Source organism: Phasianus colchicus, chromosome 2 (assembly GCF_987193195.1).
Source record: "Phasianus colchicus chromosome 2, bPhaCol1.hap1.1, whole genome shotgun sequence".
Taxonomy (NCBI): Eukaryota; Metazoa; Chordata; class Aves; order Galliformes; family Phasianidae; genus Phasianus; species Phasianus colchicus.
The window spans coordinates 2,282,196-2,354,284 of record NC_143437.1 but is presented as its reverse complement, the minus strand read 5'-3'; positions in this window follow the sequence as shown (position 1 = coordinate 2,354,284).

Here is a 72,089-nt window from a genome sequence, read left to right as displayed (position 1 = left end):
CAAGCCCAATGGTTTTGTTTAGTCTCTTTCAATTCAATTACAAAAATGAGTGAGCTATTTTCTGAGATTTTACCAAATTCCTCATGTTAGAAAATACTTTGAAATAGTGCGATATAAAAGCCAAGTCTAATGGTATCCCAAACAAAACACTGGCAGTTGTTGTTTATGAGGCAAATTGGAGCTAGATGATCTTGAAGCTTCCTTCCTACTCAAGCCATTCTACAATTTACGAAACTTAAATCCCCTCCCTCACCAGGTCATGTGGGACAGCGTAACATTGGATAGAGGGGAATTCAGGAGGAGAATGACAGGATAATGGAAGCACAGGGTTGGCAGAACTCTTTTTGCTCCTTGCCTGGCATCTCTACCCTGCAGCTGTGGTACCTAGGTGAAAAGGAATGAATCACTACTGAGCTTCAATACAGCTATATTCATCCTGTCTGAGTGCAAAAATTAGTGCGAGTACTTCAGTGTTATTTCAGTGTCATTTGGAAGGTCTGTGCTCAAACTCAGGCTGATAGTGGTCTCTCCTCGACAGAAGGATGAAGAATGGGTCTCTGATTTAGCTTCTCTGTTGGTAATTGCATTTTAAATATGAACGATGTGGAAGTACAGCCCTTGAAAGCATGCTCTCCTTACTGCTCGAGAGAAGGCAACAATAAACGCTTCAGACTCTACCCAAAGTAATTACTTTTGCTACAATTTGCTTAAAAAGATGCTACCTAAGGATTCTGAAAATTGCTTACCAGCTGAGAGACAGTCCAAATTAAGCTTTTGTTTAAGACAGCACAAATATGGCCACGTGAATGAGTACAAGGAAGAGAAGTCATATTTTGAAGTTGAACTGATTTCTTTAGGGGCTGGTTTTGCTCATCCTTATCCTGACATGGAAAGCCTGAATACTGCGCATTCAGTAGCTGCTATATTTAGGCAGAACCCTGCCTGTATATCTCTGCCAGTTATTAATGCTGTCAGGCATGATAAAGCGCTGTATTAGATTTGTCTCTGTTTGTTGTTCTCCTGATTTAAGCTATTTCAGCTGAAAATTCTCATGTGAAGTTTCTACCTCAAGTTCCATCAGTTAGAAATATTTAGGTGAGAGGGAAGCAGCTGTTGCCAATGTAAGAACTCAGTAGCTATGAGCTGCTTCCAAACCTTGCTCCCAGCTTCTCTCTCAAAATAAACTTCAGAATTGTCCCTGGCTTCTCTTACACCTATTCTGGTGAAAGAACTTCAAATTTAGCACTGAAGATCAGTGCATAACCAGGATACTACAAAAGCATCCCAATTTTTGAAAGCATCCCAATTGAAGAGAAAGCATCCCAATTTTGGCTTTTTTATTTTTAATTGATTTCGCAAGCAAAAGGACAACTTTAACTTCAAAGTGTGAGTTCCATTACCTTGATCTAAATATTGCAGATATCAAGAGAAAATTCAGTCCATCTCAATGGGAGAAGACTCCTGAGTTTCATCAATATCATCCTCCATTCAAAATAATCTTTCAGTAGAAATATTTTGCTGCAAAAGGGTTACCATCACAGGTATTCCATACCAAGGACAAGGGAATCTTCTTGCTTTCCTTTCAATGATTTTTTAAAAATATGAAATAATAATAAAAACCAAGCCAGGATTGCCCTGTGAGAAATAAGGATCAGAATTTTTACAAGATTTAGAATAGATAAAAACCTACTGACAGTGCCTTTAATGACAGTAGCTGAAATTGCAATAATCTACCCAACACTTACATTGCTGCTTCTCAGGACAGCTCGCTCTTGTGGAAAGGGCTTTGTATTCAGAAACCCCAGACTCATGGCATGTTCATTGCATGTGTAAAATTTCTCTCATCTGCTGCAACTCTTTGTTTTAATCACTTTTAGTTTTAGTTTTCTTGTGTTTGCCAGCATGAGCCCAGCTGCATCAGCACAACTCTGTGTTTCTTCCCTGATGGCTCCAGTAGTTCAATGGTAGACAAGGTTGAATATTAAATACGATTAGCTGTTCTGCATAGAGATTAATACCAGCTATCTTTAATTTAGCAGAGATACCTCACATTTAAAAGCAGTTTTAAAGCACTTTGAATGCAGAAGTTTGCATCTTGGTCTAAAAATCACCCATATCATTGAGGGGACAAATACTAGTTCAAATCTAGTACTGTGAACAAACTGGACATCAGGATTGCAAAAGCAATTCACAAAACAAACGGAATAAATGTTATCACTAAGAAAAAAAAACACCAACCTAACAACTTGTTTTAATCAGCTGTTTGGAGAAGGAAGCCACAAGTTCTTTGGGTTTAGAGACAAGCAGATCACTGCTAGAGTCAGTTACAGTTTTTACAATCCATTTAATTTTTTTTTCCCCATGATTTAAGCAACGTTCTAATTTATTAATTCTTTTTGTTAGAGAAAGCAAGCAACCAGCCCTTGGAAGCTTGAGGTTTCTAGCTCAGCAAGAATCTGCTTTGCATTAACAAGATTTTTACTGAAAGCTATTTTTGAACCTCCCTACCACCCACCTCATCACTAAATTATGGCTGTAGACTTTGTGCTACTCGAGCAGACTATACAGAATTGTTTGGTTCAGATTTTTTTTCTCTATCAACGTATATAAGATCTGGGGACTAATTTATGGCATTGCTCAGTCATCAGGGTTGTGAGTTCCTGGCATGATGTCACTCTGTATCGTTTACTGTACATGGCTGATTGATTTTTCTTCCCCTATGCATTCTTCTCTTAACTTCAGTTAATGGATTTTTATGAATAACACTTGTGTTCCTAAAACATTTCCCTGCTCAAAGCAAAACAGACTTATTTATATATAGACAAGTGATAACTGCCTAGTAAAAATACTTATATATATATAAAAGCTTATATAAACCCTTAAGCAAATGCAAATTTACCTGCTTTCCATGAGATGCTGGTGGGATGGGTAGGCAGCCTGCCTGATTAGGTGTCATATGGTCCTATGCCCTCTGTGGGACACACTGCTGTCCCAGGAGGGGGGAGGCCCACATGCACAAGTGGGCAAAGGGCAGTGCCATTGTGCTGATTTTGCTGTTCATTACTGTGCATTCAGAGGGAATATTAGGACAGAGTGAGCAATACAGGTGACTGTGACAGTGCTGCTATAATGCAGTGCCAAAGATCTTTTTCTTTTACATTCATGAGAGCTGCTCTTGCTAGTGCTCTTAGTGCTGAATGGAGCTGTCACACATTCCTTGAAAAGCCTGATATTTTCTACAGTGTTGAGGGAAAATAAACCACCGCAGCATTTTGATTTAGGATTTAAATGTGACAGCCTGTCAGACAAACTTGACATGTGATTGAACATCTAGTTGGTCTTCATGTGGTTCAAAGTGGTGGCGTAGGGTAAGAACTTATCTTTCCAGATCATGTTCTGCCACACTGTGTCATGCAATTCTCAACAGAGAAATAGCTCAAAAAGGAAGGCATCACTCCAAAGGAAAATGAGCTTGGATCTTTTTGACATGAACCCACCTACTGCTTCTTTTGGTGCAGCCCAGGATATGGTTGGCTCTCTGGGCTGTGAGGGCACATTGCTGGCTAATGTCCCTTCCCCCAGTACCCCCAGGTCTTTTTTGGCAGGGCTGCACTCAATCTTTTCATCCCCGAGTTTGTAATGGTAATGGGGCTTGCCTTGAGCCAGATGCAAGATATTGCATTTGGATTTGTTGAACGTCATGAGGTTCACCTAGGCAACATGTTCTAGCTGTGATGTCCCTGTTCATTGCATGGGAGTTGGACTGGATGGCCTTCAGAGGTCCCTTCCAACTCTACAGAGTCTACAATTCTATGATACTGAGCTGGATGTTCAGAATCTGCATGAGGAAAAAGTAAGAGAAATATGGGTTTAGGAGAAAAAGAAAAGAGAATGGTGTGGACAATACTGCTTAATATATATAACATATACTTGAATATTTTCTCCTGCATTTGCTTTAATGTTAAATGGATGAAGAAATTGTCTTTTGAACAACTTTATAGTGATCAGTGTACATTTTCCTCCCAAAAGTTAATCTTTTCCCCCTCCACAACCTAAAGTTACAGAACTGTAGAGCTCCTTCAAGTGAAGTTATTTAATTGCAGCTTCTTTATTGCCAAAGTTAGGCGCTTCATTCAATCAAAGAGAGGAAAAGGCAAATCCTGTGGCCCCAAGCTTTAAGGGGATTCATTACTGTGCAAAACAGCTGATGAAGCAAGTCTCAAAAATTGCTTTCACTCCCAATATTGCCTCATTAGTAGCACAAACTGTCATGCTAGAAAACTCAAATGAATTCAAGCCAACCGACCCTCTTAATGGTGCCAGCCATAGTTTTTCTTTTTAAAGTGTATATTTTCCACAGCCACAGCAGCAGAACATCTCACCTACTTTCAAGCTTTTATAGAAATCACAGTATTTGCATAATCCCCTTTATATCAAAGAATGTTTTTATAATATCAGCTGGAGGAAAGGGGTTGCTCTCATTACTGATAGTTTCCACTAGCACATTGGATATAGTCTGATTCTACATTAACCTAGCACTGTAACTCTTCTGGTAATATACATCTCCAAATATGACAAAAGACATTCAACAAACTCCATGCACACTCATGTATCATTCTGAAGAGAATTATTTGAAACTGCTTGATCTCCATAAGCATAATTTAACACATTTTTATCTTGAAAACAATCTTAGGTTATTGCAAATACCTAGTCTTCCTCGAACAAGTAGTCCAAGAGTTTTAATAGTTCTCTATCTTTTGTCCTAGCTCTGATAATTTCAATTACACATCTTGTCCATTTAGCATCGGTGAATTTCTTTTTTCTCCATGTCATTTTGAAGCTAGTGAAGTTAGCCTATATCTGGCAAAAGCACTTGCTTATCATTATCAATCATCTACTCTCAATGAATATCACTTTTACTGTCCAAATTCTCAAAAGAGAAACTTTTCCAGTGTCATATAGCTGTCACATGCTTCTTATTCGTCTTCTATCTATGGGAAAATTCAGTTTTTTCGGTGTCTTTATACTTTTTTAATCATCAAGTCCCAAAATTAACCTTAATGAAACTCTTGTTTTGTAGTATCTTCTTAGTAGGAAGGTGAATGGGATGACATTCTATATTCACGACAAGTTCATAGCAACACATAGATTGCAGCTCGAGCATACTTTCCATTTTGATCTCTGACAACAGGCAGAAAGCAGTTGGGGAAAGTTGAATTCAGATGAGTTCTTTGTTATCGTGGAAATTCTTATAGGAATCTGATAAAGTTACAAACAATTTTGAGAGACTCAGATGCAGCCTACGAAGGGAATGTCACCTGGTTCTGAGCGTACAATGACTCCAACTTCATGTAATGTACAGATAAGGAGGTTACAGACCCCAGGGAAAGGAAGGAGAAACACTCCCCCAAGGGGGGAGAACCAGAAAAGGAAACAAGATCATTACAAATAAAATGTAAAATGTTTTTTGAGAATCAGTTATGATTCTTATCAAACCAAAAGAAACGACTTCAAGCACAGCCTAGAAATGACTATGTACACACAGTAACTAATAGAGGAATATTCTGTAAACATACGAAGTCATGCTCTGGTCTTTGGAGAGAAGAGGAACGAAACTGAAAACCTGCTCTCTTGCTATTTACCACATGCTAAACTCGTTTTTATTTCGGTCATCTTATCCATCTAAGATAATTCGATGGCTCATCAAACAGAACACCCTATCCACTTATTACTAGAAACAGAAGAAAAGAATGAAAGCAGTTTCAATGAAGTAGTGGAACAGAACACTTACACAGACATGGAACCTTCCGTGTGACACTGTGTCTGGATACTGAGGTACAGAATAGAGCATGGGAACTGGAGGTCGAGTTTTTGCTTTGGTAGAAGTTTTAACCAAGCAACCCAGTTCTGTCTTCTGGGCTGCAAAAGCAAACTGATGGGGTAGATTTACAGAGGTTCTGATTTAAAGCTGGTTTTCAGCAAGTCTTCTGCTCTCACAAAGTTTTCTTCATACTTAAGATTGTATCTGCTCTTACTTGGTGGGAAACAGGACAGGAGTAAAATATCTGTAGCACACAAATGCAATGCAAATTTCAACACAATAGCAATGCTGGTCTATTAAGAAAACAATCCTTATTCCTCATGCTGAAGTGTTTAATTCTTAATTTGGAGATTTCAGAAATTAGACTTTTTAATAATTCCTATACTATTATATCTGAAAGTTTGTATCACGAGCAGTTGAAAAGTGTCAGATGGCTGCAGTCTTGAAGCCTTTTAGCTGCAGGCTCAGAGCACAGAGAAAAGAAGCAATCCATACAAAGGACTTGTGATGCCAGTTTTGCTCTGTCAGGTGACAAGAAAGTCCTTAGAAAGCCTAAGACTGCTGTTGTTAATAATGGTGTGATTCTGTGCAAGCCCCAAGACATCTACTTTGTTTTGGTGACATCTATTAAATCCCAAGGATAAACTCAAATTGGCAGAGCTCTTTCATTTATAAAGGTAACCTGCACTGCATGCACGATTCTTGCTCCTAGGATAGGAGACAGTGCAGCTGCTGTTAATAGCTTTCAGCCTATGAGGTAACACCTCAACATGTTCAGATGACCTGAATGACTTCCCACACAGGGAAAAGTAAAGGCTGGATCAATCAACTGTCCCCATCATGAGCAGAGAGGTGTTGGGGTGAAAAGGTGATACAAGTTACCCTGTTCTTGCCTCTGCCTTTTTTTTTTTTTTTTTTTTCAGTGCATGTACCATCATTCCAGGAGGGATGGCTTCTGGTCAGAACGCCTGCTCCTCCTGCCTCAGAACTGGGAGGTTCTGTTCAGGCAGCCAGTCCCCCATTCCTACATGTGGGGCTGCATTTACTACTGCATGGATGAGTGCTAAATTCATGTAAAAGAACTGCAAGTATACCTCTTCACGTTTGTCCTGCCTCTGTCAATCCTGGACAAGGCAGGCCAGTTGCTTTTTCAGTTGTACGTTGTGCCAAGGAGGATATCTCTGAGTACTCATGGGATTTTAACATGTTCCTTGCTTCAAACACGTGAAACATCTATCAAGTGATCACTAAAGCACCTTGGTATCAGCAAGACTGAAGCCACGCAACCCTCTGTGAATGTACCATCGCACCAAGTACAAACCCAAGAGAAGATGGGGCATGCAGATAGCAGGAGACACCGTGGGCATTCCTATACAGCAGCTTCCAGATTCTAGAAAGACCTTTGAAGACCTGTATTACCCAATTACTTCACTTTTCCACTTAGAACTCTTAAGGTTTAACTAAAAGCTTCGACAAAATAAACCTGCAGTAGGCTAGGATGCAGTTATGGATCCAAGAAGAAATGCTGCTATTGCTGACAAGTTGTTAGCTCTATTCAGTTATTTGCATAAAAAGCAGTGAAATACAGATGGTTTTACAGAATGTAAAGGATTGAAGTCTAAATCTAACTAAAAAAAATAAGCCATGAGAATGGGCAATGATGATCCAGATAGGAAAGCCACTAATCAGAGTGTAATTCCTCCAAGCTACAGTCCCCATTACATGAAGCAGAGACGAGTTCCAAAGGCCAGGGATTTACAAGCTGCATGTAGTTCATTAATCCACTAACTGCACACTTGAAATTATATCAGCCGAACAGCTGAAAATCTGAGCTAATGATTCTGTAATTGTTCTTCTCTTCAAGCCACAATCATATTAGGATCAAAAAGCTTTTTCTATCATGTCACAAAAGTGGAGATTCTCCCAGTTCCACACAACAGCTGGCTTTAGCAGCTTTGATGCAGAAATTTCTCTTGTGATTTATTCTGTCCATCTGATAATCATTTCCGAAGGAGAGCAGAAATATTGGCCTTCTGTCAAAGAGAGCTAACATGCAAGTGTAGCTTCTAATCTACACAGCCTTTCTGAAATCATTACTGCAAGCTCAGGTCTCAAATCAGCAGTGCAGTTGATGCTGAGGGGGCCCTGCTGCCTGCATCTGGACATATAACAGGGAAACTGCCATTTCAGAGAGCAGAAAGGCTGATCTAGAGGCTGTGGGCTCAAAATTACTATCCTGTTTTGGGTTGCAAGTAAAGAACTTCAGTACAACCAAGTGGCTGTGCTCAAAAGTGACTGCCCCAGATCAACACAATTAGATAACTGGGCCAGTTAGGGTTCACTTAAGCTGGAAGAGATTGGCAGCCAGCTGAAGTCATTAGCCAGGATTTAAAAAAAAAAAAGCATCCCAGAATTAATTTGAGAGAAAGCCTAGAGAGGGCTAAACTTCAGCTCACAGATCTAGTGAGAACATTCTCCTTCTTGCTTTAACACAGCACAATGAAGAGTAGATAAAAACACCTGAGATCAAATGCCAGTTGCTCTTTAACTGACGAAAGGGAGGTTCAAACCCAAGGCTGAGCCAAGCTCCTGCAGAACAGAATATTGGGTGTCAAGTTCTTGAGCATGGAGTGGGGGAAACAGTAGTGAAATCCAGGTGAGCTGAGAACCAAACTCCAATCTGGAAAGTGCTGAGCTTCACTGCCATCATTATCTGGGGGTACTGAAGAAAACTTACTCTCTTTTAATCTTGGACCTCTACGTAATGAGAAACACCAAACTATACCTTGATCCAGCAGAGATCAAGTATTTAATTTGATAGTCACTGAAAGTCACTACTTACCACTTGCATAAGTTCTTGAGGAATTAAAAAAGATATCTACATTATCATCTCAATATTAACAAATTATGTCTTCTATATCTGTAAGTATATAGCTGATAGATAGGATTTATTGTGGAAGTAAAGGACACTGAGTTTAGTAAGTCATGAAATATTGTGGAAAGGAACTGCAGAGCCCTCTGGCACATTTGACTCGGGGACAGGTACGACATTTGCAAGTAAAATCAGTTTAAGGTATTATATAATTTGGATGAATAGTCAAGAAAAGCTCATTAAAGCATCAAGGGGTGCTGATACAGCAAAATGCTTTCCCCTGACCTTCGTTGTTTTGCACTGTCCATTTTCACTAACTGCTTCTTGTCTCCTGCCAAACAGAATAAACTCTGTATTTCAAACTTTCCATCAGCAAGCACTCCCCATCCTTCCAGCTATTCTCACCATCCAGTTCTGCATTCTTTTACCCTTCTTTAGTGGTGCCTACACACTGATGAGATCTTGCAAGTTAACCCCATGAGACTCACTGTCTTAACAGGTCATCAAAACAAAGAAGAAACTAATTCATTAGCAATTATGTATAGGCAAGGAAGAAACATGCCATTAGCTCTCTTTCTCACCTATATCACGCACGTCAACTTGACAGTTGCCTGTGATTTTTAGGCCCAAGATAAGTGACCCAGCTTGTCCCTCTTGTGTATGCACAGCCCCTACAAGGCACGCTCCCTGCACCAGGTTCCTCCTGGTGCTGCTGTAGGGAGGACTGGGGATGTCCTAAAGCCTGTCCTAAAGCTTAAACAGAGAGGGCTGGCTTGTTTACATGCTGGCATGTCACTAATAGCCAAAGCGAAGCATTACCACAGATTAACGAGTTTTAGCCAGAAGCTAAAATATTTGGTGCCCTGCTAACAAAATAACTAAACATCTGCTAGCATCTACATGCACTCTGTTCCTTTACGTTCTCTAAATTGATGTTCTACCATAGGAATAATTAAAACACAGCCAAAGCTCTGTCAACCGCCTCTTGTTCCCACCTCCCCAAACACAAAAAGCCATTTACAACATACCACAGCAAAAGGAATAAGCACCACTGAAGGCAGAATTTGAGCAGTGATGTCTGGGATAACAGCCCTGGAAATCCCTGATATGAACAGCACTGGCTTTTACCTCTTTTTGTTGTATATTGATTTTTCCCTATTGCTTCTATTCTGCCTCTCTAGGTGCCTGGAGGAAGAGTTTAGGAATGGATGGTTTGGTATGGGGCACTTACCCATCAAAGACTGTTGTTACGAATGCTTTCTCAAAGCATCAGAAGACTTGACTGTACACTGTTCTACACCATAGAATCACAAGGTTGGAAAGGACCTACAAGATCATTTAGTCCAATCATCTAGTCCAAAACTGACCACCATCTTCATGGTCAGTTGACCACCAAGAAACTGAATTGCTGTGGCCAGGGTTAAACACATCTGATATTTGGTTACATTAACAACATAAGTGAGTACATGTAACAGCTCTTATCCTGTTATTTGTGATTTCAGTTAGCAGGCATAAAATATCATTAATTGTGATAGCTGTGGGATTTTTAAATATTTCTTCTATGAAACACAGTTTTAATGAGATACTGAGACTTATTTGTAATTCTGTATCAGTTTGGCTTTTGACTCAGGAAGAAAAAAAATAAAGGTGATAGATATTTATGTTGAGAAAAATGACGAAGTGAAGCTCTACAATAGTTCTGAACAGAAAAGAAATAATAGGAAACATAGCCACAGATCTTGAACCAGCATAATGTGCTAGGTGTATATTTGTAACTCTGACCTTTGTTTCTTTTTGCAGATTATTTTTGAAAACACTGGTAGCTTAGATTTATAGCATAGCAGGAGAGGGAAGAGCTCTTGTAATGAAAATATTTCTGATCACATCCTTCTTATAAAGGAACCTCAGTTTATTATGAAGACATTTGATAGGTTAACTACTGAAGTTTAAAACTCATGTATTCCCTAGCCATGCACCTTACCATTCCCTTTTATGTAATTTCCAACAGATATCTTAAATAAGCTTAATACAAACCAGTATTAGCATATTAGGTTCTGTACAAAAGCTTTTCAGCTGTTCTTATCCAGACTCTCGCAAACCACTAGACATCTATTTTGTTCATTCTAAGAGCTTCACTAAAGACCTTATTAATTTTTGGACCAGTGAAGTGATTTTCAGATTGAAAATGATTCAAAACAGAAACTAGTAACAGTCAATTTCATAAACAATGGATACAGAGGAAGAAAACATTAACAAATGCTTGTCTGTAGTTACTATTTATTTACAAGCAACATATGGTAAATGTTTTAAGAAGATTAATAAATTTGGCAAGGAATGCCATTAACATATTTCAAAAGCTTGCTCTAGAGACCCACCCACCACCATACTTAGCCCAGCTCCAAAATCTTAAATTGCTACTGGCTGTAGTTTTGTGAAACACAGCACACAAGCAGTGCAAAATGCAAATTCCATGCCTTCACAGCATGTTAGGCTGCTGTGAATTCCATTTAGGGCTACTATTCAGGATCAAGAATTTAAAACGTATTGCCGAAACCCAAGAATATTAAGACCAACCAATAATTGGGTTTTGAGCTACAGTGCTTCCATACTCACTAATTTAGACAACAAAGACCTTTCTACCCAAAGCACAGCTAATTTACATTATCAGCATTTGAGAAAAAAAGAAAGATCAGTCCTTCTCAATGGAACTCAGGAAGCAAGCAAGCAAAATTTTCACATAAGCCATTCATTGAGACACTCTGATTTGAATTTAAGACATTGTCATTGCATCTCAGCTAAAACCAGTCTTCCTTCAACTGCTCCAAAGAGATCTTAAACATTTTAACAGAGAAAACAACTGCAAGCCTGATAGCGTAAGCATAACCACTAGCACACCTAAACAGCACAGCACATGAAGCAAGGCTGCATGAAGCATCAATACGTAGCAAAGTTAGCTCTTCTCAGTGACAGCATCCTCCTGCCTCAGCTGCAAGCACAACAGCTCCTGCCCTGGCAGAGAAGCACTCATGAGCCTGCAGACAGGGCACTTTTCTCCCTTAGCAGAGGAGAGCATTTCTGGTCACAGAGGGACAGATGTAACCAGAAGGAGATGAGACAGTGAGGCAGCCCCAGCAATGGGCAGGAGCAGCTTCATCAACAGGATAGCAAGGCACACCTGCGTGATTCCCTGGGAGACATCTTAGCAGAGCTGTTACTGGTTTAGCTGGATCTGAGGCTATTTACTTGATTGGAAAGGCTAGGTAGTGATTAGGAAAAACATTGGTCCCTTGTTCACCTGGTCTCTGCCCTCAGTGTTATGAAGTCTTGATACCACTTTCCATTTGTGAGGTCTAGACTGTGATGAAGTCTGTAACACTGAATGTTTCATACGCATTTGGTGGAGGTAATACTCTGTTTTCTACTGTATAAGCTTTGTACCAAATGTCAGAGGAGGTACGTTATATTAGTAAGCAGGAATGAAGGATTGCTTTATTCCCAATTTCCATTTCAATTTGCTTTGGCCTGGACTAAAACTGGTTCTCACAATGCACTCACTACAGCCTCCTCTTTGACTCAATAGAGACTTCTAAAGTGTTACTTGACTTTCCCATCATTTCCCAAGATTAACCAATTGACCAGCAAATACAGGACAAAATCCTTTGTCTGCAGATGAAATGCAGGCTGATGCAGGTACCTGTGAGAAGCAAAGAACCCAGGAAAAAGAGAATGCTCCCAATGCTGCTCTATCCATTTACTCATATTTACAAGACTCATCAGAATTTTAAAGGCTCTTCCAATGGCCAGTGTTCAGTTATCCATATCTAAGGACTGGCACCATGTACATTAACAGAAGTAATCACATAAAAATGGAAGAATATGAATGAGGCACACCAAGAGTTTATGGAGACCTTCATTCCTACATCCAAAATGGACTGGACAGGACTATGACAAAGTGAGACAGCTAAGCATATATATATATATATATATATATATATATATATATATATATATATATATATATATATATATATATATATATATATATATATATATATATATATATATTTAATTCACAAGGAGATACGTGCAAAATAACCATGAAACCATGCAAAGTAATTTGTTGGATTTTTTTTTTCATGCCTTCTCTGCATTATTATTTCTGATAGAAAGCCATGCAAAGCAAAATCCACGGGGTTCTTCTATTGTTTCAAGAAACCGTTTTCTGCATAGGTCATTTTTCCCTTTCATCATTCAGTACTGAGGGCTCATTCAGTATACACCTGGTATTAGAAATACTGATTGAAAATATTTCACTGACCGGATCCAGAAATGGCACAGACCTTAGGCCTTGATTTACTCTCATTAAGTTCTCGGGAGGTTTTTCAGCTCAGAAAAATAAACCTCCTCTCTCTGAGTCATCACAGATGGGTTTGTTTTGCCCTTACTCACTAGTAGTGTTATTGTTGGTGTACTCACAGTGATATGGGAGGAAACCCTCATGAAAATACTGCTCAGTGAAAATAAAAATGGGGTGGGGTTTTGGGGTTGAAATATCAAGCGTAAGTGCTGACTTCTATACTGTGTTCTTTTAAATTCTCTCTAAGGGGAGAAAAGTCCATTCAGAGCTACACCTATAAATAAGGATCCTAATCTAAACATGAGAAATTTCTGTGCAAAGATTTGAACTCGTGATTCAGCAAAGAAAAAAGGAAAACAAAAAAATACCATGAAAACCAAATGAGTTAAAAATACGTTCCCTAGGTCAACATTTATTACAAATAGGTCTTTTCAATCATAATCAGTGCAAAGAAGGCAAATGACCCACAGAACCCAGCTTTCAGGCAGAAAAGATGCACTCATGTTTGTCCTTTGGAATGATCTCTTACTGGTTTCTATCAATAACGCCCCTTTCTTTCTAGATTCAGAGAAGTCAATATAAGGTGAGTAGAGCTGGGCACGTTTCCTAATTTGGCTCAATTTCTACCGTTCTAAGCAGTTTGTTCGCCTGAATGACATAACAAACTGAGAGAAACACTGGAAATATTAAAAAAAATAAGCAGTCTTTGTGATATAATCTGCCGGATTGAAAAAGGTATGAAAACTGCCTGTCTCACTAACATCCTTATCCCATGTAAACCTGTGTTAAATAAAAAAATCCTTTTGTCTCATAATAAATAATGATTACCTTATGAAATGTATTCATCTTTTTCCTATATTTGAAACAGATTTTTCTCTCTAATGTTATGCTGATGTCATGTAAGACATGAATTTGACTTGAATCATATCAGAAAGTCGAGGACAGTTTTAGGGCTTGCTCTATAAACTAAATTTATCTGGAATCAGCAATTCTTGATGGTACAATCTAAGAACAGTTTCGTTGCTCTCATGCTTACAGGCTAGAAAAGCCACCCAGCAAATTGATGTAATAAGAATAACAACAACAAATGAAAAGTTAGTGCTCACCTAAAACATTATAGGATCACTCTCATCGGGATATGCAAGGGTGTATAATCAATGAAAATTATATAAAGGAACGCCTGAACCTTATCTATGACAGTACTGGGTAGTACTTTGGTCTTTCCTGACCAAACCACCCCCAGGAATTTTATGGACAGGCCTGACCTTGCACCTTTTGGGGATTTATAGCCCATCCCCTCTGTTGTAAATAGGCAGTTAATGAATCTGCCGCCTGCCCTACTGCCTCCAGTGAGTTGGATGTCAGCAGCAGATCATCAATATAATGATACAGGTTAACATCATCAGGTTTTTTCCAATCAGCCAGGTCACACGCTACTAGATTGCAACAATACGTTGGTGAATGCACGTACCCCTGTGGCAGGACCTGAAAGGTTCACTGCCTGCCTCCCCACGTAAATGCAAATTGATCTTGCGATTCCTCAGCAATTGGGATACTGAAGAACGCATTTGCTAAATCTAGGACACAATGATAGGTTTTTATCTCCCTACTCAGTGTGTCCATTAGGGAGGCAATATTGGGTACGGCCGCATGAATAGGCGGCATGACCTTATTTAATTCTCTGTAATCTACTGTCATTCTCCACGTGCCATCCGACTTCTGCACTGGTCATATGGAGGAATTACATGGGCTGTGTGCAGCTCTTATAATGCCCACTTTTTCTAATTCCTGCACCGTTCTTGATATTTCATCTTGCCCACCTGGGAATCTATACTGTCTTACATTAGTAATCCGGCACGGTTTCAGCAGGCAAATAGGCCCATGTTTACATGGCCTCTTAATATTGCCTGCACGACCCAGATACTGATACATCTCTGTCGAAGTCTGAACTCTCCCACAGTTGTCTGGAGAGTTAGATCCCATAGAATATCTATGCCCAAGATGTACTCCTGGACTGGGGCAATAGATACCTTATACTATATATATATATAGTGTATATATATATATATATAAAATATATACCCAGGGTGGGAGACGCCCAACCCCCAGTTTCAACCATGTTTGGGTGACAGGAATAGTCTGTCCCCCAAAGCCACCAATCATCACTCCGTCTCCATCAAATTTGGTCGAATCTCCGTAAATAACCGATGTTTCTGCTCCAGCATCCACTAATGCCATAACTCTTTGAATGTTTCTTCGGGGCCAATAGATCATTAATTCTACATAGGGCCTCCGGTCCTGACAAGGCCCTAGGGCGACTAACATCCCTCGTCATGCCATGAATTGAGCTATGGTCAATTCTTTTGCTTCCGGTGGCTCAGCATTGCTAGGCGATATGGGGAAACATTTCCCACAACACGTAGGGCACCCCATTTTTCAATGATAATTGTCAATTCATAATAAGGAGATCCCACAAATCCTGGGATCTGCCCTGGAATTATTTTATCTAGGGGGGTAGTGTTCTCCCCCTTAAACCGTTTACAGAAATTGCAAAGAAAGGACATAGTGTAAGTTTTAGCATACTCGGCTTGCCTGCCTGGCTCGCCAAGTGTATAATCAATGAAAATTATATAAAGGAATATTATATAACATTAAGAAGTTATAATAATGAAATAAGCAAGAGAGTTAGGCACAGTGAGACAAAGAGAATAAATAGGATGCTTACCCTTGTTGTGGGCTCACTCAGGAAACTCCAGTGGAGTGGATCTTCCAAAGAGAGAGAGAGATCCTTCCCCACTCAGTCAGCTCTTAAACGGGTCTAGGAGAGGTGCAGCCAGGCTCCACCCCTTCCTGCAGCACAGGTGAATTGCTTTCACCTGTGCTCCCAGGGCTGACTCATTGCTCGCCTCAGGTGATTAATCAGAGGTTCAGGCCGTGACTCAGCAGTTCCCATACAAAGGATGACCTGTAGAGGTCTGCTCTGATTTCCATCTCAATTGATTGTGGTGGGATGTTTCACTTATGCTTACCTGGCTGTACGCTCAGTGTAAGTTACATAAACTAATAATTGCTGTGTTGTTTCTTATTAACGGAGACCAGTTTTTGTCAGTAGACTTACTAATCAATGTTTCAGAAGTTGTCTGTTTGCAGGGGTGACAATCCAAAACATTTATTTAATACCATCAAAAGAAAGGTTGGACATAAAAACAGGAAACTCACCCAAAATACCAGCAGGCTCCTACATTTTATCCAGTTTAATTTTGTATGTACAAGCATTACTGCAGAACTAAGGATTTATACACAGGCTACTTGCTTTGAATGAATTACTGAAAAAAGTTCAATTCTGCTTAGAAAGTCAATGAAATTCACAACCGTGATACTGATGCTCTGCAATCAAAAAATGAAAGCATTGCATTTGTGTATCAAGCCTTATTTGACAAAAATTCCATGCTCAAAGTCCAAGGCTGAATTCATCGGTTTAGAGAGTCTATGAAGGTTCCTCTGTTTAGAAGTGCAATCACACGATGCATATTAGGATGTCCTTAGAAACCCTTGGAGGTTCAGAAGCTCTGGTGGGCCATGGGGTTGGCTGCACTTCATGGGGAGGAGAATCATGGCTGCTTCCACTGAGTTCCTTTTGATATTCTCCACAGTTCTCCTGGCATAAAAGCAGCAAACTAGCATGTCAGGCACTTACAGGACAACCAAAGTAGAAGAACTGCATGTGAATATGTTTGAGCAAAATCCCAGCTATGGAGCTGTTAAGGCAACACCTTTGAAAATTAAGATGATTTCATCCCATCCTTAGCAGCTGTTCAACGTAGCCACTGTCTTTAATGACCTTGAGTTCAGCCTCTGAAGTGCTGTTCTTTCAGATACATGCTATATATCTGACCCTGAAGCCAAGTACAGGAAGTGGAGTGCGAAGATAATAGTGATTCAGAACCTCATTCTGCCATTCAGGGGATTGTCCACCGAGTCACTTCAGTGATGCAGAGGCTCTGGTATCCTCCTCAAGCACAGGCACAAAAGCGGTCTGAAGACAGACAGCTGGTCCTTCTTGATCAACCTCATCTCCATCAGGTGACTGGCCTGGTGGATTAGGGAAAGGCTATTGACATAGTCTACCTAAACCTCAGCAAAGCCTTTGACACTGTCTCCCACGTTATTCTCCTGGGGAAGCTGGCAGCCAGTGGCTTGGAGACGTATGCTCTTTGCTGGAGAGAAGTGGCTGGAGGACTGAGCCCAAAGGGTGGAGGTGAATGGAGTTAAATCTGGATGCAGCCTGTCATGAGTGGTGTTCCCCAGGGGTTGATAGTGGAGCCCATCCTATTTAATATCTTTACTGATGACCTGATGGGTGATGACCCTCAGAAAGTTTGCAGGTGACATCAAACAGTCAGGAAGTGTTGATCTGCTTGGAAGCAAGAAGGCCCTACAGAGGGATCTGGACAGGCTGAATCACTGGGCTGAGGCCAAGGGGATGAAGTTCAATGAGATCAAGTGCCAGGTCTTGCACTTTGGTCACAACAACCCCAGGCAACGCTACATTGGGGAAATGGATCTGGGTGCGTTGGTTGACAGCTGGCTGAACAAGAGCCAGCAGTGTCCCCAGGTGGCCAAGAAGGCCAACAGCATCCTGGCTTGCATCAGAAAGAGCGCAGCCAGCAGGAGCAGGGAGGTGATTGTCCCCTTGTACTCAGCACTGGTGAAGCTGCACCTCCACACCTCATGGAGGTGTGTTCAGTGTTGGGCTCCCCACTACAAGAAAGACATCGAGGCCCTGGAGCGTGTCCAGAGAAGGGCAGTAAAGCTGTTGAGGTGACTGGAGCACAGATATGATGAGGAGCAGCCGAGGAAACTGAGATTGTTTTGTCTGGAGAAGAGGAGGCTCAGGGAAGGGGAGACCTTACTGCACTCTACAATGACCTGAAGGGAGGTTGTGGTGAGGTAGGAGTCGTCCCCTTCTCCTGGACAGCTAGTGATAGGACTAGAGGAAATGGCATCAAGTTGAGCCAGGGGACGTTCAGATCAGATATTGTGTGAAACTTCTCTGAAAGAGTCATCAGGCACTGGAATGGAGGTGGTAGAGTCACCGTCCCTGGAGGATTTCAAGAAACGTGTAAATGTGGTAGTAAAGAACATGGTTCAGTAGGCACTGTTTGTGGCAGGTGGACAGTTGGACTAGATGACCTTAGAGGTTTCTTCCAACCTTGGTGATTCTATGATTTAATGATTCTATTTTTCACCGCACCAAATCATGGTAGTGTTTTTAGCCTCCACAAATACACCATTTCAGCATGCAATCTATTTCAGTGTGCTTCCATTTGGTGCTGGAATCCGCTGGCAGGATTTCTGTACCTTAACTGCCAATATTTCACTCTGGAGACAGAACTAGCTTGAGAAATTCTTAGATGCGGGACAATTATCCCTCAGCTTCATTGATTTATTTACATGCCCCACTTTATTAAAAGTACATCTTCTTCTTAGTTTAAGTACTTCACAGCGCTGCAGTCCTTTCATTTTTTTTTGGCACAACATACCAAAAGACACACAGAAACACCATATTTTTTAGCGTAATGTTTAAGCTGCTGTTTAATGAGAGAAGAGAGCTGGGAGCAGTAATGCATCCCACAAATTAAAAAAACAAATTGTTCATTACCAAGTAAAAGATACTGTTTTTACTGGTCACTGACAAAGTGCTGAAGTCTTGAGAACAAACAAATATGATCATACTGCACCTTATCTTGCTAGCTGCAAAATCACATGAAATCAAGGAGACTACAGCCCTAGGTACTCATTAAGGCAGGTACTTTGGTTACTTTTTCAGCTCCATTTCTAATAGCAAACCTTTCTTCTGTTCACAGCTACCAAAGCCACAAAGCCAACAGATGAAATCTGAAAATTTTCCTTCTTATTTCTGTGTGTCAGAAGTTTTAAAACAGAGTGCTGACCATGTATTAAGCATAAGTATTTGCATAATTTATATGAAGGAAGATACACTGTGTACTAAACTGAACTGTGAATTGAAAACAAAAACAGAGGTCCGGCTGCCAAGTATATGCATATTTCAGTGAAAGAAAATAAAAAAAAAAATAAGAAGCTTTTAAGTTGAGAAATGCAGTCTCATGTGCAGTTAACCCTTCATCTACTATCGTTTCTACTTATATGCTTAATTTTATAAGATTTGATTGAACATAGAATTTGACAGATATATACTACTTCATTCAGAAAACAGTTCAGTCATTACTTTGTGGGTTATTAATTTTTTTTTTCATCGCAGTTATCTAAAATGGACATTTGAAGGCAAACTCAACTCGCTTGAATGCATTGATTTATATGCCTTAAATTCAAGTGGCCTGTGAATTCTTTTCTATGTCTAACTCTTCCTGTATTGTTTTCAATCTGCACCAAGTTTCATCCTAGCTTGGAGACCATATCTGTTGCATTAAAATACACAATGAGACCTGGACCACTTCTTGAAAAGAACAGGAAACATCTCTATCATTGCTATATTATTTATTTCCAATAAGCATTTATTGGAAATAAAGCATTTATTCTTCTTTATTTTGAGAAGGACATAATGTCCACTTTGTTGTGTATCAAAAAGGAAAGGTGACAACGACCTAACCACTGCAGAAAATGGTCAGTATTCACACTGCCATTTACAGCTGTGGAGATTTTCTTGGGAGAAAGGGTAATTGAGCTGAGCAGTGGGAAGGAATGAAAGGACTCTTCAAGGAAGAGAGGCAACTGTAATTTTGATGCAAACTACCAGAAACTGTACCACTGCTTAAAAAAGATAACCTATGTTTGGAATGATAAAAAGTCATTAAAAGAGGCTGGACAGATTGAACAGGAAGAGATAGATTAATGGATCTCCACGTGAGCATAATTGATTTTGGGCATGTACTCCATGAACTCTTGAGTAATGATTTATCTTAATTTGGTGGGTATAATACTGAGTTCAATCAGATCGTAAGAGAACCATCCATCAAATTCATCATCAGCAAAGAGAAGAGCTGCCTTCTCTTTCTACCTTTCCTTTTTCTTTCAGATATGACTAACAAACAAAGCAAGAGACCATTTTTCTTGTAGAAATAAACAAATCACTGCAGGTGAATGAAGTATTTCCAGGCCAGGTAACCCACCAATATACATAAGAATTGACTTTTTTCCTGAACCACGAATTCTCCCTTAGTTCACAACAACATACCAGCCTAGAAAAGCATGAGGAAAGGAATGGTTCAGGAGCAGAATTATGAATAATTTCACTCCTTTTGCCCGTACACACAGCTCACCAACCTGCACACTGCATACAGAAAACCATCAGGCGTTTCCAGCATTTCCCTCCTGCTGGTCAGTGATGAGACCCAGCACACACACGCACTCAGCTCTTCAGGTCTAAGCCATCTGCAAAGCTGATAGTGCATCTCCCACCCGCTGCAATTCTGGCTCTGCTCAGCTTTGCACACTGTGAAGGGAGAGCTAACGCTGTATTTAAACTGCTGATGATAAAGCTTAAACAATCTTTTCTGCTGTAGCTATTTTTGCGCGAGGAACGTTTTCTTTGAGGATTTATTCCCGGTGCTTTAACGGGGCTCATCATTCTTGTAATGAACAAAATAGAAGAGACAGCTTCTAGAAGAGACAGTTAATAAGAGGAGAATGCCTGAGTGCCTCCAGCATGCTCCATCTGCCTTCAAGCACAAGTGCTGTGGGAAGCAGGCCTAGCCTGGGCCAGCTTCATTTTCCTTCAGGAGAAACTGCTGCGGAAGGGCCTAAAGAGCAGCTTCTGTAAGGAGTCCCTGGCAGACATTTCACCCAGAATTACCAGCACAGCAGCAGGCCTTGAGCCCAGGGCTACAGCCTTCTGCCTCCAGTTTGGCCCTGCCTGAAACAGCACCAACACGCTTAGCTGCCTATTGCAAGTGTGGGCCTACATCTTCCCTCTAGCAGCGCCTTGCTTCTTGCCTAGGATTGATTTGCTCAGGGAGAGGGAAATTACTGACACTGCTTTCTCTCAGGCTGCACTGTAAGACTTCAACAGGGTATGGAAAAGATGGGGGGAATTAATGCATGGAATGCAAAGATTTAGAATGGAAACGTTACTGAGATGCAGCCAGGGCTGAACTGACATCAAACGTTAAATGATAACAAAGGAGAATGGAATAAAACCATAACAGTCAGGAATGAATTTGAAAGATAAATATCAAGCTACATCCCAGCCACCCTCTTTTTTTGAATGTCCACTTTTTCAGTACTTACTTCATTGCAGAGTCTGAGGAACAGCAATTCAGTTCTTACAAATCTTATTTAAAAAAAGAACGGACATGCTTTCACATGTGTAAGTTCCTAGGAATAGGCACCTCTTATATTTATGGTATTCTTATCTTTTCCGGTGACATTTAAGTAATATTGAACTCCATTAGGGCAGATCCCTACTGAAGCAAGAATCTTGGGAGCGTTTTCTCAAATTCTTTCCATGTTTTTCATCATTTTTAACTAATCGAGCCAGGATACAAGTAATACATATGTTAAACATGGATGGGACAACCACAGTCCCCACATCCCCACACCTTCTTCCTGATGGTGTTTTCATGGACTCATGACAGGCCAAAGTGGGAAGGCATGTCTGGAGATGATCCAAACTGCCTGCTCGGGGCAAGGTTAATCAAAGCAGGCTGCTCAAACCATGTCCAGATGGGTTCAGAATATCTCCAGCTCCACATCTCTGGGCAGCCTGTTCCAGTGTTTGCTCATCCCTTAATTAGAATACCCTGAAAATCCATTTATGTTCAATATCACTCTACTTGTCAAGTTTTTGCAATCAGAGCAACAAAGGAAAGCAGGAAAGGAAAACCTCCTCCTCTTTTTCTTCTCTCAGGACAATTTTATTTTAGCAACTCTTAGCTGCAGGTATATCTGTCAGTGAAGCTAGAAGCCATACTGCCAATCCTTGTGCTTAATCTACAAAACTGTAATGCAGTGTGATCAGTTAAAATGAAATACAGTCCCCAAGTAATTGAGACGGATTCAGATTTAATTCATCTTTCACAAAAGAGCTGGAGAAGTTGATAGAAAAAAATGTAATTTTTCACATGCAAAACAGCTCCCAGCAACGAATTCCCCTTTTTTTTTTTTTTTTTTTTTTTTTCTGGAAAAAAATAAAAAATAAAAATCTAAACTGAAAGGAAATACCTCACTGCAAAGAGATAGCTGTTCCTTTATGAATATGTGAGCAGTCTAGGAATTAAATTAGTGCATTATTTTCAGCTTCTTTAAGACTAAGAATTAGGAATCTTCCTGTGATATTCTCACTGAAAATTTAAACAGTCTAGTGAAGGGCAAGGTTTTCTGGAAGTTTAACTAAGGCATCCTAGGTGAAACAATAGAATGCAGGTGACTAACCAACTCACATGCTTTATTTCTTAGATTCGACCAGTTACCTGAAATGTGTTCAGAATAACAAAATAAACAACATGTCTTTGAGTGTCACTGATAACACAGAAACATCTGCGGAGGAGAATTTCCTGTCATACAGTGGGTACCTTCCTTTACCAATTTTCTTAGAAGGACGTGATTGATTGTCCAAATTCTGTGATTGTTATATACACAGGCATAGATTTTGGTGCTATGGTGGGATTGCAGTACTTTTATGTTCATCTGTTAGGCTTAAAAGCAAAGGTGCGTTTAATTTTCAACACAAGTTATTTTGGATGGAAGTAGGCACCAGTCTGATTTCTAAACTAGATGTTCTTCTATTTATGATCATCCAAAGAGATCTTTCACAGAATCACAGAATCACAGAATCACTAAGGTTGGAAAAGACCTATAAGATCATCCAGTCCAACCATCCACCTATCACCAATGGTTCTCGCTAAACCATATCCCTCAACACAACATCCAAACGTTCCCTGAACACCTCCAGGGAAGGGGACTCCACCACCTCCCTGGGCAGCCCATTCCAGTGCCTGACCACCCTTTCAGAGAAGTAGTATTTCCTAATATCCAGCCTGAATCTTCCCTGGCGCAGCTTGAAACCATTCCCTCTAGTCCTATCTTTGCAGTAACTATGCTATATGAAAGGTTATATGACTGAGATGACCAAATGGTTTCCTTTAGTGGAGATAATCCATAGAAAATAACTGCCTTATTAATCTGCAGTTTTGTACAGACCAATTCATTTAACAATTTCAAAAGGCCAGATATCACTATCAAAAACTGCAATCTATTAAAATTCAAAAAAACCATATACTCATCCATTTCCTCAGTACAGTAACCACGAGCTGCTCACCTAACTCTCTCCCATACATGTGATGGCTCCCAGCTACATAGTGCCCTGAGAGTATGCTGTGCAGAAGCAGTAAAATATCACTTTTATTCACCATGTAAAATTTTCTATTAAAAATAATGGTTCCTGCCTTCTGTTTTATGAATATTTAAAAACTTTAAGCGTATTTTTTATGTTCCTCATTGTTAGATATTACAGTCCTTTCAGTGCTCAATGTGCTGATTTATCCCCACTGAAACAAATAATAGATAATAGAAGAGGTCCCACAGCATTTTTAATTACCACAGATGTTAATTAGGTGTTACACGTGGGAATAAGACAGATGGCAAGGCAAACAGTGGTAAGGCAGACAGGTACAGCAGAGAACGTCACAGTGCACTAGAAACTTAGATGATGCACGGGTATTCATGTGAACTGATAAGGAATGACCTTTGTCATAGAAGACACTCTGTGGTAAGAAACATTAATTAAGAGACAAGTGTCTGAAGCTAAAAGTACGGTAAAATGTAAAAACAAAGAAACAAGCAAATATTTCTGCAGCTAAATGGTGACGGTTAATTGAAATAAATGAAACATACCAACTGAAGAAAGGAGTGGCATCTGCAGACTGTGACAAAGATTGCCATTTTGAAAGACAGCCAGCTGGCTTCCCACAGCTCTTGTTCAATTTTACTAATTGTCTCCCAGCAGTAAAGAACGATAACATGTCAAAGGTTTCTCATGCCCCCCAACTTTTAATTGCTATTTTACTTTAAAATATTGGTTAGATGCAGAGCCTTGTTATGCATTTAACATCAACCAGTCAACAAAGAAAACCCCAAATACCTTAGGGCATACCTTTCCATCCCAGCTGCTATCCAACCAGGCAGGCTGCAGGACCAACCTGCAACTCATTCAGCTGCCAGCCCTGTGCTTGTGGCAGGATGGCCCCACTTGGCAGCCTGCTGCTACAGTGTGCTCCTTCCAACAAGGTGCATCCAAAGGATCCAAATTTTCAGTAATTCTTCTTAGGATTTGACCTAGTCCAAAAGAAACCAAGGAAGGAAACTATAACAATAAAAAAAATACTTTTTCTGAAGGTGTGTGGAGAGAAGACAAGCTAGGTCATGCTGTATTTTAGAAGTTCATCGCCCACATCTCACCTCTCACCAGATTTCTCTCTGAAAAGATTCCTCTTCTAATTTCTTTTTTATTATAAGACAGTAACATGTCATTAAAATTTCTCTTTGCTGTAAGTACTCATGTCCTCTGGTTCATTACTCATTCTGGCTACACCTATATTATCTGAGGTTTCCTGCATCCCTAAATTTAAGTGGTGGAAAGGAAGTTATCAAGGAAACTATTCTCAAGTGAAAAATTCTTCACTGGGAAATTAGTTTTAGTTCATATTTGATCAATGTTCTGTTTTTCATCAGATGTCATCATGACAACATTAATGGGGACACTTAATCATCTTCAGTTGATTGCAAGAATCATTATCAGTCTGCACAGTCTTATTTTGCAACGTGAAAAACAAAGAAGTTCAGAGCACTTCTGTTATAGTCAGGCTCACCCTAAACAATGATCACAGTGTTATCACATCTGAGATTTCATCAATGCAGAGGAGCAATTCAGCTGTTGGTTTTTTTATAAGATTTGTTTTAAACTCCAGACATCAGTAGGAAATATCAACACGAAAAAGAAACATCCATTTCAACATCAGATATCTTGAATGTTGGGGATGAGGCTGTCAAGTTGGGTGAGATGGAGAAAAAGTGTTAAAATGTTCCACTCAAACAAAGAGACTAACAAACAGAATGAAAGTCTGAATATGAAATAGCATTATTTAATAGAAATATGAATCCAGATTATTTTTTACAACTGTTGATTGTATTTTGTGGAGTGATGTATATATTAGTGATAAAAAAGTCTTGGTCTTCAAAACATCTTTTCAAAGGTTTTCATTGTTCAGTTAAGCAGGCAGCTCATAAAAGCATGTAACTCATAAAAAAGGCAATTTAAGACAATTTCCCTCGATGGAGATTTAAAAAATCTTGCTAATTATGGAAATCATTATAAAATCCTCATGAAAATTTACACTGAATCTGAAATTTTACACTTAATCTGAGTTTGTAACTGAGAGAGACACTGTAAGTTTCAACTAAAGTGCAATGAGGCAATTCCACAGGGTCACCAGGGGGAATTTGCAAAGGAGATGACGGCATGCTACCTGGAAAAGCTGTGTCAAACTTGAATGAGATCACAGGAAGGTGAACATGCTGTGATGTGAGTTAGGTGAAAAATACTTTGAATGAGAAAGGCAAGTATTTTGCTTCTATGTGGAATTGCACACTTGGGTTTGCAGAAATAAAATGAAAATTTAATGGAGTTCCAGAACGTCGTAAAAATATTCAACAGCTATTCATAAATAACAATAATAGTAAAAAACCTTGAATCTGGTGTGGTTAGATTGTATGGCCATGTGAATATGCAGACATCCCAGATTTTGCTCTTATCTATCCTATAATCTCTTCTGCAGTCACATGACATTTTAGAAGAAAGCATATTGATACAGGAGAGCTGCGCTAACCCAAATCCAATTAATCTGCACTAATTGGACAAGTGCTGTGCTTCAGCTTCTTCTGATCTTCCATTTTTGCAAGATTTTGCCCTGAGTGCATGCACTGAGGTGTTTTTTATGCTTTTACTCAGAGACCACAGTAGAGTAACATGGCTTATGACACAAGGTGTAAATTGAAACACATCTAACCAACGCTTCATGGGACAGCATAAATCCCCAAAGCAACTCTTGGATGATAGTATTGCAATATATAGCAGGAAAACCTTTTTCATTTTTCCCTGCTGCTTTCATTCAGGCATACCTACTTGCAGTCCTCTCACTAACAAATAGAGAGAAAAGTGGTTTGCACTGCCAAGCCGCTACAAGAGCATTCTTATTTCCTATGGAAATAAGTTGAAGTCTTTCAGAGTGCTCCTCCCTCCTGGCCATCCAATTACCACATCCTCAGTCCCTGCTAGTAAATAGAAAGAAAACAGGAAGAGCAAAGGAAATCTAATTTCCTCGGACTCGTTGCAATAAAATACATCTCCTAACCGTAAAAACAGGAATTTCTTTGTCTTTTATTCACATGGTACAGCAGACAAAACTCAATTGATAATTACATCCAAGAAAAAATGTTGCACCCTTCTAACATGAAGGGAAGTGGATTGATGTGTTGGATGGTTACAGCAGCACTGTGCAGTGTGCATGCCATAAGACATGCTGTGCAAGAGGTGGGGACAGACTAGCTCTCATAGTGCCTGTCTTCCATCCATACTCTTTTACTGCTCAGGTAAGTGTGATTTAGCTTGCTGGGTTTGGTGATTGTATGTTTACAAGAAACATGCATCCTTCCCTCATTTATCACCTGAACTTGAAATCCTAAATTTAAAACTGGTACAAACCATTTGTGTCAGAGACTAAGTTACAGACAGAGCTTGTGTTTTTGTCTCTGCATTCTGCAATGAAGGAAAGGCCTGTGCACACTCTGCACCATCTCCAGTTCCTACCTGCAGCACTGCATCCACGAAGGGGTGACTCCATGCTCACAGAGGGGCTGCATTATACCTCATTGTGGCAATCAGTTTTTAGATTGCTATCACAGGCCAAAGAAATCTTGTGGTGGACTGTCCTACCTTCCAATAAGGCCAACAACAGCCTATCTGAGACATGTCCCAGCCCTCAGCCAGCATGCAGCCTGGACAGTGAACAAAGAAAAACATGCGGCTGTGCTTTCCATTTTGAGATTCTAAATGAAATTCTAAAAGAATTTGATAATAGGTGTCAAGATTGCCAAATAATGATCAATCTTTTTATTTGTTACTCCATTTTCAGTCTACATAAATGCATTACTTGTGAATTTTCAAAGGGTATGTATTGAGTTGCAACCAAAAATTTCATCACGTCTCTTTACCAGACTTTTACAAGACCTCTTTTACCAGAGAGAAATATCCTTTGCTGCACAGTCTGCCTCATTCATGTCATTGCTTTTTGCCAGTAAGTACATTAGTGAACAACTGTTTTCAAGTAAGTACAGGAAGAGTAAAAATTAGAAATAGCCGACGAACACCAGAGAGATCTGGGAATTGCAACCACTTTCCAACAAACCTGATGGATGCATTAGTTTCACAAAAGCAAGGTCACATTTCCCACTGGTTTTATGGTTTTTTGCACATTTTTGTGCACGTTTTATTAAACAAAAACAAAAACAACAAACAAACAAGTTTTGTTACTTAAATTCATTAACTCTATTATATGCTTTGTGAGGGCTGCTCCAAAAGTAATGTCCCCTGTTATATTGTTGGCCCACAGTGTCAGAAGCGGGTGTTAGTGGCAGGGCAGTAGAGGTTGAATTTTCCCACCAATATGCATTTACATTTTGTTGTTGTGACAGATGGCAGCAGAGGGGAAGTCTGACAGAATGACATCTGACATAAAAGTGCATAGGAGGCAAAGAAAGGTGTGGAATCGAATTCCTCCACGTGGCAAACAATGGCACCACTGGCATTCATCAGTGCTTGCTGAACATTTATGGAGACCCAATAGTGGATGTGAGCACAGTGAGGGGTGGGTAGTGCATTTAAGCAGTGGTAATAGCTTCAGTGGGTCACCTCCACTGGTGCAGATTGTTCCAAGTGCAGCGCGCAGGCTCTCTTTCATTGCTGGTGTAAATGCACAGCTAATGGTGGTGACTGTTGAAAATGAGTGTTTTGTAGCTCAGAATTTCCTCTATTAAATAGTGTTATTGTGCTCTTTGTATTGGTTGTAGGTTCCACTGAAATAGGAGGCATTACTTTCGGAGAAACCTTTGTAGATACGGCCCTAGACAATTTCTCTTCAGTCACTGCTGCTCAGGCAAGCCAAAAGTTTGGACACCAATGGCCTATCTCTATTTGTGTGTCCATTTGTGCTCTGCTTGTGGTTGTTGGAGCATGTCACAAATGCCTAATTTTGGCCTCAGCTGAAAAAATACCATGTCAACTGGGTGTTAAAGCAAGCAGCTTACTCACTGCAGGGATTTTATTGTTTCAGTGACATTCTGCTTTGTGGATTTGTGTACATTCATTGTGATCAGACTATTTCTATGACAACAATACCAACAAATGCTTTTGTGTTGCTGTACAAAGCGTTCATCCTTGATAAAACTATTATGCTGATTCCCACCAATTATTTTTGGAATGAAAACTTACCCATCATGATGCTTCACTAGGAAGAGGGACGTGCACTGACAGGGGTAAAAATAACTAATATCTGGGATTTCTGTGTAGAGAAACAAATGCTTCAGATCATGGTGATGTTAGAGTTTTTCTCTCTTTCCCCCTTCTGGGTGACAGACGGCTTTTGTGAGGAGAGTGGGTCCTAAAATGGATCATTCTGAGGAGCTGGATGGTAGCAGTGAGAGCACGGATCTGGGGCACAATCCTTCCTGGCCTTCTGGATAAGCCCAGCTACATTAGCCAAGAGTTGAGCTGGAGCACAAACAACTGAGACTCAGAAGAACCCATTCTCTGGATGTTTCTCAGTGCGTTTGAGCTATTAAGAAACCAACAAACACTACAACAAGCAACTTACATTCAGATACTCCAGCACAATACTGATCCCCACGCTTGGGGTTGTTACAGCTTAACATTGTTAAAATGATCAGTTCTGCAGGAGTGCAACTAATCAGAGCTTATTGAAATGTTTTCCCGCATCTGTTTCATCTCCTGTAAAAGATCATTAGGCATTGGCAGTTTGGGGCTAAGATATGCAGCTCTAGGAAGCCCAGGCTGCATCTGAAGCTTCCATCATAGAGGTATTACCAAGGTTGACTTAGGGACTAAAAGTCTCCTTATAGCATCTGGCTACACAAACAACCACATCATTTAACGAAGGCTAACACTGCTGCAAGGTTCAATGGAGAAGTTGAAGGACGTATGTAACACTCATAATGTCTGCATTATTCCCTGCCACTAATAGGTACAGTTTTCCTATTTGCCAGCATTGTCAAATAGGCTACGAAACAGGACTAAATGTGTCACAAGATGCATTAACCTCCTCAGTTTGTTCATAGAGTGTGAATGGGAAGAGAATACACAAATGTCTGCTGCCAGTAGAGAAGCACAAGTAGGTGTGAAACCTCTAAGCATTTCTGATTTCATATTTGTCCACTTATTTACCATTAGCAAGAACAGTGCCATTGGATAGCTATTATATTTTTTCTTTCACGAGTCTGAAAGCTCTTTGGAGGTGTCAGTCTGTATTTACAATATCACTTTGAAATATATTTTAAATATCCCTGCTAAAATAAGGAAGGAACGGGAAGGAACCCCGGAGGAGTGGCTGCAATAAAGTCTGAAGGCTCTGAGCAGTAACCTCTGCACGGTGCAGGTTGCAGACAATGAGTGATGTGCCCTGTGAGCTGCAGCCATGCCCATGGCAGCTGAACTGTGGGGAAGCTGGAGTGGAGAAAAAATCAGGCTGAGCACCACTGCCATAAGTAACTTTCTGCCAAATGGGGAATTTAAGTCAGATTTCTAGAACTCCAGTGCAATGCTCTAACCACAAGAGCATTCTCTAACAAGATTAGCACTTTGTTTAAAAATGCCCTCTTCTGCTTGGTACTTAACTCTCACAAAAATGAAGAAAGAGGACTGGCAGACTTCTGCCTCTTGCAGACACCAGTCGGTCCTGTGCCCCCCTCAATCCCTCTGTCATGTCATGGTGACAGCCACTGGCACTGCCAAAAGATGGGGGCAAAACCCTTTAAACAAATCATCCCACAAAAGCCTTTTTTTTTCCTTTTTTTTTTCCTTTTTTTTTTCCTTTTTTTTTTTTTTTCTGAAATAAAAATGAGTTTAAAGCAGCCTCCCCTGTTTGCAGCGATGCCTGTTTCCATGGCACCCAGAGCAGCAGCCGAAGGCCTTGTTATCACAAGAACTCTAATAAATTTCAGTAGATTGCTGGGAATTGCTTTTTCTTTTCCTGTTTATTTTTATTTTTTTTTATGCAGTTGCCCTTGCAGTCCTGGAACTTACACGATGGCCAAAAGCCTATAGCAAAGTTCCATTTTTCACAGTGTGGATAAACTGGATGATTTTTTAATCAATCAATGAAACACAACATGCGAGAAGGGGGGGGAGGAAGGAAAGAGAAACTACCCACTTTTCCTACGTATCATGGACCTGACAGAGCTCTACATGTGACCATGTGGTTAATCCTACCTGAGCAGCATCAGCCTCGCACCCACCAAACAACAAGGTGGTGAAAGAACATCATCTCCCTGTAGCTGTGCTCCCAACAAGGTGATACACTGACATGCTGCCCTGTGAATTTTTGAAAAGAGATTAATGACAATGGGCATTTTGCACTCAAATATACTTTTCATCACTCTGATAGTCTTTTCTGTAAAAAACTCATGAATACGTAGAAGTGTCTTTTCCTTCTATTTCGGATCTTTGGCAGGGGGGTTGGACTCGATGATCTCTGGAGGTCCCTTCCAACCCCTACGATTCTGTGATTCTGTGATTTTAGACACCTTTTGTTTCTGAAGTACTGATTGATTTTGTGATTAACACTTTGATTTTACATATACTTGCATCTGATTGAATGCTGCTTATGAAACTGTGAAAAGCAATCGCTTGCTTCTAGGAAAAAAACTTCCTTCTCACAAATTCCAAGGTAACCTAAAAATCTGTGCATTATCCTTGTATTGTGTTAATAATTCGAGTGTCGGCCTGTATTATGCTGGCATGTGCATTAATGCCTGTGGTAACAATCAGATTTCCAAAAGAAGGAGAAAACAGAAAGTGATATTCAAATGCCTGTAAGAAAAACCCACGGGAAACAGTTCTAACTGCTACATGTGAGAATTTGCTACTGCTGTGAGATTCTGCATTAAGATTTAAGTACATTTTTGTCAGAGGTGTCCTTAATCTCGAGCATTACCAAGTTACTGCACTGAAGGGAATCAATAAACATTGGATCCAAACTGGTATATATTCAGATCGCTATTGAACGTGCAGCATTACAGGGAGGAACTATACAACAAAGCTGCTGCCAAATTTACTTCCTTTGCTGTGGCAGAGGAAACTGTTTCCCCACAGTCTGTTCTCAGATTAATACCTGTTGCAGCATCTGCTCTGCTCTCTGTGCCCCCAGCACCTTACAGATGTGACTTGGGACTCAAACTTGGCAAGTAACTGCTCCTCGGGTCTCATTTAGTTGGTGTGTCATGGAATTGGTTTGACTTTCTAAGTCATCATTTCCCTGTAATGAACAATTTGGTTGCTTTCAAGGAGACTCCATGCACGAACCTTTCATTTCATCAACCTCCATCCCTTCCCTATCTGGCTTAAACTTGGTGATGACCAAAGTTAAGTTTATTGCAAGGACACCCCAGATCCTCCTTCATGGGCTTGGGATGCTGTGCAATCACAGGACAAAACACAGGTCTTACCTAAAGAGCATATGATTCCAGTTCTTCCCCACGTTTAGATAGTAACATTTCTGTACGGAAAGTAATTGATGGAAGTGACTAATGTTAATCAAAGAGAAAACATAAAGAAGCAAATACATGAGCTTAACCAAAGCATCAAACTTCACCTTGGAGGGAGCAGCCTTTCCTTTGGGAAGGAACCAGGTGACATGCAAGAAAATATACGTTGATAGGGAATAAACATTGCAAAATGAGACCACTATTCTTTGACAACAATAACTGAATCAGTAGAGGTACTGACAGATCATTTTAATAAGGAAAAAAAAAAAAACAACCCATCAAATAAATTCTGTGGAAGATCATCCCAGTGTTGTGGGAGATATCTGTTCATTGCTAGAAGGTTCAAAATTCACTGTGGCATCCCAGCATACACTGCATGGTTTGCATCCCCATTCCTTGAGGAGCTGCACACACATCCTGAAGAGGCACAAGTGTAGATTCACAGAAAACACAGCACCAGCAGCCTCCATTGCATTCCCAAAGTGCTAAATAAAATGACTGAGGTGCTTCCTGTTTAAGCACGTCACTGTAATTCATTTCACAGCCATAGTATTCTCAGGTTCAGATATTAAAAGGACAAAAAAGATGCTTAGGGGTTATTCTCTCCAGCTGGTAAGCACAATGCAATTCACCAAACATACTTCAACTTCTGTGGAACCACCAGCAATATTCATAAACTAAAGGAAATGAGGAATCTATTAATTTTGGAAGCCACAGTTCACATTCAGAGGCTCTGTAGAAACAGTTGCCTAGACTGACATGCTGCACTGCTTCCAGCACTCCAGTAGTTCTCCTTCTACTCCCTGCCCTACAAGGAAGTTTTCCCCCACAGATGCAAAGCCCTGTACCACAATGGCATCACATCCTGCAAGCATTCACTGGAGGTCCAAAGAAACACACCCACTGTAAAGCATTTGGCTCTGTACATAGGGAAGGGATGAGCAAGCAGCTTCCTCCAGGACCTTTTTTTTTTTCTTATTTTTCTGGAATATCCTAGACAGACCCATGCAGGGGTAAAAATCCCACTTTTGAGCCATGTAAAAGTTGCCCTCTGCTTACTGAGCAGCAGCTCTGCATCAGCTGGGCCATGCTGCCATTTTTGTCATAATGCCTTCACTGCTACCTGAGCAGGAGTGCTTTTAACACATCATTTTCCATGCTGCCCAGCCTTTACTCACCCAACTGAAAGAGTCACAGCCATCCTATTGATCTGTGCTTAGCTGAAAAATACAGAGCAGTGTTGGCTGTCCCACTCCATCACTCTGCTCACCATTCTCTGGTGCCTAGATGGCTTTAGGTGAAGCCTACTCTGTATAGTTTGCCTGCAAATGTATACACTGAATCCTTCAAAACAGCTTACAGTAGTAAAGTGTATTAAATACTGTCGAGGGAGTATTAAGCTGTTAGAGAAAAGAATGGCATTCTACACAACTGCTTTGTGTCTCAAGCAGGAAAATTATTAGGAATTTCATGTCAAAGAGCAAAAACATTTCAATCTTCCACAGGATAACAGCAACAAGATCTGACAGCAATCATAATTTGTGCATTAGAATATATCAAAAGAGCTCCATTAAAGGTGTGATGGTGGCTCATTTGCAGTGGCAGGTGTGTGATATTTTGCAACCTGTCTGTGACATGGCTCTGATTGTTCTGCAGTTGCTATGGCTAGGGCTCTTTCAGCTGCAAAGGCACTTGATCACTGACTTTAGGAACGTATTTACTGAACAGGAGCTAAAATTGAAGGGCCTAAAATGATTCTAAAAGGCTCTGTGGGATGTGGGGCAGGGAGAAATGGCACTATTGTGAGAGTTCCCCCAGCAAGCTAAGCCTAGTATGGTGGGTAGCCATGCAACTACCAGCAGAGCCTCCGTCTTGGCTTTAACCATAGGGTTGACTCAGGGTATGGTTAGGGATGAAGAGAAAAAGGCTGAAAATAATTTGTAGGTAAAACAAACACTTGAAGCAGGGGACATCACTTGTTTGTGTTTGATGTGTTCTGCATCTCACCACCACATCATTTAATTCCAATTCTATGTATACGACTGTATACTACTGCTGTGATTTATCACGATGCTCTAGCAGCTGATGTTTTCATCTTGAAATTGTATTTTATTGATCAGAGTATTCATATGCTTCATGTTTATTCACTCGCGTCTCTTTCAAAATCTTTTTCACGCTTTAATTCCTTTTCTTTGTAGTGCAGACCTACTTACATGTATATTATAAAGCATAATTGCCTATAATTATAATATACAGTGTACAAGGAATGCAAGGTTCATGGTCAATTTGAAAGATCAAAAGCAAGCCTTAAATTCTCCTGACTAAAAGTGACTTCTGATAGAGTTAATTATTCTTCTTTATCTCTGATTTACCTCTTACAGCTTTCTGCCAAGAGATCTGAAAGGATTTTGCTTTTCAGAATGGCACAGCAGAATATTAAAAGCTCAAATAGTGTGTGAAACACTAGGAATTATTGCTGCTATTTACAAAGTACCAGGAACAAGTCCTGCTTTCAATTTTATCTGAAGTTACTCCACTGAGTCTGATCCCTGATTGCCCTGCATAATATATACATTTGAACCTATACAGAGTGGGTTAGAAAGCACCCCTGGTCTGCTCAGCATGCATTTCAGCTTGACGTGATGCTGACAGAGAGCCGCAGGAGAGCCACTTGTTTCTGAAAATGATGCTTTAGGCTAATGGAAAATATTATCTGCAAACCTTACGTGTATTTGGGGAGGGCTGGAGGGGAAGAAGTTCTGTTTTCTAACACATCCCGTCATGGTGGCCAGTTACAGTTTTCATTGAGTTTAATGGGACATATTTGTTTTCTGCTAATAAGAGAGCAGAGAGGAGGAAAAAGCTCCTGCTGAGGTTTGAGCTTTCCATGAGAGATTCAGGATAGGCAAATCCAGATGCTCTTCTCTCTCCTCCTGCTCCCAGCCACCCAGCTCACACAGCCTTCACCCTCACACAGCTTCTGCAGGGCTGACCCGTTGGCATGGATAATGGAAAGCTCTGCAGCAGTGCCAAAAGGAAGGAGGCTCTCCGTGCCCTAACACATAGCAGCAGTAGGACAGGGAGGATGGGATGCAGGCATGTGGCAGGGCCAAACTCAGCTAAGCTGCTTTACATCCAGGTAACATGAGAAGATTTCCACTGGGATGAAATGTTTTCACGTTATCTGATTTGACATGCCTTAAGAAAGAAGATAGAGCAGTGCAGCATTCTATAATGCAATCATGTTGCATTAATATACCATAACTAATGATTTTTATCAACCCTATAGGAAAAGAGCATGCTGTGTTCCCAGCACTGCCTACCTTACTTATCTCTTAGAAGAAAGACAGAAGTCCCTCTTCTACTGAGAAATGTGGTCAAATAAGTTCAGACATCCATGTGCCTGGCAGTGCAGATTAGTTTCCCAGCAATAAGACCATGGATTTCACAAAAAGTATTACGGTTTTTACTCTGATAGGTTACCAACAATGCAGCACTGAAATCATAAATACTAGAGTAGGGAGAACTGCTTGCAATGGCGAGTTTAATTGATTCATTTACCCTCTTTGTTTTTCTTTGTTAATTCTTCATGAGCTGATTTGAACAAATCCTTCCTATTTGACCACTAATTCATGCAAAGTCATTTCTGTCTATAGATTGCTTTCAAATTATGCACTGCTACTGCTGTTTCACAGTGTAAACAGTCATATAAATTATATACTAAGAGCTCTATTTTCCAATTGAAGACAACCAGAAAAACAAAAACAATTTAACAAAAAACCTCACAAAGGCCACAAGAAGCGTCACATCACTTTGGCAAAACCAATGACCATCCTTCTCTCACTGCATGTTTGCTTATGTATTCACATATTCTTGCTGCAACTGGCACAGTATGGAGCTCTGAGGCATGATGTAGCTTCAGCTCTACTTAAATAACAACTGAAACTTTACATAATAACTGGATGTTCTCTCCGGGTAAATAAAAAGTGACACTGAAAGATTTTAAGTGCACATCTCCCCTTCTCTCTACTTAGATTAATTGCTTAACTGGTTTGTTTTCAGGTTAACATGATGTGACCTGTAGTAACTGCCTGGTTGGCAGATACATTGCCATTGGTTTAGATGGACGAGCAAGACCAAGGACCCTGCTGGAAGTGGGAGGTACAAGTATGTAACAGCAGCTTTTCCTTTCTGCCAGGGGGCAGTGGGAGCAACTTCTGGTAGCTTCCCAAAAGCCAAGTTTTAGGAGCATCTCTTTCAAATAATATTAAAATTGAAAATATGATGTGGAGTTCATGGCTACAGAATAAGTTCTACACCATTAAAATAATAAACAAAACTGAGGGGACACTAAATTGAGTTTCCATGAAGACAGATCCCTGTGGCATCCCATGCAGGTTCCTCATCTGAGCTTGATAATCCATTGCTTTTGGAAGAGCTAAGAGCTCATCCAGGGAGCACAGCTGGCAGTCCAATCCTATTTTACCCTGACGTGTTTTTACTGGTTTTGTTTTGGTTGTTCTTTCTTAACACTGCCAAACTCACATGGCTTCAACACAAAACTACCAGGCATGTTTTAATGTCAGGCAGTACTTAATTTATGTGAAAGAGGTTGGGAAGATTAAGAGTAAAAAGCCACAAAATCAGATACTGTAGGTCAACCACAACTCAAACAGCACTGAAACAGTCAACCAGTTGGCCCTGTGTACACGATAAATTACCCTTAGCTCATCTACAATGATTTAAAACCCCATCTCCTTGTGATCCTATCTAAGCTTGCGGCCATTGGCTGCAATGAATACGTGCTGGGGCAAACATCCCTCCCCATTCTCAATCCCCATTCTCAGACCCCAGTGTTTACAAATCCCATGGCTTGGCTCTTAAGGCATTTCTATATTCATTCACTGTATCTAGCATCGACGTCTGCCCCATCCTGTGGAAGGATGATTCATACTACAGGGTCAACCAAATGAGAAAGGACCTTGTACAGAACTGGGTGCAGCCTTGTAACTGTGGGCCTCTTCCAGGTGATCAGAAAATATTCATAAATGAGAAATAAGAAGTACTAACGTAGTTATGTTGTGAAGTTTAGGCAGTGCTTGCATTAGTGAAGCTACTTTTCAAGAGTTGGAATAGTTATTCTGATTTCTCAAGTATTCTAGGCAGGTAAATGTATCCCACACATCTCAGGATTAAAGTTGTCCCTCTTACACAGTAATTCATCACAGTTTTGTTCCTCAGAGCTCTTGCTGTCACTAGGAATACTTACTGAAATACGATGCTTGCTCTGAAAGTAATGCCTCCTATTTTATGATGTTGGCCCATGACATCAGAGACAGATGTTGGCATTATGGAAGAAGATGTTGAACCCTCCCACCAAAATTCTGTTACATTTCGATGGTGGTGATTATGTTGAAAAATAATGCTTTGTAGCTGAGAATTTGCTCCACCAAATAGTGCTATTGTGCTCTTTGTGTCTGTTGTAATTTCCATGGAAATAAATAGAAGGCATTACTTTCTGAGGACGCTATGTAAATTCCCCATGTACATTCAGGTTTGCCTCTGTGTGCCAGTGCTGTGCTTTTGTCTCTGACCATATGAGAATAAATACTCACGTAGAAAAGAAGTCAGAGCACTTCATGAAAGAATGATGAATGACCATGCATTACTCTGGCACTGATTGTTCAGATCTGTTATTAAATTGGCTTTAAGAATATGTGTGGACTTTGAATAACTGTAACTGCAATGTACAGTCTTTATAAACTTTAAGCCTACCATTTGAAGATAAGACTGAATCTGGAAAACTGGGATACGTGTAATTGTACTGCTGGGTGTAATTTATCCATCCTAATACCACAGTTACATTTATACTAGTCCCTAAGCAATAATCTATGTTGAACTAGCAGATACCATACTCTCATATGCATAATTCAAGCAAATGATTAAGATTGTAGGCTTCCTATGGGTAATATTTAGATTCAGGTTTAGCACTACTAAGCTCTACAACACATAGCATTGGTTTCTATAGATATGAGAATGACAGTATATCTGGTATTTATGATTCTTATGGGGATATGCACAGCAGAGCCCAGACTTGCTCTTTTAGGTAACAGAGGGTAGAGACAGTGATTGAAGATTTCACCAAAATGCCACACTAATAATTATTAGCGAGGGAAGCACAAAATCACTGATGTCTACTTTGCAAGACTAAACACATGGAAATACATACTCTGTCACTGTTGCCTTTTACTAACCATCAAGGTGACACCATATGAATTTGCCTCCTGTAGAGCATGAGCCACAGAAAGTGCAATTTCACTACAATAAGAACTTTTAAAGTATTCCAGGTACAGAGTAGAGGAGAACGCTTATTTAAGTATTCACTTATGAAAGTCAAAATAATTTATTTTTAGGACTGCAAACGTCTGCTCAGATATTCTTTTGGTGCACAGCTTCTGACATAATCTTGAGGCATTTTTCTTTGATCTCTTTTACATCTCTAGGAAAAGACAGAACAGGACTGTAGCATTGCATAAGGTCTGGACTGCACTCCTCTAGCTTGGGGATGCCATGTGTACGTCACCACTCCCAGCAGAAGCCATTTGGATGTGCCTGTGCTTATTAGAGCTAAAAATCATACCTACAGCTTACAGACTCTGGTTGACCCTCTATGTAGGCAGAAATCTTGGTTTGGCTATTTTTGGTTGATTGGTTGGTTTCACTTGCACATAAAACTGAATTACAGCACAGTGAAACAAAGTTCTCCCTCTGATCACATTTCAAAACACTGCTAAGTCACTGGAAGGCTCTGACTGTGTCATTTACTTTTCAATAACATTTCCAGTTCACCTGAAAAGTTCAGAAGTGTAGCACTGATCCAAAATAATCCCTTCAAACAATTTTAAGTGTTTGCAGGATCCTGATTTGCCAGCATTTTTCAGTTGCTAAATCGGGAAAGAGCTGCCAGTAGATGCTTGGAGCATTAGGCTTTATTTTGCTAATAAGAAATGACTGCAGCATCTCAGAAAACAGTCAAAGTCATTCTATATATAGTGAAGGTTTCTGTTACAAAACGCATTTGCATATATTAAATCAAGATGCCACAATTAAGGTACCAAATTCGGATGAATGTACAAATAAAGAGAAAGTGGCGAATAAACTCGACTGCACACAATCCTGGGAGAAGTACAGAATTGAGACAAGATAGCATTTCCTTGTATTGGGGGAGGTATTGTTATACTCTCACTGGTTTGATACAAATTGCTAATAGCGAATATTATAATGAAAACATGCAAGTCTATTAATAAAATACACTGTCACAGGTCTTCTAAGCCTTTACTAAGTACATCACGGCATTTTCATAATTATAATCAGCTAAATAGCTGGTTGAGTGAGTGCTGCAATTTAAATCACAAAATTAAAATGTTTGAACTATTTTCCTGCAAATTTGGAATGGCTTCTTAAAAGATCTAAAGTGCCAGTGGAGTGGCAGGATTCTCCATAGTCAGTGATTGTCTGCTGTTTGCAATCAGTCTCCAATTTGTCATGCTGCTTCCAATAAAATATTAATGTAATCAGATGAAATTATTTCCCTGCCCGGCTCAAATTTGGTTTGGAGTCAGTGTCGTGTTTGCTATTGTTCTAAATGAGTACATGGTACTCCAAGGACATAAGAGGTGGAAAGGGAGCAAAAAGTGACAATTTAAAAATGATACTTGAAGTAGCATTACAAAGTATTACACAGCATTATAAAGCACTGTGGTTTAGGCTGCCATAGCCCAGAAACATCACTCTAGAGATCTTAAAAACTTCCCAGCACAGGAAAGGAATAGAGGCTGTCACACCATTGCTATTGTCCAATTAGCATCAATTAACAACAGCAGAGCTAAAAACTGCGAACACTGAAAATCTATTAAAAACAGTTACTTGAATAAGACAGAGCCACAAACAGTCACAATTACTGGAGCTATAGATCTTAAGTGAATGTCTAGATAAAGAAAGTGAATTTGACTACATTTTTCCATTAGAAAGATCTGAGCTTCTTACCCATTAAACCTGGTCGTTCATCTGGAGATGTAAATCAAGTTACAATTGAACAGAAACAATTACATTTTGGTTTTGGTTGACAGTAAGCTCAGGTTTCAAATCTAATAGAGTTATTTTGTGACCTCGAGCACCTCATCTAAAGTTCTTCCCATCCCTAAATGAAGATAATATTTTCCTGTCTTTCTAAGACAGAGAAAGAGTTTCAAAACCTTTGCTAGGTTGTTATTATTTATGTCTACACCTCTGAAAGCATAACTCAACAAGATGGCTGTTTGCACATCTGAGCCTGGATGGTGTTGTGAACAAAATATTTACTTTATCTGTATCGAAATAAATTGTGCTAGAAGTGTTGCACCAGTTGATTTAATGATAGTTTGTCACTTGCTTGTTTGTTTTTCAAATTGAATTCTAAATAAGGCTCTGATTCTACCAAAATATATGTGCCCAACTTTCCTCACAGAAATCTATCCACTGAAAACAATGAGACTGGTCACAAACCTCACTTCAGACTTAAGTACACATCCGTACAAAAAGAACAGGGGAGAGCATAAAATATGAAGACAACCTTCATCCATGTAAAGTCATAGAACCACAGAATGGCCTGGGTTGAAAAGGCCCACAATGCTCATCCAGTTCCAACCCCCTGCTGTGTGCAGGGTCACCAACCAGCAGACCAGGCTGCCCAGAGCCACATCCAGCCTGGCCTTGAATGCCTGCAGGGATGGGGCATCCACAGCCTCCTTAGCAATCCGAAGTCAACATGTCTTGCATCTATTTCAACGCCTCTGTCCTCACATATCCTGCTTGATCACACTCCCTCTGAACACGAATCCATGTCCTGTTATCTTCAATGACATGTGAACTACACTCTGTTTCACTCAATGAAGATCATGGCTATCATCTGAAGAGTTTCTTGGTGTTCTCTGGTCTCATTCCTTGTGCATTTTAGATGTCAACTTAATAGATAAGACAAAAAACTTAAGTGTTGGTTAACATCAGGGTTTGATAGATCCAAATTGACAACAGCAAATATACTCTCTCATTAGAAATAAAAAGCAAAGATGGGAAGTGTACACCATTAACAAAGCAGTTCTCACCACCCTAACAAGTGATCGAATTATCTCCCCCACCTGCCCTGCTCCCCTTAACCTCAGTAGGTATTGCTCTGTTACTGAGGAACAGATATATCTGTATAATTCCTGCATGTGAGTGAAGAAAGAAGATGGCATTTAGTGGCAAAGTGCAGGGCAAGGGAACATGTCTGGATTTAGCTAAGAGATATGACAGCACACAGCTGCCAGTATCAGGTGTATTTGTGCTGCTGCACAGTTTCCCTTAGAAGCCAATCAGTGAAAAAAGAAAGAGAAAACTCTCCTTCAGTTTCTATCATGCAGGACATGATATGAGAGCTCCAATACGCATGGGGATGACCTGTGCCAGCAGTGCCAAGCTAACCCCTGCTGCAGGCAGAAGGATGCACTTGTATGTCAGGCTGTACCTGCCTGAGGCTGTTGCAGGCTGACCTCCGTCGTGCAAGTCTGTGAGGGGGATGCAGTCTCAGGCATTATCAAATTCCTCACTTGGGAATGATTTTTCTCTCCTAAACTGCTTACACAACTCTGAAAACAAAGAATGAGAGGGTGAGGGGTCAAAATGCTTACAATATACCCCGCATCCTGCTTGCTTAATGTGATGGAAAGCAGTTGGATTGGCAGGTAGCAATGGTCTGCAGGAAAAATTTTTCTCACGACTAATTCCTGAGAACATGATGGACTTTCCTCCTCCCCAAAGAAAGCAAGTGCTCATAATTATTCTTAAGCCTTCTTGTATTTCTCATGTAGCAGCCAAAAAGTTCAGAATGCTTTGGAAGTTTAATGATAGCTGGTAAATGTACACAAAGGTCACTTCTGCAGCTGAAATCAGCAACCAACAAAATCATGCTCTAGGTTTCCTCTGCAGGGAGAACACCGCCCACAGAGCTGCAAAACCAAAACTATGTAGAACGGACTGTTTTCATCTAGTATGAAGGTCACAAACAACATGCCCATATTTGAATAAAATAAAGAGAAACTGATTTAACTAAGGGTCTGAGCTGTTGACAGGAATACCTTCAAAATTTTGCAAGATCTCCTCTTTTTCTGTGCTGTGAGAAAAAAGCAACATAGAGATATCTGGTATCTGGCTGTGCCTCAGAATGAGAGTGCTAAGCATCTTCTCTGCCAGGACTCTGGATCATTTTGAAGGAGTGAATGACATGTAGCAAAATGGAAAGTATCATTTAGAGGGAAAAGTCCTACAAAGAGTCCAAGGCCTTTAAATAAACCTGTAACTTTGAAAACAACTATCCTGGAATAAATTTCACCTCCTAGAAAAAGGAAGAAAGAGATTACAAAACATTCACAGACTCTTCGAGGCATGTTTTCTTATTTGATGTCTTTCGTTTGGTTTGTTTCTTTGCTCAGCAATACCAATTTTTTGTAGGAAAGTAAGAGATTGATCTGTCTTTGTGATCCCTGGTATAGTCATTGCACTGAGATGTGTCACACAAGTCCAGGCAAAGCTCGGATTTCATCTCAAGAGAAAGGTGAAGGAGAAAGATTCAGAAAGGATTTTTTTCCTTTGTTTTGACTTCTAACATAAGATGCAAGAGAAGTCTAACTCTAAAACTTCATTTTTTCCCACTTCTTTGGTTTCTTAGAGCAGAGGGATGCTGATAGCAAGACAGTGACTTGATGCACTTCCATCTTGCAATCAGAACTGCTTGCTGAATTCTCAATGATTATCTAAAATTGCGATTCTAAACTGATGACAAAAAATGTTTGAATGATAATCATTCAAACATGGAAAATCATCAAGCATGTTTCTGAGGAAAGATATATAAAGATATATTAAAAGTATGCATACATATTTAGGCCAATAGTTGTAATGTATGTATATATGTTAATGTGTGAGGAAACAACCAGTCTTACTTCAGAATTAGCCCATTTCTTTCAAAGCCATGGCAGAAACTCCTACACTGCAGTTGTTCAGCTTCTAACTTTGCTTATCCCGAGTTTATAGCCAACTATAAAATACAGTATTGCAAATTCAGTGACTTGGGACATACTCCAATTTTCTTACGCACATGCATTGGAGATTATAAATTTCAGAGGCACCCTTTGATGCTTTGATTTACTGTTTGGAAGTGAATTCAAGTCTACAGGTTAATCACGATTAACACATCCATTACTGCTAAACATCTCCTGTGATATTAACATGTTGTGATTTAACCCAGCAGCACCACGCAGCCCTTCATTCACTCCTTCCCTGTGGGGTGAGAGAGAGCAGGAAGCAAAATAGAAGTTGTGAACTGAGATAAAAACTATTTACTAAGATAGAAGAGGAAAAAGAAAAGCGTGGTGATAACTATATATATAATATATGCAATGCAATTACATGTTACCTGCCAACCAACACCTGGCAAACAGCACAGCTGTCTCAGCTGAAGCCAGGACACAAAGATAAAGTTGAAGCAATGGATATAAGCAGTTAAAGGAGGTCATACAAGTGTCTTTTTTCTGGTATTGTCTGTTCAACAAGAATTATGATGGTAGACTGTGCTTTTGTTTTCACAGGAAATACGTTGAGTAACAAATATGTGACTTGAATTGCACAGTGAAAACCAATGGTACTTAAAACTCTTCAATTTCCTTTCGTAGAGTCAGTTAATTGAAGAACAACTCACCTGAGCAAAATAATGGGCTGTCCAAAGGTCTCTTTTGGCTGCTCGAGAGAGCACTTTAGCAGGCAAAGTGACAATTATGTGGATTACGGTCAGATAAAGCATCCAAGTGTCTCATTTTCCTGTCTTGTTAAAATGCTCATATCTAAAGTTAAAGCTGGGGTAGTAAGTACTTTCAAAACGAAGGGAAGCAATACTTTTGAGTTGTAGGAGCTGTAGAAAATGACCTGATGCTGTCCTCTATGAATTTAAAGCATGGCTCTTCCCCTGCTAGGTCTGCCAGGAACTTCAGGGATATGGGGAGCACACAAGAGACAAAGTAGTAAGAAGAAAATTAAAACAAAACTATTACATGTACTTGCATTATTAAAAAAAAATTGTTTGAGTTGGTTGCAGACTAAACTTCAGACAAATTCCAGAGTACTAACAACTCAATATTAAGCATCACTAAATCTACAGTAATTAGCAAAGACTTCTTTTACAGCCCACTTGCATATATTTAATTGAGCAAATTAACAAAAATTAAAAATCTCTTTGCAAGTCACTTCTGGGAACTGTTACCTCTCAGACCACGGAAAGAAGCCTCGGATCTAAGGGTCTGGAACATTGAGCTTGATGGCACTGCTGTCTTCAAGAAATCTCCATACTTTTCCCTGAATCCCGATCTCCCTGATACGATCATCATCCAGTTGGTTTGGTTCAGCTGCTCTGCACGTGGCCATTACTGCTGTAGCATTTACTAGCTTAAAATCTCCAAAGAGGCTTTGATGAAATCTGCATGTGACTGAAGTCTGGGAAAGAGAACAGGTTGAAAGAAGGAAAAAAGTACAAAGTGAGAGTGAAAGAAAATGGGGATATACATCTGCAGATTTAAATTATTTTTCTGTTACAGAGAAAAAATACACTGCATTACACACACACACACAAAATTTAAATCTGAAAATTTGGTTGTGTCTGAGAAAGTTTCTTGCCTACAGCTTTGCGAATCACAGAATCACAGAACGGGAGGGGTTGGAAGAGACATCAAGATTGAGTCCAACTGCCCTGCTAAAGCAGGTACCCTACAGTAGGTCACACAAACAGTAGGTAGGTGTTCAGATGAGTCTTGAGTATCTCCATTGAAGGAGACTCCACCACCTCTCTGGGCAGTCTGTTCCAGTGCTCTATCACCCTTACTGTAAAGAAGTTCTTCTGCATGTTAGCACAGAACTTCCATTGTTCAAGTTTTAGGCCCTTACTCCTTGTCCTATCACTACACATTACGGAGAAGAGACTGGCCTCATCCATTTGTCTCCCACCTCCCTTTAGGTATTTATAAATATTAATCAGATCCCCAGGTTGAACAGACCCAGGTTATTCAGCCTTTGTATGGGAGATGCTCCAGGCCTTTTATCATCTTTGTGGTCCTCTGCTGGACTCCTAGGAGATTCTTGTCCTTTTTGAACTGGGTAGCCCAGAACTGGACACAGTAATCTAAATGTGGCCTTATCAGGACAGTGTAGAAGGGGAGGATCACCTCCCTTGACTTGCTGCCCAGTGTTCTTTGCAATGGACCCCAGGATATTGTTGGCTTTCTTGGCCACAAGGGCACACGGCTGGCTCATGGACAACCTGATCCTGGTTGTCCCCAGGTCCTTCTCCACAGAACACCTCTCCATCACCCCCTAACCTGTCATCCCCTAACCTGTACTGATGCATGAGGTGATTCCTCCTCAGGTGCAAGACTCCACACTTGCTCTTGTTAAACCTCGCCAGATTCCTCCTTGCCCAACTCACCAGCCTGTCCAGGTTTCACTGAATGGAAGCACAGCCTTCTGGTGTGTTAGCCAGTCCTCCCAGTTGTATCATCAGCAAACTTGCTGAGACTCTATTCCTTCATCCATGCTGAGGAAGATGTTGAACAAGACTGCACCCAGAGTCTCGAATCAGAAAAAGCAAAGGGAGGTGAAAACATAAATATTGAGATAATGAATCAGATAGAAACTAAGGGTTAGCATTATGTTATATACTTTATTAAATGATTGTCTTAATTGCCAAAAGAACACGAAAAGGCTGTTCAAAAACACTTTCCCTAGGCAGAGAAGTTAACAGATTGTTCACTCTAGAGAAAAAGCAAGCTGGGGCAGACATGGTTTGAGTATATAAGATAACAGTGATATAATGCTGAAGGCAGACCTTAAGATTTCCTTGTCACCTGTGTCTAACATGTAGCAAAAAAGAGAGAAATTGAAAGATAGGAAGCTGGAACCAAACTTTATAGTAATTATATGTAATTTAACCAGGAAATTAGTCTTCTCAACAGCAAGCTGAAACCTGGCATTCAGCTGGATTTGAAACAAAAGGATAGGAAAACTACAATTCTGAAGAATATCTGACCATTCTCACTGCTGGGCAGGGGCCAATCAGCTCCAGCTTAGATGAGAGGATTAAAACCAGAGTTGCAGGCAGGTAATAAGGCATCCCTATTCATCAATCCACTCATCTATTCCTCTCTTACTAAACAAAACCACACAAAAAGCCAGACCCAAAAGTAAACATACTCAATAAAGGAAAATCACATTTATTTAATAAGTAAATGACAATTTTAATTAGCCATATTTGTGGAAAGTATTTATTCTTTCATTCAGGGAAGTAAATTTACTTCCAATACTTTTAAAATGTAACTGATCTCTGAATGGTAGTTTTTAATTGATGCAACTGGGCTTTGAAACTTGTCTTTAATTGATTTGTGAACTTCTTTTTTTTTTTTTTTAACTTTTTTTTTTTTCCTTACACTGCTGATCTTTGAATTCTGCTGTCTCAGAGAAAGAAAAGAAAGATTAGGATGAAGCAGCATGTTTTGGAGGATTTCCTGAGAAAGGAATGAATTCTCCTCCGTGTTGGATTGAGCAGCTGTGAGCCACTGCAGGCTCAATAGCAGACTGGTGCTCAACTGTGGACTACTCTAATTTTTGCAGAAGGAAAGAAAACCAAAATGCATGCTATCCACACTTCCCTATACTCACTGTGGTGCTTCTGACATCCCATGCCAGTCGTCCTGTGCTATCAGTATTCAGTGAGATCTCATTTTGGACACGGAGTCAGTATACACTCTAGGGCATGAGAAGCAGAAACATTTTACTTCTGGGTATTTCACAGTGAGCTGGATGTAATATTTTCCCTCTCTGTAAGGCTGATCTGACATTGCAGCTGCTGCTTACTTTACTGTATTTCCCACTCATGTGGCATGTGAAAAATATGTGAAACCAACTCAGACCAGCTTAGTTCAGACAAAGTCATATATCTATGCAAGTAATATGCAGACATTTTCTCTTCATTTTTCTCTGTCAAAACACCCAACGCCCCTCTACATTGTTCTTCATTTCAGGCACGGTATTTGAAATTTATTTATTTCAATGCCTTTTATTTTCTCAACCCCATCGCTCCTGCCTCTGCCTTTATTTTCTCAACCCCTCTGCCCTTATTCTGCATTTTGCAAATGTATTTCTACTTTTGAGAGGACAACAATTATCCAAGGTGCGTGTTACCTGAGTATTTCTCATGTCCTGGTTGCTAATAGATTCCAACTACTCTCTCATAAGACAAAGAAAATATCCCCCACCCCTAACAACAAGGAACTCTTGGAACTTTGTTTCAGTAATTGATCTTGGGATCTTGGTGCTAGCCTTCATATATGACCAATCTCAGGTAATCTTATATATGACCAGATAGATTTTTTAAACGAGAGCTATACAAAATGTCCCATTTGTCCCCAAAAGGCAGGAAGTTGGGAATGTTAAGGGATCAAAAAGATGAAAGAAAAATATAGATATCTACAAACTGTCAAAAAAAATAAAAATAAAAATAAAAAATCTAAGGCTGCCTTTCCAAGGCTTCTTGAGAATTTTCTGGAATTCTTCATAAAGGAGCCACATTACTTAAGAAGGATGAAAATGAAGTAGCGTTACTTTCTCCAAAATCACCCTGCTTGTCAAAGTGGCAGTGTATTTCGTCTTCAAAGAGCCCTGTAATCCCCCACATCTTTGGCTGATCCTGTGAATGCTGTCAGAAGGATGGTGGTTTGTGCTGTTGCTGCTCTGTTGTGAAGCCCCTAGCAGAAATCTAAGACTAGAGGTAAGAAAGAAATGAAGCTGTACAGAGTCATCCCTGTCCTTTAAAAGCTCCTGACGTCAATGCTCAGTTTCAAAGCAAACTTTGCTGCTGGGCCAGGCCCTCCTCCATGAAGCTGGCAAGGAAAAGGTAAACCAAGACTTAACGAGCCATTTCTGCATAAAGCTCCTTTATGCCTCACAAGCATTAGGATTCACATGGGTTATCAGAATGGGGCCAAATGTTTAAACAATAAGAGATAAGATGGATAGTTTATCATTATACTTGAAGTCAGAATCCCTTAATTTGTGCATCACAAGAAGGATTGTAATGGTCCAAGAAATATATTCTGAAGTGCATTGAAGTTATTTGTTTATCATGTCTGTTTGTGGTATCAAAATAATTCAGAAATAGTGAAGGGTGAATGAAAGGGTGAATAAAAGTATTACTAAGAGCTGATTTAATACATGAACTCATAGTCCATGCTGTTACTGAGATGCTGTGTTAAGGTTGTGGAAGTAATTTCAACAAGGATTTCAAAAGGTGATAACAGAGCAGTAGAAGGACAAACTGCTGATTCGGTCTCTAATTCAGTCTGGCCAAAAAGAAAACAAAATGAAACAAAGCAGAGTGTTAAAATAAATGAGGCAACTCCTCCTGGACACTACAATTGCAGTGTTTTACCACTATAGTGAATCTGAACCTCAGGTTTCCCTGCAGCCCACAGCTTTCTGTTACAATCAAATAACAGATAACAATCAACCCAGGGTGCTTAAAATGACTGCACGCAGCTGGTAAAACACTCTTTTTCTATCATATTCTTTGTCAGTTTTTGCCCTTAACACATACTCGACCTGATGGGCAGACTACCCACTGACTCATCCTCATCAGGATGAGAGCACACAGACCACTGTCAATCAAGGGCCCAGCTGGTTTGCTCCCTGCAAGGGGTTCTGAAGGAATGGCTGAATCTGTCTATGGGGGACTTTTCCCAAGAAATAAGTATGTGTCTGTTGTCCTCAGACACTTTTTACTGTCTATGTGATGCGATGGAGAGAAAAAAATAATTAAAGCATGCCTGGCATGCATCTTGAGAAAATTCAGTCTCCCAGAATAAAGACAAATGTCATGGGCTTCATTCCTTGCTCTCTTCTGCTTGCTCTCACATTGCTTCAAGGGGCCAAACTGTGCTCAGGACTTTATAGTTCCTGTTCTAGAGATTGCAAACGATCAGTTCAGCTGCTAGCTCACTGTTTATGGCCCAAGCATGAGGAATGGAAATGCCATAGAAACAGGCTAGCTGCTGAGATTTCTAGTCCAGATTTGTGAGCCCAAGAGGTTTAGATAAAGCAAGGAAAGCATTTGACATTGCATAGAAATAAGGATGAAAAATTAAACGCCTTCTTCCATGTTGAGTTAAATAGGATACACATTACAAAAGAAATCTTCTATACCAATTTCTCTCTGTGTATAAACAAATCCAGTTTTTCCGTGTATGATTTAATTGAAGGAGGTCATAATATAGTCTTCATAACCTGGCTGTCTGGAATGGGAATAAAAGACCTTTAAACTCTGCTCTGTGGATAGCTAAACGAGTTCTGCCATTAAGTTCAGTGTGAGCATAATATCAAATTTGGGTAAAAAATTAAAAAATGTAGAGCTTACCAACAGAAGTTGGTTCACTGCTCTCCACCATTTCAACCACTCAACCATTTTACCTCTACAGCAGGCTGATCAAAGTCAACTCATTAATTGCTTTTTAACAAAGCAGTGCAAGACCTATTAATTTTGAAACTAAGCCTAGAGTATGAATGCTGTTGTGGTTCACACTACAGATTGATCTAGTATCTATTTATTAGTGCAGTTTATGTACTCTAACTAATGGCTCTTTAAGCCTTCAGACTAATGGTTTCTTCGTGTGTTCTCATGAAGGAGTCTTTGCCACTAACTTCACAGAAAAATAGGTTCATGTAATAAGTGTATAATATAGTGAGATAAAAGTGAAAAATCAGTGAGGATAAAACAACTGCATAATTTAAAGGTCTCCACTGCTATGGAAATTCATGCTTTATATGGATAGGAAAATGATGTGAGCAAAAGAGATGGATTTCTAACATTTTCTGACTGCTTCACAAATGAGAAATGTATGAGATATTTTGATTCACACAGCATTTTTCTTATTTTATTCCTAGACACTCTGGCATCACACAGACTCACTGACAATTGCTTCACACAATCCCTCCCTGGCTGCTCCAGTGGGCAGAAAGAAAACCAGTATTATTTGCAATACCAACATGTGCCCCTCAAAAAAGCATTGGTTGATTTAAACCTCCGTCGTAACAGAAAGATGATATTTTATTCTTTGTTTACAGAGATCAAGATGACCACATCCAAGTGATGATGATGTGATGATGAGAGCTCACTCTGAAGGTAGTATGTGATCTTAGAGTTGCCAGTTAGCAATGGTGCTTGCTAATATACAGATTTAAGCATTACTTATGCTCAAATATAGACAAGAAAATAAACTTTAAATGTAGATACACCTAAGGTATCAGCACCTACTTATTTTTAAGTCAGTGTGCACAACAACTTGATAATAGCATTACACGTTATAAATACATCTCAGTATGTGATAAACATACTGTGGTATATAAGAAAATTGAATTGCACATTTACCCTAATTATTTGATGAGACATCATTATACTAATTAACTATATAGGTGATGATCGGCTATATTTTATTACATATCTTTCCACTGAACTGTGTTTGCAATTGCAGTAGCTTAGTAGCATTATATCCAAGCTGAACTTTCAAACAAGAGAAGAGGGACAATTCCAGCATCATTTAGAAAAAGTGCATTTGACTAGGAGCCACACAGAGAAAGGGAAGAAGAGCACTCACAATTTTTGAATATCAGTGTAAATCGGTCATGAAAATCATTTAGATGCTGAACCCTATGCCTTGCTTCGATGACACTCATCATATGTCACTGCATCATCTTTTTATTAATTAAGTGAGAGAGAAAATACAGAAAGGGAAAAGTGGATGGGGGATGATATGTAACTTCATAGTCCTACTTTTATGGCCAGCAGACATTCCTACTCATTCACTGTGGTGAAGTTCTAAACATCCCCACCATAATACTGTTCTTCCCCACTTGGATGTGAAAGTAAGTTGCTCAGAAGCCCATCTGAGCCCCTGTGAAAGCCCAACTCTGCAAAAAATGGCAGTGACAAATGCAGTCCTGAAATCCAGAACACATGGACTGGCGTTCATAGAATCACCATAGAATCACAGAATGGCCTGGGTTGAAAAGGACCTCAATGCTCATCCAGTTCCAACCCCCTGCTATGTGCAGGTCACCAACCAGCAGACCAGGCTGCCCAGAGCCACATCCAGCCTGGCCTTGAATGCCTCCAGGGATGGGGCATCCACAGCCTCCTTGGGCAACCTGTTCCAATGCATCACCACCCTCTGTGTGAAAAACTTCCTCCAAATATCCAACCTAAATTCACTCATCTTTTGGCCACGGCCCTGGTCAGGGCTGTAGTGAGATGGGTGCTAGGAAAGAGCAAGACTTCCTCAAGTATCTCAAAATATGTGAAGCCCAAATCCAAAGGCAGTTCTCTACCTGCCTTTCTACACATGCTATCATACAAGAACAATGTTAATATTCATTGATAGGGAGAAATAATGGGATTAGAATAATTAATTTTGAAAAATATTTTCCATCAGAGCAGAATCAACTGTGAGCACTGCTCATCGAGACCACTTACCTGATAGGTCATTTCCTATAAATAAGAAATGCATGTAAATTGACAGTTAATAGGAATCCTTGCAAAGCTATTTGAGAGCTGCTTTTGCCTCCAGTTTTTTTGTTCTGTTTTGTTTTTGTGTTTTGGGGTTTTTTTTGCACTTAGAAACATACTGCTGTCAAATCTTCCATTTTGATAGTCACTGGTGGAATAAATATTTTGAAATTCCCTTTTTTTCCTCTGGTTAGATGGAAATAGAAGTGGGATGATGGCTGTGCGCAGCTCAGCTGCGATTGCAGTCTTTTGATCTCGCACTCTAGTTCAGATTTCTGATCTTTGATTCTCACATCTGTTTTCTTGTCTCACTGCTTGTTAACAGCAGTGCTTGGGACAGTTATTCTCGCTGGAGGAATTCACCAAGACCCAACAATGCCTCTCCATTTGTGCTGTCCGTCCCTTTATCCTTACCCTCCTCATCTCATGCCACACAGAGCACGGTGCCAAAGCCAGCCTTCCAAAACCTGAAATGATTTAGAGTAGCACACAAAACATCCCTACAATTATATGTGAAATGAAAAAAATACACACAAAGAAACACCCTTGGAAGAACACCTCAGAAACCTTTTTCATACAAAGATGTTGCAGGGATGTATTGCAGGGGAAGCAGGGGAGTTTCTGCTTCCAATTTCGTTATTCTTATGAGGCAAGAGCTCTTCACATAGGGCCTCTGCAAGGCACTCCTTCCAGCAGCTGGCCTGCTGACAGAAAAAGAAAGGCTTGAGGCATCTGGCATGAATTTTGTGCCAGAGAGCATTGTAAGAGTGGCTTTTTGCCTCCCCATTTTACTGCATGCCTGCAGCTTGATATAGACTTTAGCCTGAATACCAAAAAAATGTTTCAACTAGGAGAAAAAAAAAAACAACACTAACGCAGACATGAGATAGCTATAATTAAAGTCATATACGTAAAAATACATGCACATATGTATATGATGCCTATATATATTTAAGCAAAATTTATTATCTGTTTTAATAGTATCTGTAATGCCTTGAGGAATCACAGCTCGCTTAGGAGAAAATGGATAAACTAGATATTCATGTAACTGGGAAAAGGGAAATGCAGCACAGCTAGTTGCTCTTTCCTTCAAAGCCATTTTCTACTTTGTGATTTGCTCAGTCCTAGGGGAAAATTAAGCAAAACAATATTGCCCTAAAAAGTTTTCAAAACATCTGCTGATCCTCTTCTTTGCCTTATGTTGTTAGATTGACTACGAATTGGACTGACATCACGAAGCTGACTGCTTCCAGGGAAATAAGGAGATGAAGGACCAGCAGTTTATCTCTGCAGGGCTCAGGCCACAAGCAGCCCTAGAAGAACAACTGGGGAACCAGACTCAATTCAGCCTACTGACATCTCCAACCGCTGCTGTGAAAGGGAAAGTAAGCCATTTGCCAAACAGATAAGAGAAGGAAGATGGCGAAATAGATATCATAACACTTAGAAAAGCCTTCTGTTAATGTAACACTGCTTTTCTTCAGAGAAAAGCATGAGTGAGAGTCTATGGACGTTTGTGCACCACCAAGAGTCTTAACACAGCAGAGAATTAATGCAAGTCTAACAAATGAGCCAACACCTTAAAAAGAATCCAAACACACTTAGAACCATGTGATCATTAGGGTTGGAAAAGACGACAAAGATCCTCAAGTCCAACCACCAATCCATCTTATTGAGCCTACTAAACCATGCAAGCCACTCTGCCCTAAGCCTGTTTTGGTATGTGGGGTTGTTGTGGCCAAAGTGCAGGGCTCAGCAATTGATCTTGTTGAACTCCATCCCATTGGCTTCAGCCCAGCTATCCAACCTGTCCAGGTCCCTCTGTAGGGCCTTCCTACCCTCAGGCCGATCGACACTTCCTCCCAACTTGGTGTCATCTGCAAACTTACTGGGGTTACATTTGCAAGTCATTAAGAAGATAAATTCTCAAGTTTTTCTTTTTTTTAATGTCTGTTGTGGAAAACTCAGCCTTTTCTGTCTTAGTCACACGAAGGAAAGAAGACATGCTGCCTTTTCTCTGTTGTGCCTTCAGCTTTTAGTGGCTGAAGGAGCAGGCAAAATAAAACAGGACCAGGAAGGATCACAGAAAAGAGGAATGCTGGACTTGACGTGTCAGCCCCTGGCACCAACACAGCATTAACACAGATCCGTGTGTCAGCCCGTAGCCCATGCTCTGCCTCCTGCTCAGCCTCGGGTGACAAGCATCCACACCATCTTGTGGCCATCTGCTAACTGGGTGAGCAGCAGCGCCCCGTACACCCATCAAAGCCTCCACGTGGGGATTTAAGGCCAAAGGAAAATTAAGATAACGTTTCGAAAGACGTGCTCAAAACAAGATGGGTGAGCACGGATGGTGTGAGAACAAAACAACGAAAAGGGTGAGGCATTCTGAGGTCAGTTCCCATAAACAGCACTAATGATATTCTGAACAGTGAATCATGGGAGAGCAGCATCTGGTGCAGGAAAGCCAGGACTTAGTGTGAATACCATTAGTCTGGCTGCCAAATTAAAAACAATAAAAAGAAATTAGCCAGTACCTTAAAAGGGCAAGTTCTGCTTAAATGGCAATGCTGCTAGATTTTAATCTCAAGAGCTCTTTCAGATATTTCTAATAATTGCCCTGCGTAAAATAAATCTCTCCTTTCACTTTCGAATGGCTGAAATATTATCACAGAGGTCCCGAAAGTATGAAAAAAGCAATTAGTACTGGCTCTTGCTAGGTTCTTGTCACCTTGGGTAAACTGATGGTATCACGCAGAGATCAGTGGAGCACCCAGTCATGATTCTCACAGATAACGTAACATGGATGAGACAAAACCAGACTGGAATAAATCCATGAGGATCAATTCAGATTCCATCAGTTTCTAGTGAATGTGGGCAGTTGCTGTTGCTGAGAAGACCTCCCTGGAATGAACCAGGAGCACTTTCACTATTTCTTTTCCCAGGGAAGCTCTCCTAAAAGTCAAACACTGATGTGATGGCAGCTCGGTTTGGTTTCTTAAAGCTTCAGTTCAGGAAGGCATCACTAAGAAAGTTTAAACACATTTAAATATGAGATTTCTAAACAGGATTTTGGGATTAACGCCTATTGGGCTGCATGTTATAAATACACACTGTGACTTTAGGTTGTAAAACATGGAAAAGAGCAGCAATGCTGAGTACAAACCTGCAGAAGCTCCCAGATTACCAGTGCTTCACAGCCATATGCTGTTTTTCCTGTTCCTGTCTGAGCAGAAGTGTCACAAGAATTACGTGAAAGAAATTCATCTTTTACACTCAAGGAGATGCTGTTTTTTATTTAATAAAAAAAAAGACAGAAGGTGTCCTCTTGGGTCCAGCACTCCTTAGAAGTTCAGCAAAGCCAGCAAGCTTTTCCCTGCATCTTGGACACTGCTTTCCCTCATGAGCCCAGAGCAGTGCTTAAGCAAGATTTGGCATACATGCTACTCTTCGTGGACTCGCTGGGATGTTGTACACATAGGAAATCTTCTCCTGGAGGGGATGCCCATGCATCAAGAAGATAAAAGAGCTCAAAGTGAGCCACACTGGTAGAGCCAGGTGACACAGTAAAGTAGAATTTACATCTTAGGAAAAAAAAAGTTCACCCGAAGACTTGCTTCTGCCTTTGCACACTGAACACTGTTTATCAACATAAGTGATAGAAATGCAATTTGTGGTTACAGCCAAAGAAAAAAAGGAAAAGATAAATCTATTAAAAAAAAAAAAAAAAAAAAGTACGATTTTCCTTGTTCGTCACTTTCATATTGCACTAGGAAATGAGGACAATAACCTGAAGCAAGACCTTATCTCCTCTCCTTTCTCAAAACTTTGAAAAGCTCAAAATTTCAAATTTGTATCTTCTATTTCCAATCACAATGCATAACCGCACCCCTGTGAGCTGATTAAGAAGTTTCTTCAAATAAGGAGGAGTAAACAAAGTCTGTGTCCACTGATTTATTCAGCTCCTTTCCCCTGGGGCTATACTATGTCATGATTCTGCCTCTCATTTTAGCAATTTGCTTATCTTCAGGCAGTGAATATTGAACTTACTGTTGGAAATCTGGAATTTCAGAACTCAAGATACAATCATTCACTATCCTTGATAGCTATCATCCACTAATCCACATCTTATCTTTCATCTGCTCATGGGTTAGTCTAACACTGCTCCATCACATCTTATCTGTTCAAGTCTTATTCCTAGCCTTACTTTTGTCAAAAGAACTGTACCTGTACAGCAGGTAATGCTTTTTTTTTATTATTAAAAACAACAGAAAATAAGGTGTGGGAGCAGAGAATTAAATTCAGGAGAATGACTTTAAAGAGTTTACAGACTCCCTTACTGTACAACGGGTGAGGTTTGCAGCTTTGGGGAATGTAAGAAGAAGCACCAAACGTTTGACACTTTCTACCTTTTTGGAAGCAAGACACAAAGCACATTTGTCACATCCCATTATGAAAAGCACCTAATGCAACCAAAGCGCTAGAATGCAAATTGTTGAAGTGGCCGCGGCGTCCCTGGAAGCAGTGCAGCAGGGAGCTGGTGATGGAGGCTTCTCGCACACGCAGTGCAGCGCTGGGGTGAGCTCTGCTCGGGGCTGCCTCCCTGGCAGGTGCTGGACCAAGCTTTGAGTTAACATACATTATTCATACCCATTTTATCAGGCATTACCCTGACTCTGTCCTCTGCTTGATTTTGGTTCCAGCTGCCAAATCCCCATGTATCTTTCAAGTAGAGATGATTAAGAGATATTCGAAGCACATTTACACTTATTTGATTTCTGCTAACAACTTCATCCATTTAAGCACTTTAATATTAATATTTCCCAGCGTTAAATTACAGGAATTATTATGGTTGTTTAATCGTCACAAGGAATATTTTGAATTCTTTCTGTTCCATTTGAGTTCTCAAATTATTTCAACAATTTTAAATCCCAAGAGTTATTTCTAAGATGTGAGATACAACGGTATTGTTCAGTGGCTTCCTTCTGTCTTTTCTTCAGCTTTTCAGTTTGTAATTCTATATTTTGCTAAGCAATGCCCATTAGCTACATGTTTATCCTACTGTCAGACTTCTAAGAGAAAGTAAAATCCACTACTATAATCCTATCAGAGCAAAAATGTTTGGGGTTTTCTTTACAAAAAGCCTTATAAACAGTGTGCATAAGAATTTTCTAACAACAGCTCAGAGGCATTATGTAAAAAAAAAAACAACAAACCAACCCAACAATGCAAACTTTCAAGCCCTAATTAAAATATAAACTCATGCAAATGCATTGCAGTGCACCAAATGTAAGCAGAGAGAAAACATTATTTCAGGCAATTAGAGAGAGATTAGAATTGATTCTTCCTTGGACTTTGCCTGCCATAAACATGAAGGAATTAATCCAACACTGGCAGAGCTGTGGCACATGTACTACCCAAGGACCCATCCCCACAACTCTTTGAGTGAATCTTGACCCATAGTGTTGTGTGTCAGCTGTAGTTAAATACCCCATATCTGTTGCTTCTACAGATTTAATACGCCCAGAGGAAATACCCGTGGTATCCATTCATCCTTGCTGCTTCCTCATCCCATTCCAATTGCTTGGTAATGTTGGAGTGGTTAATTGAGCAGTTATGGAGCATGAAGTACAGCAGAATGAATAGAGAGCCCAGGAGTGCTACCAAAGAAAAAAGATCGAAGAAGGCACTGTAAGCTTCTGCAGATTATTAAGTTCCACAAATATTTTGAATTTGTTATGTGACTTCAGTTCTGAGGACAAGACAGACCCACAGCTGGGGATTTCAAATCCTGTGTGGGACCTCTGCACCCTGAGAGCAAGAAATTGGAATTCCCAGTGAGGCTATATTGCAGAACTGTCTGTATGCAGCCTCCAGTGACAAGACAGTGTTGGGAAAACTTGGCAAGGCCAAACAGCTGACAAGCACAGATTTCAAAGCAGAAAGTGGCAACTGGAGGTGTTGGGACAGATGAACAGAAAAGAGAAGACTGCGCCCAACTCAGCAAAGTGCTCTCAAGAACGAAGACTTTGGAGAATTCAGCCAATTTTTGGCAATGAATGCGAATAACAGAGCTAATAAACAAAATAAATCTGGAGACTGCTCCGTTTTTAAGGAGCATCTGACCCATTCAGTTCGCTTGTGCTTTGCCAGCCTGATGGGAAGAGGATCTGCAGAGGAGCAGAAAGGTCAGGGAAAAAGCCAATAAAGCCTGGGAACTAAAAAATTTCTTGGCATTGTGGCATCAGCCACAATGAAGATCTTCAGCCAAGCACACAAATAAAATCAAAACGAAAATCAAATTACCCTGTTTCTTATTTCAATCTGCTGTAAACATTTCTCATATAGCAGTTGACACTTGAGCTATAGTAAATATAGCAATGAGATTTCTCTGTTTATAGCAATATCAGTCCAGTCTGGATATGTAAATGATACATCATAATCCAGAAATGATTACAGCATTTAATACAACAACATCATAAAATGCAGTGCAATTCTCTTCCGTGCGATTACTCAAGTGCAGATGGGTAGGTGTTCAACAGCTACTTGAAATGTGAATATGTAACCACAGGCAGCACTGCCCACTAAAATCACAAAAATGAGACAGTCGGAAGTCTTACGCTGCCTGGTGCTTCCTTCTGAGAGTTTCTTATCAAGAACTTTTCTCCTGCTTTTGCTGGTGCTCGTGGACTTTGGTGAACATTTATGTTCTTCTTCCAGGGACATCATGGTGGGATCCTTTGCCTTGGGCTCCCAGTGAGCCTGATGGTAGAGACACGTCCCTTATACACACAGGGACCTGCACAAAACCCAGCATTTTCTTTTCAAAATGAAAATGTCAGAGCAAGGTTTTCGAAAAATGCGTACTTTAGAGATTTAGACATCATACCTCTGCCACTCGAGACAGGCAAGGTCTGCTCCATAGGTTAAAGAACGTTCCGCCTCCCATGATTAAGCTGGGCTGATGTGGAAGAAGTAGTATGAAATTTATGGCTCCACAAGAAGTTTGCACAAAACACAATACATCTCTGCAGCCTATTGTAAGCCTGTAACTCTTTTGGGCACAAGTACTCAACTGAGAGCACAGGGGATACAATGTCCTGACCTGTGCTCCATAGAGTAAAGGCTTTAGGACTCTATCACAAACATTCAGCTACAGTCTGTCAAACTTTTTCTCTGTTCCAAAGTGAATAAATCTCTCACTGCCTTCTAAAGGATGGACAGTTTTAACAGGCTAGCAGAAATTCCACTTCTAAGAAAAGATCAGCATATTTCCCCGTTCCCCACAAAAGGAGGAGAGGAGAGGAGAGGAGAGGAGAGGAGAGGAGAGGAGAGGAGAGGAGAGGAGAGGAGAGGAGAGGAGAGGAGAGGAGAGGAGAGGAGAGGAGAGGAGAGGAGAGGAGAGGAGAGGAGAGGAGAGGAGAGGAGAGGAGAGGAGAGGAGAGGAGAGGAGAGGAGAGGAGAGGAGAGGAGAGGAGAGGAGAGGAGAGGAGAGGAGAGGAGAGGAGAGGAGAGGAGAGGAGAGGAGTAATTCAATTAGCCCCTACAGCAGGGCAAAATTCTAGTCCTCAATACAAGGTCTGAAAATACTTGAAAGAACAAACAAATACTTGCAGCAATAGCTTTTGTTCTTAATCAATTGCACAAAATACTGCCTTTGCCAGAAAGTCAAGGAGTGAAAGCTATGTGGAAAAAATGCCTCCTGAGTATATTGAAGTGTTTCTATCTGAACAGATGTCCTCTCGTTTCTGTTATAAAGCAAACACGCTCTTGCATGACTCAGTTAAAACGCAAACATGATAAACCATCTGAAAAGAAAATAATTGTGTTATTCCTTTCTTAAATTATTATGTATGCCAGATAGATGATCATTTTGAATGCTTTATTAATCAATGATGAGGCGGTTCCCTTTCTCAAAGTCATTAAAATTTCATGCATCCAGCTTCCAGTCACTTAGCACTGCATCTTTAAGGTTTTTCATGTTTCCTTACATTTGACAATTCATGAGCCATCTGCTTATGCTATTTCCCCAAGAAAGTTATGCATTAAGTTTTAACGTAATAAAGATATGTAAGTGTATACATGAAAAGTTTCCTGCTTATAAACGATCTTGCTTTGATGGATGTAATATACTAAGCCACTTTTACTTCTTCAGAGCTGTGTAGTCAGAAGAGGGGTGGCCAGCAGGGACAGGGAGGTGATTGTTCCCCTCTACTCTGCTCTTGTGAGGCCCCATCTGCAGCACTGCGTCCAAGTGTGGAGCCCCCAGGACAAGAAAGACAGGGAGCTGTTGGAGAGGGTCCAGAGGAGGGCCACGAAGATGATCAGGGGACTGGAGCACCTCCCCTATGAGGACAGGCTGAGGGAGCTGGGCTTGTTCAGCCTGGAGAAAAGAAGGCTGTGGGGTGACCTCATTGCAGCATTTCAGTACCTAAAGGGAGCCTACAAAGAGGAGGGGAATCAACTCTTTGAAAGGGCGAGTGACAGCAGGACAAGGGGAAATGGTTTTAAGCTGAGGGAAGGGAGATTGAGGTTGGACATGAGGGGGAAATTCTTTACAGAGAGAGTGGTGAGGTTCTGGAACAGCTGCCCAGGGAGGTTGTGGATGCCCCATCCCTGGAGGTGTTCAAGGCCAGACTGGATGGGGCCCTGGGCAGCCTGGTCTAGCATTAGGTGGGAAGGTTGGTGGCCCTGCATGTGACAGGGGGTTGGAGATTCATGATCCTTGAGGTCCCTTCCAACCCTGGCAATTCTGTGATTCTGTGATAGTCCAGAGTTTCTCTTATCACAGATGTACTCATATCACTCTGGTAAACATGACCCGCACAAAACAGCATGTACTTCAAACTCAACACAACGCAGACACTAGGAATGGTCATTAACATCCTCTTCTTAATTGACTGAACAAAACATTCAGAACCGTGATCTGATCAATATAATTTTTCCTAGTGGATAAATACTCATATTTCTTTCATGAGATAACAAAGTATATTCAAAAATTAGGATTTAAGAGCATCTCAGGAATCTAAGTCCAAGTATTCCAGTACCAAATACAGCTCTTAACTCCATTGTTGTGTAATTCTACTCAGATGCTCTTCAGTAAGAATACCCACCAGTGCCACAGCAGATATATCCTAAAGCTTTCTTACAAAACTGACCTGAATTTTAAGAATAAAACAAAAGGTTTTTTAACTTTCACAACTTATTCTAAGTGGTTTGAAGGGAAAGGATGGAATACAACTTTTTGTAAACCTGTGACACGTAAATAACGACCTCTGAAATAGCATTCACAACAACCTGAACAAGCAGAGGTGATTAGAATATATGAAAGATTTTTTTTTCAAACCTGCCTCTGGATTCAGATAATGAGTGGCATAGTATTAGCACAGATTCACTGTGCAACACCTGCAGTACCAAAAGGACTAAGAGCAGCAATTACCTCCACAATATAAGCAGGCAAAGCTCCTTCTGCTCACGCTCAAGAGGCAGATGCGTTCAGCTACAACATAGCTATTAAAACATCTGCAAAGGAGTGCAGCAATTTAAATTCTGATAAATGCTCCATTTTTGAACAGTCAATGATTTTCCAGCATTGTTAAAGGCACCCCTGCCCCTCTGTGACATATTTATGGGGCTTATTTAACTTGGAAAAGAGAAGGCTCTGGGGAGACCTCATTGTGACCTTCCAGTACTTGAAGGAAATCATAGAATCATAGAATGAGTTGAGTTGGAAGGAATCTCAAGGATTATCAGGTTCTAACCGCCCCGCTACAGGCAGGGGGGAGAACAACTTTTTACATGTTTGGATAGTGATACAACAAGGGGGAATGGCTTTAAACTAAAAGGGGAAATTCGGGATAGCTGTTTGGAAGTTTTTAACTCAGACAGTAGTGAGGCACTGGCAGAGGCTGCCTGGAGAGCTGTGGGTGCCCCATCTCTGGAAGTGTTCAAGGTCAGGCTGGATGGGGCCCTGGGCATCCTGATCTGGTGGGAGGCAACCCTGCCCATGGCAAGGGGGCTGGAACTTGATGATCAGAAATCAGAAATCACAGAAACACCAAGGTTAGAAAAGACCTACAAGGTCATCCAGTCCAACCATCCACCTATCACCAATAGTTCTCACTAATCCATGACCCTCAACACAACATCCTTGAACACCTCCAGGGTCGGTGAATCCACCACCTCCCTGGGAAGCTCATTCCAGTGCCTGACCAGTCTTTCAGAGAAGTAGCATTTCCTAACGTTCAGCCTAAATCTCCCCTGGCACAGTTTGAAGCCATTTCCTCTAGTCCTATCACCAGTTAGACAAGAGAAGAGGCCGACCCCCAGCTCACTACAACAGGCTACCCCCAGCTCTCTACAACTACATCTTTAAGGACCTTCCAACCTAAGCTATTCTATGATTCTATGAGCTCCCTCTCTCCTCTCCTCTTCCCAGTATTCTCCTGGGGAAACTGGCACCCATATAGCTTGGATAGGTAGACTCTTCTGGGTAAAGAACTGACTGTGTGGCCAGTCTCAGACAGCAGTGGTGAACTGAGTTAAATCCAGCTGGTGTCCAGCCACAAGTGGTATTCCCCAGGGGTCAATACTGGGGCCCATCCTGTTTAATATCTTTATTGATGATCTGGATGAGGGGATTGAGTGCACCCTCAGTAAGTTTGCACATGACACCCACTTGGGAGGAAGTGTTGATCTGCCCAATGGTAGGAAGGCCCTCCAGAGGGATCTGGAGAGACTGGATTGCTAGGCTGAGGTGAATGGAATAAAGTTCAGCAAGACCAAGTGCTGGGTCCAACACTTTGGTCACAATAACTGCTGCAGGGTTGGGGTAGTGTAGCTGGAAGGCTGTGTGGAAGAAATGGACCTGCAGAATATCTCCAGGTTGTTGCTCACCTGAACCTGGGCCAGCAGTGTGCCCAGGTGGCCAAGAAGGCCAATGGCATCCTGACTTGTATCAGAAACAGTGCAGTCAGCACGAACAGGAGGTAACCATCCCTTTGTACTGGCCTCATCTTTAATACTATATTCATCAGTGGGCCTCTCACTACAAGAAACTGAGGTGATGGAGCTTGTCCAGAGAAGGGCAACAAAGCTGGTGAAGGGTCTGGAGCACAAATCTTATAGGGAACAGCTGAGGGACCTGGGTTTATTCAGTCTGGAGAAGAGAAGGTTCAGGGGAGATCTTACTGCCCTCTACAATGACCTGAAATGAGGTTGTGGCGAGGTGGATGTCAGCCTCTTCTCCTGGGTAACTAGCAATAGCATGAGAGATAATGGCCTCAAGTCATCCAAGGGAGGTTCGGGTTGGATATGAGGAAAAGATTATTCTCTAAATAATGGTCAGGCACTGGCACAGGTTGCCCAGGGAGCTGGGAGAGTCACTGTCCCTGGAGGCTTTCAAGAAACATGTAGATGTGGTACTCAGGAACATGGTTTAGTGGCAATATTGGTGGTAGGTGGATCATTGGACTAGATGATCTCTACCAACCTCAATGGTCTCTACTAACCTTAATGGTTCCACGATTCAAGACAATATTCAAGCTGCACACACAGATGTGAAGTCATAGAAAGTACAAGAGACCAGCAATGTCTCAGATACTGTGAATAAAAGTAATTGTTCTGTATCAATTGCAGAAAAGCAAACTTTTCAGAGGGACCTTGCTGATGCAGAAATGCAACTCTCAACAAAAAACAGTCATTCTAATCTCACCTATGTAGCTAGATCTTTTTTCTTCTAAAAATGAATCTCAGGATATAGATCATCTTCTCCAAAATAATACTGTTTAGTTTAACCTCTGCCTTAAAACTTTATCAGTTGTACATGTATGCACAGACCAGACTTGGTCCAAGAAGTTAGAGCACCTACACTCTACTCAGACCTCTAAGAATTACTATTGTCCAAGAAGCAACTAAAATTGATTCAGTATTGGTTCACCAAGCATAATCAATGAGCCCGGGAGGAAAGAACCAGTACAGAAACCAGGAAACTGGTTAAAACAGTCAAATATAAACCAGATGACAGGTCTTGTTTCTTCTTGTGCCCTTCAATATATGTGACAAAACAACTGTTATTCCTTCTGAAAGCTTGCTGAAAATTGAGTTAGTAGACAACAAAAAGCTATTCTCAAATGCTGTTTAAGAATAATCATATTTACCTCTAGTACTTGAATGTGCATGTAACTTAAATTAATTTGCTGTCCATACAGCTGGGAGTTTCAGCCTGCAGGTTTTAGGAGGCATGTGTCTCTCAACCACCTAACTAGGATACCATGTTCCATTCAACAGTGAGAACCATCTACCAGGCATTATGTAGAAGCTGTACATAAAATCTTTCTTTCTTAGTAATTTAGAGTTTCTTCTGGGGTCAAACACTGTAATGAAAATTTGAAAGGAATCATTTGGGCTCACGGGTTCAGTGTGCTGCTCTCACAATCTTAGCACATCATTCTTCTCCTAAGGGTAAACTAAAAATTTAAACAAACATCTGCAAATGCTAGAACACTTTCTGAATATCAAATAATTTTACTATAAGTTAAATTGTTTCTGAGATGACTATAAATATATATATATATAATAATCAGCTTGTTAGTAACTCAGTGTTAAAGGCCAAGAATTCACAAGTGATTTAAGCTCTTAAACAACTTGAAAGGTTCCCCTATTAAATATTGAAAATATTGGAAAACCCTTCCAAAGTATAAAATTTCCGACCTTGTTAATTAGGATGGTAAAAGTGACATCCTCTGTTTCCAAATTATTCTACTTCCCTTGTTCAGACTGTGTAATTTATTATGAATCAAATGAATAATTCATAGCTACTGTGAGACCTTGGCCAACTCCGCACACAATCATCTGTGAGCAATGCACTGTTCAAACTTCAGGCCACTTTGCTCTGGCTGTGTTTAGTATCCCAGCATCTATGTTTATTGGCTGGCGTGCTCTTCACAAACCTGAAATCATCAGTATTTGCACAGAAACCTGGCTCCACAGACATCCAGCAAAATAAGAATATTTAACATATGACAAAATCTGCATACTCTTCAGAAAGAATTTCAATTATTTTGTCAAATATTGTGAAGCTCACAAGAAGAGTCATGGTAGAATTGAATCATAGAATCACCAAGGTTGGAAAAGAGCTCCAGGGTCATCTAGTCCAAACTCTCACCTACCAGCAATACCTCCCCACTAAACCATGTCCTTTTGTATAATGTCTAAATATTCTTTGAACATCTCCAGGGATGAAATCAGTAAAAGATATTCATTTAGTTTTGTGCTTCTTATTAAATACGATGGTAATAGACGTATTGCAAAAAAAAAGTATTCCTTCCCAGGAAAAAAAAAAAATTACATAAATACTACCTAAATAAACCCTCAACCCCAAAACCTTGTATTCTGGCCACTAGAAGGAATGTAACACTGAATTCAGCAAATTAGGAAAAAATTGCCAAGTCAAAGACACCCAACATTCCTCATACCTCAATCTCTAATGTAGTCCAAAAGAGGGACAGAGAGAAGGCAGAAAGGTGTTGAAGAATTTAACACATTAATCATATTGACAGCAAGAGAATAGTTCTGCTCTGAGTCGAGAGAAATGTCAAATACACCATGCATTTCTGATTCCCAACAGTGTGAAGTAGGTTGCATGTCAATGGAGGAACAAAAGACTAAAAGTCTAAAGGAATATGTATTCACTGCAGGCAGTGGTCTGAGATACATAAGTTAGCTAATGTATATATCCATTGCTGTCTGGTTTTATTAACAACGTTTAACTGTCAGTGTGGGACTAATTTTTCTCTTTTTCACACTCTAAAGCCCAACAATAGAAAGCTGTAGCCATAGTAACACTGATGCTGTTATTAGGGAGAACCACTCACATCCACTCAAAAAGAAGCATTTTTAAATTGAAACATCAGTACTGAAGTAGTGAAGATGGGGGCAAGATACTACCTACTGTGTTGTAAAAGCAAATATGCCCAAAGACCAATACAGCCTCAGCTGGCAATAAAATGAGCAGGTTGTGACACTCTGTGCTGCTGCAGTATTTTGTTTTATTGGGGGAAAAAAAAAAAAAAAAAAAAAAAAAAATCCAGGCAGTTACATTAAAGAGACCAAAAGGCAAAGAAAAGCCGCTGTGATATCCAAGTCCTGCTGTTGTCAGCAGTCCATCTTTCAGTGATTTCAGTAGGGGCAGGTCTTGGTCTGCAGCTTGGAGTGGACCCATGGAGAATTTCTGGGCAGCTGCAGACTTTATCTCAGGATAAAGTCATGAATATGCTGTAAAAAAGAAAACCGTTTCCAGCAGTGCCAACTTCCTGTATCTCCAGCTCAGACTGTATTCTAGGAGAGGGATGGTTGTAATCCCAAAGGTGAGAGCATCCCAAATTCATTGTCATGGATAGCAGTAGCAAACCCAATGAGGAACTTTTTACATCACCTAGTAATAAAAGCACAGGCAAAGACAAACAGTAGATTTTTTTTTTCCTTCCTCTGTGCAGCACATTATGTGTTGGCACATTAGCCAATCGACTGCATTTTCTCACTGCAGTCTTAACAGCACTATATTCCCAATTACACAGTGATAGAAGCATTAGGCAGTTACCAGGCTTGACATCCTCCATCCTCCTTCAACAAGATCATGTCCTACAGAGAAGCTACAAAAGAGGGATCCCAAGAGACATGCTCAAGCCACAGTTATTCACCAAACTTCCCACTATGTCTTTGTAAACCAAGGAAAGATAAGAATGGGCACAACAGCTAACACCTGGACCCACCAGGGAAAGCAACTTGAGCCCATGAGAGGCAGAAGCATGGGGTGACATCAGGACTCAACAAGAACAGGGCTGGAAGTCAGCCCATGCCTTTGCTGTGCCAGCCAGTCACAGCTTGAGCACTGTTTTGCAGGGCTGTTGCAAAGACAGAACTCCTCATGGCTCCCATCCAAATTTAGCAAGGCTTATTAATCAGCAAAGCCAAAATCTAATAGGAAATCCCAGGAACACCTGCAGTGATACCCAGCATGGTATTGGCTTTTCCTTGCCTTTGTTGAAGTGTTCCTGAGAATATGCCCTGATTCCTTTTAAAACAGTTCCTTTGCATATTCCCTGCTGGGGCAAATGGTAGCATTCTAAGTGTCTTAAAAAAGCATTTAATTTAGATTTAATAGGGCTGTAAAAGTATCTATGAGCTCTAGAAGAACACTTACAACAATTTAATGAGTACACAGGATAAATCTGGGCAAGGCCAATCCCAGAAACACCACACAGCGTCTGCTTTAGAGTTCATTATCCAAGAAGATTTACTTGCTTACTTTGCATTTGTGATTACATTTGCAATAAAAGTTGCAACCTAGCTGAAGCTCAAAGCCCTGTTTTTCCCCATGAGTTCACAAACACAGAAGCTGAAGACCTACCAGCACTCCATCAGCTCATGCTCCTTGTGGATGCTTACTGAAGGCCCCAAAGCTCAGATGCTTGGAACAGCCATGCTCTGGCTTGTCAAATTCATTTCCAGTTGTTGCCCCATCGAGGATGTGCTTTAAACGTCAGTCTAACCATGCAAAACCTACCAGTGTCTCTACTACTCCCTTTCCACCTCCAGCCTTTTGTTTTTTTCCTTTTTTTTTTTTCCACCCCACTCCCTAAAGGCATTCTTCTCTTTCAACCCATTTGCAGTAATTGTCCCTCTGTGCTCATTCCTGTTTTTTGTTCACACTTTGAGTTCTCTTCAATCCCCATTTTCGGCCCAATCCTGCAATCTTTCTGCATGCAGGGCTCCAGCAAGCGTGCTCACTTTCCTGCAGTAGTAGTGAGCAAATAGGAGCAGTCACAAAACTGTTCCTTAGTCGTGCAGGCAATAAAAGAAGTGTTTTCATCTAAACTGCCCTCAGTCTCAGCCACTTGAGGGAAGAGAATAGATGGTGCAGAGAGAGAAGATTATATAGCAGAGGTAGACAAATGTCTGTGTAGTTAAACTGCCACACACGGGGTTTCAGATCTGGCTGTTGCTATTATCCATTTAGAGCCAGCTGCTGCCACTTCTCCTGCATGGATCGGGTCCTGTTCTGGGCCTTAAGTACCTAATGGCCTCTTGTGCTGGAAGACTCCTTGGTGGTTTTCCTGATAACCATCCACATCTGCTCAGTCTCATCACTGAGAGCATCTGAGACCGCACTATTGAAGATGAGAGTCCTCAGTGAGGACAGGCTTGGTTTTGCACTGTTTTCAACCAACATGAAAGACGTTTGTCCTGCGATCCGATGCACAGCCACTGCAGCCAGTCCTCAATAACTGGTGCCATGCTCTGGCTTTTGGGATGCATGGGAGGCTCTCGGCTGGCTTCTGTGTTCTGCATCTTGAAAAGCTCTCTTCAGGACTGACCATAAATGCCTCAGTGGTCAGCTTGTCCTCTCTCCTATCCCTTGGCATGCAGCACTGATGGGCCCCCCTGTTAGGACTTCACATGAAATTACTTGTATTAAATGGTGCTCACTGATACAGCTACTAAATGCACTGAAGGACTTATTAGGGAAGATGGGGTTTGAAACGTATCCCTTTGCCATTTGGTTGTTTTGTCTATGAAGTTCAATTAGCAGTACCTACTTCAGAGAGACTGGGGAAAGGTGCATTTATAATTCATTTATATCTTGCATTTTAAGGGACTCAGAGGGAAGGCACCCTAAGTGCACAGCAGCACTATTAATAGCATGTTTTTACATTGGCTCATAAATACCTGCCCTGCTTCTCTTCTATTTTTCCCCTGTTTTCAGGGAAATTATCATATTTAAAAAAAAACAACAAATGTTAATTGGATGAAACCTCAGGAAAGAAAATGCTCAAGTAACCTTGGATATTATGATTTTTTTATGATTGAGTATGTTTATTTCAGGCAGTAGCACATGTAAACTAGGAGAAAATGGGAATATAAAAATATATAGGATGTCTACTACGTAATGGTTCCTTGCAGGAGTAGAAACAATAAATATTTAATAAAAATGCAAATATAAAGCCATCTGAGGTGCAACTTCTGCCATAATTTCACAGAGGGAGACCAATTGCAGCTGGGTTAATGTCTTGAACTTTTTTCAGGAGCTGGGCCTTCAGCAATTCATTCCCCTGCATTTAGGAAAAGACCGAGCTGGATTATTTATGTTTAGGCAATCTTTGGCATTCTCATATTCATCATTCCGACACAGGAGATATAGCTGTTTCATATTGTTCCAGCTGGTGTTGCTTGACAAGCCCTCCTCACGCTCTAAATGCAACAGCAGGGCAGAGCCTGCCATCACCTTGCTGGGTTATCAGCTCAGCCCCACGCAGGGTGGGTGGAAAGCAGAGCCTGGTGCAGAGGAGGAGATGTAGAGAAGGATGAGAACTGGTTTGTTAGCTCAGACACAGGCAGCAGCTCTTGAGCTGTGTCCAACATTGGACAAAGGGATTTGAAGGCTATTCATAGTATGATATTTTAGTTTCTTATCTCTTTGGTGTCTTTCAAGACATGCAGCCCAAATGAATGAGCTCTCTGTAAGAATTAAATACCAAAGCCTATTTAATTGATCATGTCATCGAGTAGCTAACAGGAAGCATAAATCTTCTTACTATCTGCTTTCTTAGTGAAATAAAGCCTTTTTCTAGACCTGCTGCTTAATTCAGTAGAAATAATTCAGATGCAGAAACATTCTGCAAATAAAAACAGAAGTGTTCCAGCCCTTTGATCATCTTCACCGTTCTCCTCTGGACCTGCTCCAACAGCTCCTCACTCTTCTTGTGCAGGGGGCCCCAGGTCTGGATGTGGTACTTCACATGGGGACTTACAAGGATAGAGCAAAGGGGGACTGGCTTCCACTGAACATAGAACTATTGACACCAATGCTCTGGCTGCGACCATACAACCAATTCTTTATCCACCTAATAGTCCAGCCTTCAAATGTGTCTCTCTCCAACTCAGAGATAAGGATGTGGTGTGGGACCATGTCAAAGGCCTTGCACAAATCCTGATGGAGCAATCTGCCCTTGTTGAAGCCATGCTGGCTGTCTTCGATCACCTCTGTGTTTCATATGAGCCTTAACATCTCTTCCAAGAGGATCTGCTCCCCACGCACAGAGGTGAGGCTCACTGGCTTGTAGTCCCCCAGGTTTTCCTTTCTACCTTTCTTAAAAATGGAAGTGATGCTTCTCTTTTTTCAGACACCAGGGACTTTGCCTGATAGTTACAGTTTTTCAAATATGATGGAGAGTGGCTCAGCAACCACATCAGCCAGCTCCTTCAGGACCCTGGGATGCATGTCATCTGACCCCATAGGCTTGTACACATTCAGCCTCATGAGGTGGTCTTAACCTTCCTCCACTCTTACAGTCAGATGGATTTTTCCCCCCTGATCTCCGCCTGGAAGTTCAGGGACGTGAGAGGAGTGGGAAGACTGACTGGCTGTGAAATCTGAGGCAAAGAACTCATTAAGTACCTCAGCCTTTTCCATGTCTGAAGAAGCCAGATCTCCCTTCTCATTTATCAGAGGGATACACTTTGCTTGTCTCTTATGTTCAGTGTACCTATAGAATCCCTTCTTGTTATTTCTCTCATCCCTTTTCTCTGTTCTGTTCCCTCTGTCCCTAAGGACAGTTTCCCAGGGGAATCCCTATCTGAAATAAGGCAGCCATAAAGCTTGTACTAGGACCTTAATGCTGCCTTCCCTGTTTTTCCTCAGCTCTTGCAATGGCAAGGCAAATAGCAAGTGCCCAAACTTATGAGTGGAGCATCTCCCGGGACAAACATGCTCTCCAGTGACAGTGACATTGTGCCACAGCCCAAACTGGTGTCAGCTTGTGACATTTCACAGAAAGCAGAGATCTTACCCCAGTTTTCACCACTGAGAGTAGGCCTTTTGTAGCACATGGTTTTCTCTGAAAAGCAGCACAGACAATACAAGTATTCTCCTGTCTGTGCTCTGGAAAGAAAAGGCGACTTCTTTAACCGTCAGCTCTTTAAACGCAGTCTGACAGCTGGAAGGAAAGCTGTGATGTTTCTGGCTTTTGTAGCATTGACAGCAACAAGAACACAATGTCTTAGACTATGCTGGACAACCACAAACATAGGCTTGGGAGACTGGTGTCCTCGGAGATCTTCTGCAGAGAGGGAAGGGTTTCTCTAGAAGGGAATTCAGGCTCTGTTCTCACTTGCTGTGCATCCACTGTTAGCAGAACATCCCTCCTGCACAGCGTATGGAGGGGCCGTGCTCTTCCCAGCCACTGCACACTTCCCACCTGTAACTGCTTAAATGTCAGGGTCTGAGCAACCCCAGAAGCTGCTCCTTCCATTTGTGTTTGCAGGGGCAGAACGGGGAAACCACAATGGTTGCTGACAGTCCCTGTAGCACAGCTCAAACCAGCATTAATGGGAACACAACAGCTTCAACTTCAGGCATTGAAAAGCCAAGAAATCCTTTTGCAAGCATCCTCAGAAAATCACTGCTATCTTACTCGTGCTCAGGACTCAGTGACAAGATCAACATACACACCACTGCTCCTTCACTGTACTGTATTTTAAAGGATCTCTGTTCAGTTTTGCTCGCGAGATGCCTTGCAGTGCTAGACCAGGGTTTGGCCCCATCCCTCTGTGGTCATAACTCACACTTCTCCGTTTGAGCACATTCTCATTTGAAGCTATTTACAAGGGCTCTAAGCAGCAGCAAAGAGCCAACCACTTTCCATCAGGAGCCAAGCACACATAGGCCTTTAGTTTCTCTGACACAGAGTTGGTGGAACTCCTGATGCAAGTCAAAAACAACACCTTGCCACCTTTCTGCTTCACTCCTTTCTGTCAAAGCAGCCCCGGGGCCGATGGCTCTTTGTGTAGCTGGAGGAAAGCTGAGAGTGCTCTGTCACCATGAGCTTCTGCAGCACCACTGTATGCAGGCAGCCTTTTTCTCTTCCAAGCATCCTGGATCCAGGGCACAGCAGCAGGATGGCAGCCAACAGAGCCACGCCAGGCACTGCTGCCAGTGGCACTTTACTACTACTGCAATTCTACCTCTGAAACAGGGCAATGAAACACTAGTGCCACCAGAGGTATACTTGCAGTTCAGCCTCCCCGTTGACATCCTGGTTTTGACAGCACAACAGCACATTTTAATGGCCTGTCATTAAATGACTGCAGTTTGTTCTTTCTCTTGTTCATTGCTCAATGCATAATAATAGTTTGTTTTTATTGACTTTAATTTTTAATATTCTATCTGGGGTTTGTTCTAAAAACATGTATCTGTGTGTAGTTTCCCATAAGGCCAAACTTATCTTTTGAGAAGGATTTGGTAACGAGTTGAGTGGGCTGACTGATTCCCAACCAATTATTTATTCAGAGAAACTTCTTCTGTTTACGAGCAGATTGCAAAGTCCTCAAGTCTGCTTCTCACTCAGAATTATTCATGGGTTTTCTCAGTGACAGATAGTTGGTCTGCAAAATGTGTTTTTCACAATTTTTCACCCAGAGAAACTCAGGCACTCCGGGATCTGGGAACGTGACAATCCATACAACAATAAATACAGCACTGCATTGCACGTGTTATGCTGACACA